The following is a 72,089-nucleotide window of genomic DNA, read 5'->3' on the forward strand; positions in this document are numbered from 1 at the left end:
GGCTGTGGTGAAGAGGGGCTGGGCTGCAAAGAGAGAGGGGTTTCGGGCTACGCGGTTAACCGTTGGGGCATCAAACGACCTCCAAATGGAATGAAATTTGACGGGCGGTCTATCGGTGCTATACCAAGGCCACTCGGCAAATACCGACCCATTCTGAGAAGGTTTTTCTCCCGCTCACGAAACAAGGACTGAGAGGGGCGACGGGCGCGCGCGAGAGTGTCGGATCACGATACGGACTACGGGGAAAAGGACCAGATGCAAGTTTTGAAAAACATGATGATGCAATGTAGATGATGACATGGCAAAATGCAACACACAAGAAAATGACATGGAAACGATGGAGAATAACTGGAGGACACCTGGCGCATCGGATCCGGGGCGTTACAGCCACCCACATGAGACCCATCTGACACCAATTTTCTTGGAGTCCGTGCTACAGCCATCTCTTCTCCCTCCTATTTTCTCATCCATCGCGCGGTGGGCGGGGTGGGGGTTTGCCGATAGTCGGTTTGCTCAACTGCGGTCCCACTTGTAAGTGAAAATGCAACACAACACGCATTCCCCCTTGAGCGGCGTGCCGGATCAACCATGTGGGGTGCGACGCGAACACGGCAGGCTTTTCCTTTTGAACTCGTAACTTGTAAAATTTGGTTCTGCTCCATGGCGCGATCGATAGATAGAAATAACGATTTTCCCTAGAGTAATGAGAAGTTTCGTTCTAGCGCGGTTCATGCATGGAGTACGTAGGAAAATTATGAAGTTGATGCGAAAGGTAAGATAATTACTAGTAGTGCCATATACTACTACATGGATTTGACAAAAAGATAAAGATACATACGGATCCATCAACGACATCCTCACGCCCTAGTGCACCGGGTCACCAACTGACGTGTGAGGAGCAGCGGCGTTGGCGGCAAGCTCAACGTGCTTCTGAACAATGCCGTCCAAGGTTGCCCTACGGTCCAAGAAGGCCAGCGTCCTATCGTCCTTCTCTTGCATGTAGTAGTCCTTGTGGAAGATTTGCGCGTAGACGTGGGTGATTATGTCGATGGTGTCTTGCTGCACCAGGCGCTGCACGGCGAATGCGACCTCGAGGTGGACATTCTCTGGCGCGACGGCGGGCAGTCGCAGGGCCACCAGTGCATCGAAGAGGTTGTCACCATAGAGGTCGTTGAGGGTGGTAGGCATCGCAGAGCCTAAGCGCGTGGGCTGGAGGTGTACGTCAATGTCGTCTGCGAGCTTCTTGACAACGGTGAACTTGTCGAGGATGCCAACGAGGACCTCGTCGAATAAGGAGATGAAGTTGTCGTCCAATGGGCCCCTCGCCCTGGCATCCTCAAGCACTACCTGGAGACGTTCCTCGGTGCCAGGCCGCAGGCCGGCGTCGTGGACCATCTGGCACAGCCGGCTGATGCTTGCGCTCATCGCCTCCATGGGTCTAGCTTCTAGTCAACTGATCTTCCGATTGGAGTGATCACTCTTGCCCTTGGGTGCGTAGGTGTGTAGGATTTCATAGATTGGACTGGCGGGAGCCTTTATAATTTTATATGAGAAGTGCAGACGGCGTGGAATTCACGTGCGTGTTGGCCATCTAATCCTCGCCCCTCTACTGCACCGGCCTTTGGCTGTATGAGAGGTTGGCCAGCCACCCGTTGGGCCCACGTGTCATACACCCAAAGGCAGGTGCAGTAACTCAATGAAGCTGCGTCCCCCTCCGTGCCCATGCATGCTTTCAATGACTTGAGACTACGAAACATCACATGCAGTGGTTAGTTCATTGCATGTAATCCTATTAAGTAGCAAAAAGACATTAAGTTATCTCGCCGATAGGAATAAAACAATACACCATGTATTTATTTACAGAGGGAGTAGTACATTTTTTGTGACATGTATTACTAGATATTGCTAGTCAAATACTGAATCCAGATGGACGTGGTAGTACTACTAAATCCAGATGGTGGTGCTAGTACTAGTAGTAGTAGTACTACCAATGTAGTAGCACTGTACTACCCGTTGGTAAAATTATTACGTGTTGCTCCTCACAGTTAAGTGACAAGACCCTACGCCGGAGATGACACCTGAGTATAGGCGCCGTGTTCGGCATACCATAGTCAGCCACACCGTCTGCAGTCACTATCATCATGGTTGTAGACCTAGCCTGCTTACAACTAGCTGTGTTCGACATAATTTCCCGTGCTTAGATGCCCGTGCATTGCACGGAACACCAAGATTGGGGGGTGGACGGCGCCGGTAGTGGCCATCGCGCCAGATTTTTCCATGGCCTTCTAGATTTGGTGGGGACGAGATAAGGCTGATTGTGAGAGACAAGGAGTTGTTTGTAAATAGGGAACAAGTGCGAGCATCTTTTTGCAAAACTAGAGAAGTTTGGTTTGTATGCGTCAGATCTAGATCCGACTGCTATTGGTGAAAGATGGCAGGCACAACATCATCACCAACTCAGGACCTGTTTGATTCGCAGGATTTTGAAAACGCAGGAATAGGACATGGCAATATTACAAGTTTCAAACGGATATTACAAATGTTAGGAGTAATGCTGCACCTACGAAGAGGGAATTACTAGGAAGTTTACGTAAGAACTTTCGTTACTTTAGGTGGATGCAGCATTATCGTACAAACTAAAATCCACCGCCCTGACAAGTCACTAATGGGCAAATAAGTTTTCGAGTCTCTGGGCACTTGATGTTTCAAAAAGAAATTCAGCTTCTGCGGAGACTTTGTCATTTAGGCTTAGACGCTTGTGGTTATCAGCACGCCATTCATTGTTGTGCTAGAGAATGCCAAACCTCATTACCTTGAGCACACTTGCCTCCGGAACAAAGAACCTGGCCAATTTAATCTCAGATGTGCTGCCTTTGATAGTCGATCAAATCCATTTCTGTAAGATGGAGATCAAGGCATCCAATGAGATTGTTATAGTGCAGCACATTTTTCACTTTCGGGTCTTTTTTTATCTGCAAAAGAAGAGAACATATTAGAGCAGCTGGATGTATAAGATTGCCGTGTCATCAAGAGGTACCAATATCATTCGCTCATACGATAGGGTTGGTTGGCTAGTGATATTTTTTCACTCTCTCTCTCTCTCTCTCTCTTTCCTCTCATTTACCTAGGAGTACGTGAAGATCTTGGGCATTTGTTACCTTCCACTATGTGGCCGATGCCATATTTCGCAAAAGTATGCCACATAATACGCATCGATGTCAAATCAAAAGATTTTGGGACCGCTCTCGCAATGTGAGAGAGTTGGCACCGCTGTGCACACAGACCCACATGTATAAAAAAATCAATCAAACCAACTACACCAGCCTCCCACTCTCCTAAACAAGTGTTTTTTTATTGCCTCAGTCCTCTCTCTATCCCACGCAAGTGTTTTTCATTGCGTGAGTTAATTTGGCACCGGAGCAAAGTAGGTGATCCAGATTGGGGCACCAGGTGAGCAATGGAGGGGCATCGATGCCAAATGCATCACAAGTGAATTTGGCACGTGTTTTGGCCTACATAGTGGAGGGTCGTTATAGCCCACTTTTGTACTACCTCTTACTTAGTATAAAATTTTGACCATATATGTATGTAAGAAAATGCCAATGCATGTCACTAAAAATTACACCATTTGAAATTATGTTCAAATACGAATCCAACGATATAGTTCTTAGTGACATGCATTAGCATTTTGTCAGTTAAATATATGGTCAAATTTTGATACTACAAAATAGGAAGAGTAAACCAGGATGGAGGTAGTACTTGCTCTTAGGGTAACCATAGAGTTTCTGGAGTAGTCTAAGTTACTTTCCACTATGACTAGCCTAGGCTACTATAGTAGTACAACAAAAAAAGATGCAGGTGATCACGTGAGAAAAAATACTAAAAACATTTCTTTCGGTGCGATGCGTAGATGCAGTTTTGAACACTACACTTTTCATCGTAATTTGGGAAAATTACGAAACATTTGAGCTACGTTATGATTACCGTTTACTAATAGGAAAGAAGTTTCACCTCGATGAGTAGCTTCTCCGTGCATGGAGCATGTAAGTAATCCAACAACTTGATCCAGATTGGGGCCGATAGATTTTATTGCCAAGATCTTCACTGCGCGCATAGACTGGGTCAAGCTTGTGGGAATCATTTTCTAGAAGACGGTCGTAAATACATCAAGAAGAAATTTAAAAATGTGAATTTCAAGAAGACGGAGAAGAAGATGAGTGTTGTACCTGAACGATTACGGATCCAATAAAGAGTTCGAAGAATTTGGCAGACGAGTGCACCAACGCTGTCAATTTCGGCGCGTCAATGACCCTGATTTTTGTTGGACCTTCTAGATCCGATATAAGCAATCTCTCAAGGAAAGGTGCATTCTCAATGACCATAACGTGGAACAGCTGGAGTGATCTCTTCCCAATTGATGTCTTGTTGCGGGGCCAGCAAGACACATAAATCCATCAGAGATTCTTCGAGGCGATGTGGAGGCTAATGAACCCGTGGATCTGCTCAAGACGAAGGTACTCGAGCACAGTACAGCTGCGGAGCAGGTGCTCCATAGCCTTCTTGATGTAGGGCAGAACCCTATGGGGCCGATCTTTCACGAAAGGAGCGGATCCCGCGATGAACACGAAGAACACGAGGGGAAAACGGGGGAAAACACGAGGGGAAACACGAGAGAAATCACTCAACCAACAAGAATAGATCACACATGGGCTAGATCGATGAACACAAAGGTAAGATACAAGATCCAAAGTCAACAAAGGACGATACAAAGGGTAACCGGTTCTTCTCCGTAAGGAGGTCTTGATGGGGGCCACCCAAGAGGGGGTCTTGAATCCAAGGTGATCTTCTCCGTAGAGGGGCCGCGGTCTCTCTCATGGAGTAGATCCGTAATGGATGAGCAATGCTCTATCTCACATATGAGCCAAACCAATGCTGACCCTAGAAAGATGGGGGAGAAGGAGTATATATAGTCTAGAGGGTCGAAGGGGTACACGGGCCTCGGCCCTTTACTGTGCGCAGACAGGGGGGCCGGATGTCCGGGCGACGGGCCGGATGTCCGGGTCTTCTCGAGGGGCCGGATTTCCGGGCTTGGGGGCCGGATGTCCGGGCTGGAGGTGAAAACTTCTGTATGTTCTGTAGCATAGCGCCGGATGTCCAGGCTTCTGGCTGGATTTCTGGGCTGGGGCCGAATGTCCGGGCTGGACGACGGATGTTTGGGCCCTGTAGGCTTGGGCGTCTGGGCTGCTGCTGCTGTGGTTGCTCCAGGGGCCGGATGTCCGGGGTCTTGGCCGGAAGTCCGGGGCCTGGAAGGTGAACTTGCCCATTTCCATTGGTTCTCTTCGTCCATGGACTTGGCGGCTTGTCCGTCTTCACATGCATCCTCGGGAGGTTCCTCTTGACACCTAATCATGCATAGCATATCGGACTTAGGTAGTAACCATGTCTCGAGTGGATCATATGTGATATCACTAAGGAAGGAAGTCACCTTGTTCTCGAGAGCTCTAGCTCGTGCTCGTGTCATAGGTCCTCTTGGTTCTTGATGAGATGATGGTAGGTCCATGGGGATGATTGTAGGATGCTCCGCATCATCTCCCCTCCCTTGGGAAAGATCCGACCTCGGATCGAAATCCTCATCACCATGGTACGGGGAGAGATCTTTGATGTTGAAGATGTCTCTCACGGAGTACTTGTCGCATGGGATGTCGATCTTGTAAGCGTTGTTGTTGTAGCGTGCAAGCACCTTGAAGGGTCCATCCTCTTGGGGTAGTAGCTTGGACTTGCGTTCATTGGGGAAGCGATCCTTGCGAAGGTGCAGCCACACAAGATCTCCAACAGTGAACATCATGGGTTGCTTGTTGACGTTGAGCTTGGTCGCGAGTCGTTGTACTTGGCGCTCGATGGTGTTCCTTGTATCTTCATGCATCTTCTTGAGGAAGTTGACTCGGGCACTCGCGTCCATGTTTGTGCGCTCTTGTAGTGGTAGAGGTAGAATGTCCAATGGTGACAATGGGTTCAAGCCATAGACGACCTCGAAGGGGGACTTGCCGGTAGTCGAATGTCTTGCACGTTTGTAGGCATACTCGGCGATAGGTAGGCACTCCTCCCACTCCTTGATTTTCTTCTTTATCAACACGCGTAGTAGAGTGGAGAGCGTGCGGTTCGTCACCTCCGTTTGGCCGTCGGTTTGTGGATGTCATGCCGAAGAGAACAAGAGCTTGATTCCGAGCTTGGCGCACAAGGTCTTCCAAAAGTAACTCAAGAACTTGACGTCGCGGTCCGAGACAATCGTCTTTGGCACTCCATGAAGGCGCAAGATTTCCCTACAAAACAAATTTGCAACATGTGAAGCATCGTTTATCTTGTTGCAAGGAATGAAATGTGCCATTTTGGAGAATCGGTCCACAACAACAAAAACGGAATCCTTGCCATTTCGAGTTCTAGGCAAACCAAGCACAAAGTCCATGCTAATATCTTCCTATGGGTGATATGGAATTGGAAGTGGCATATAGAGGCCATGAGATTGGGCTTTGGACTTAGCTTTGCGACATGTAGAGCATCGGTTGGTGAAGCGATTGACGTCGTGAAACATTTCGGGCCAAAAGTAGTTCTTGGAGAGCGTAGCAAATGTCTTGTCGTGTCCAAAGTGTCCCATGAGTCCGCCTCCATGAGATTCCTGCAAAAGCAACAAGCGAAGAGAGGACTCGGGGATGCAAAGTTTGTTAGCTCTCATAAGATATCCATTTTTGATGTAGTATCGATCCCAAGAAGTATGCGTCAAACACTTGGCATAAGGAATAGCAAATGTGGGGTCATTCTCATACAAGTCTTTTATGTGCTCAAAACCAATGACATTCAATTCAAGTTGAGTGACAAGCATGCATATACGGGCGCATCCGCCACATCATTTTCCTTACCTTTAATATACTTGATGACATAAGGAAACGACTCAATAAATTCACTCCATTTAGCATGACGCTTGTTCAACTTAGTTTGACCCTTCAGGTATTTAAGCGTTTCATGGTCGGTATGGATGATGAACTCATGAGGGCGTAGGTAATGTTCCCATTCATGCAAAACTCGCACTAAAGCATATAGCTCTTTGTCATAGATGGGGTAATTGAGTTGCGCTCCGGAGAGTTTCTCACTAAAATAAGCAATTGGGCGCTTCTCTTGTGTTAACACACCTCCTATGCCATTACCACTAGCATCGCAATGAATTTCGAAAGGTTTGTCGAAGTTGGGTAATGCAAGCACGGGAGCATGAGTAAGCAAATTCTTAAGCTCATTGAAAGTGATATCTTGGGATGTTCCCCAAACAAACGGTGCATTTTTCTTACTCAAAGCATGCAAGGGTGAAGCAATGGTGCTAAAATCCTTCACAAATCTATGGTAGAAACCGGCTAAACCAAGAAAAATACGCTCTTGTTGCAAATTGGTTGGTTGGGGCCAAGTTTTAATAGCATTGATCTTAGATTCATCAACATGAACACCCTTAGAAGATACTACGAAACCCAAGAAAACAAGCTTATCAACACCAAATAGGCATTTTTCCATATTAGCATAAAGTTGCTCTTTTGGAAGAGTTTGTAGCACGGTGCGAAGGTGGGTGACATGCTCTTTGAGAGATTTGCAAAACACAAGGATATCATCAAAGTAGACAAAAACAAATTCACCAATGTAAGGTCGAAACACATGATGCATAAGGCGCATGAAGGTACTGCGTGCTTCCGATAAACCCATAGGCATGACTAACCACTGATATAGACCAAACTTTGTTTTGAAAGCGGTTTTCCATTCATCACCCTCTTGTATGCGGATTTGATAGTAACCACTTTTAAGATCAATTTTGGAAAAGATAGTGGCACCGCAAAGTTCATCAAGCATATCATCAAGGCGTGGAATGGGGTACCTATAACGAACGGTGATAGCATTCATAGGTCTACAATCGGAACACATGCGAAATCTACCGTCTCGTTTTGGCACAAGAATGACCGGTACGGCACAAGGACTCAAACTTTCACGCACATGACCATGGTCTATGAGATGCTTTACTTGCCTTTGAATTTCTTTGGTTTCTTCGGGGTTGACGCGGTAGGGCACTTTGTTGGGAAGCGGCGCTCCGGGGATGAGATCGATTCAGTGCTCAATGCCTCGTAGTGGAGGTAGACCCGGAGGTAGCTCATCGGGGAAAACATCTTGGAATTCCTGCAATAAAGAAGATAACACCAAAGGTAAATCGTGAGAGTTGTTAGTTTTTGGTTCCTTGTCCTTGCACAATAGGACATAGTGTAGGACACTTGATGGGTTCTCACACACTTCTCTCATCTCACGTTTGGTGGCAAAGAGAACTAAGTTTTTCTTTTCGCTCATCGTGGAGGCACTCAATTTGGGCTTGTGGCGCTCACTCTCTTTTTGGTGGTTCGCTCTCTCACTATTCTCTCCACGATGGGTGTTTTGCTTGTCGGCGAGCACTTGGCTTGGAGACATAGGACATAGCACAAACTCTTTCCCTTTCATCTTCAAGCTATAGTGATTTGTACGCCCATTGTGAATGACACCTCGGTCAAATTGCCATGGCCGTCCAAGAAGGAGGTGGCACACGATCATCGGAAGGACATCACACTCCAAAGTTTCTCCATAGGCACCGATCTTGAAAGAGACATGTACTCTATGCTCGACTTGGATGGTGCCGGTGTCGCTTAGCCATTGAACCTTGTAGGGGTGCGGGTGCTTCATCTTGACCAATTGGAGTTTGGAGCATAGTTCTTCACTTGCTAGGTTATAGAAACTCCCTCCATCGATGATGACCTGGACGGACCGTCCATTGATGCCGGCCTTTGTGTGGAAGATGTGGCATCTTTGATCTTCGTCTTGTTGATGTAGAAGAGTCAAAATCTTGGAAACAACAAGAGCGGGACTTGAGTCTTTGTCACAAAAGATGTGATCATCTTCTTCTTCATTGTTCACTTGTCGGTGCATGGCCACTTGCTCAAGGGCTTCCATTTCTCCTTCACTCATGGAGTCATAGGTTCTGTCGTCGTTGAGGATCATGGTGCACTTGTTTGTGCACTCGAAGGACTTGTGGCCTTGGCCTCCGCATGTGAAACATTTGATGGAACTTGTCTTGATGGTCTCATCGGTTGGGGTAGATGAGGATGAAGCTTTCTTGAAGTTGCTTGTAGTAGAAGGACGACTTGAGCTTGTCGAAGCTTTCTTGTAACTTGACTTGTCACCGTTGCTTGTAGTGGGAGTCGTCGAAGCTTGATTGTTGGAGAGGCCATAGGACTTGGATGCGAACTTGGCATACTTGAAGTCATCTTGTCCTTGCCGTTCCGCTTTGGTAGCTTGATGCACTAGGTCGATGAGGTTTGAGTATGGTTGGAAGTCGGCAATCTTCTTGATAGGGTGATTGAGTCCATTCAAGAAACGCGCCATAGTTTGCTGATCATCTTCTTTGACATTGGCTCGTATCATGGCAATCTCCATTTCCTTGTAGTACTCTTCAACGCTCTTGGTTCCTTGCTTTAGTTGTTGGAGTTTCTTGAAGAGGTCGCAGTTGTAGTAGTTTGGCACGAATCGTGCTCTCATGACATCCTTCATTTGTGCCCAAGTGGTGATGGTTGGTTCACCTCTTGCCGCTCGGCGTTCAATGACTTGTTCCCACAAAATGAGGACGTAGTCTTGGAATTCAATGGATGCCATTGCGATCTTCTTCTCTTCTTCGTAGTTGTCCAAGCGGAAGATTTTGTCGACCTTCAATGCCCATGATATGTACTCTTCGGGGTCATTTCTTCCGGTAAACTTGGGCATGGTGAACTTTAGCTTGCCATATCGTTGCTCTTCATTGTGTTGGGGTCGGGGATGATGACGCCCATGTCGGTGATGATTGGCAATCTCATGTTGCTCTTGGCGAGGAGGGTTGTCGTCCTCATGTTGCTCTTGGCGAGGAGGGTTGTCGACCTCATGTTGTTCTTGGCGAGGAGGGGTTCCATTGTCTTCTTGCTCTTGATGGACTTGACATTCTTGTCTCGCTTGAGGAGGAGCTTGTCGATCTTGACGAGGAGCTTGTCGATCTTGACGAGGGGCTTGACGATGCACACATGCTTGGTAAATCCTTTCTTGAGCTTCGTCGCGAAGTGCTTCTTGATGTAGTCGAGCTTGAATCTTGCAGGGCACGTTGCGCCTCAAGTACTTGAGCTTCACGTAGTTGTTGTTCTTGACGTTGTGCCTCGGCGTCTTGTGCATCTTGATGTTGTCGCGCTCGCTCCTCTTGTTCTTGTTGTCGTTGGCGTTGCCGTTCTTGTTCTTGTGCGAAAGCAGCTTGGTTCTGACGATGTCAATGCTCTTGAGAGTCGGTATCATGTAGAGGATTGTGGTTAGCTTAACGGTTTTGACGCGCGGCACGACGAAGAGTGTTCGATGTCGGTGTACTTGAACCGGATAGGGTGTCGTCGGAGTGTCGACTTGAGCGGCTCCGTCTTGACGAGGACGAATTTGTAGAAGAGCGGACGATCATGGTTCGGATATCTTCTTTGAGGAAACTCATGGATGTGTCGAAGTAGTCTCTTGTGCGTTGCTCGAATTGTCGTATGTCGGTGGCGAGGTTGTCGATGCGGTCGCCCAAAGAAAGTTGTTCTTGATGCAAAGCCCGATGTGCACCAAATAATTGAGTCTTGGTGACGTAGGATGACATGTCGTCGTCTTGCTCCAAGAATAGTGGGTTGGTAGAAGTACTTGGCCTATCCATCATTCTAAACAAAGATATGTGAGTGGGAGAAAGAGAAGAACCAATACCAAATGTGCCTTGACCGATGTTGAAAATGGATCAAAGATCACTCCAATGTGTATCAAGGAAATAGCACAATTCGTACCAATTCTTGTCGGTTCTCACACCTACACAAGTAAAAGCTTATGGTGGAGCTTGGTTAGGATGGTGGCACAAAATTTGATGCAATTGTAAGTGAGACTCAATAATGTTGGAAAAGATTCAAAAATTTGCAAATGCAACAAGTAGACCAATAGCAAGATGTGGTACACGGAAACACACACGCAAATAGATAAGTGGGGTTCGGCAACCAAGGATGAGCCAAAATGTGGAATCCACCAAGATGCTCTTGTTGCACAACACTAGAGAGACGCTAGCACGATTGCACAATAGACGGATACGAACTTGTGCACAACCTACTAAGCAAAAATGCAACGACTTCTATCCCAAGTATGCTATATGTATGATGTTCCTATGCTTTGATCCAAGATGATCGAGTATGACAATCTGAATGTTGTATGATGCTATGGTTCTTGCTTATAATCTCTTTGTTTATCTTTCCCTTTTGCTTAAAAGCTTGTTTGGCTCTTTGTTGTTTGAGCTCTTTTCTCATGCAATGCTTCACGAACCAAGATAGCAATTGTGTATGCGAAGACAACTTTGTGACACAAGAGATGATACCAAGATATGCAACTCAATGATGGTATGTATGCTATGGGAAGTATGAACACTAATGTGCACAAGTCACATTGCCGGCAATACTCAAAGGCTAGTCTCGATGGGTAAGCTACGCAAAAGTGAGGCTATGGGGTATCAATGCAAATGCAAGAGAGTATGATGATTTCACGATACCAAGATGATATGAAGGTGAAGGTGATACCAAAGTGATGTAGCCGTTCGTAGTAGTCCTTGGCGAAGATGAGCGGTGGTGATGTTGATGCCGAACCGTACCTAGATAGCCGAAACACAAATAGGACACGGAAACCACAACTCAAATTCTCAAAGTAAAACGGGTCAAAATTGTCGGAGTTGGTAGCGGGAAAGGCTATGGTGGTGCTATGCGGAAGTGGTGGTGGTATGTGGAAGTGTATGTGGTCTCCGGGACAAAATTGGGCGAATGTTAGGCGGTAAATGGAGTGGAGGATGGAGTTGATGCTGTCAGGGGTCAGATGTCCGGGCTGATGGCCGGATGTCCGGGCTGGTCGGGCCGGATGTCCGGGCTCAGGATCCGTGCATGAACACCGCGTGGAGACGCCAAATCCGGGGCAAAATTCGGAAGATTTTGTGGATGGAATTTGGGGGAAAGATGGGGAAAAAGCTAGATCTACCTGCAACACACGAAATCCGCGGATCAAATCCAACAAAACTTCATCACACCAAAAAATCACAAAAAAAAATTTGGGGCTATTTTTGTGGGGGAATTTTCGGATTAGGACGAAAAACAACAAAATCAAGCTAGAAAACAAAGAGAGGGGGCTCCGAAATCGTGATCAACGTGGCTCATGATACCAAGATGATGTAGGGCAGAACCCTATGGGGCCGATCTTTCACCAAAGGAGCGGATCCCGCGATGAACACGAAGAACACGAGGGGAAAACGGGGGAAAACACGAGGGGAAACACGAGAGAAATCACTCAACCAACAAGAATAGATCACACATGCACTAGATCGATGAACACAAAGGTAAGATACAAGATCCAAAGTCAACAAAGGACGATACAAAGGGTAACCGGTTCTTCTCCGTAAGGAGGTCTTGATGGGGGCCACCCAAGAGGGGGTCTTGAATCCAAGGTGATCTTCTCCGTAGAGGGGCCGCGGTCTCTCTCGTGGAGTAGATCCGTAATGGATGAGCAATGCTCTATCTCACATATGAGCTAAACCAATGCTGACCCTAGAAAGATGGGGGAGAAGGAGTATATATAGTCTAGTGGGTCAAAGGGGTACACGGGCCTCGGCCCTTTACTGTGCGCAGACAGGGGGGCCGGATGTCCGGGCGATGGGCTGGATGTCCGGGTCTTCCCGAGGGGCCGGATGTCCGGGCTTGGGGGCCGGATGTCCGGGTTGGAGGTGAAAACTTCTGTATGTTCTATAGCGTAGCGCCGGATGTCCGGGCTTCTGGCCGGATTTCCGGGCTGGGGCCGGATGTCTGGGCTGGACGCCGGATGTCTGGGCCCTGTAGACTTGGGCATCTGGGCTGCTGCTGCTGTGGTTGCTCCAGGGGCCGGATGTCCGGGGTGTTGGCCGGAGGTCCGGGGCCTGGAAGGTGAACTTGCCCGTTTCCGTTGGTTCTCTTCATCCATGGACTTGGCGGCTTGTCCGTCTTCACGTGCATCCTCGGGAGGTTCCTCTTGACACCTAATCATGCATAGCATATCGGACTTAGGTAGTAACCATGTCTCGAGTGGATCATATGTGGTATCACTAAGGAAGGAAGTCACCTCGTTCTCGAGAGCTCTAGCTCGTGCTCGTGTCATAGGTCCTCTTGGTTCTTGATGAGATGATGGTAGGTCCATGGGGATGATCGTAGGATGCTCCGCATCACTTCATCGAGATGACAACGTCGAAGAGGTCGAGCTGCTTTAGTTGAGGGAGAAGAAGGGCGGGCGCGGCATTAATATGGGGAAGATAGCAGGAGCTGAAGCTGGCGCGGCGCAGTGTTGGCGCGAGGTGGAGCGCGGACAGCGGCAAAGAGCGACATCGTTCGGCTTCAAAGGTGAGCTCCTCGAGCTGATCTAGGGCGGAGGATAAGAACCACTCGTTGAACTTGGGTTGGACCTTGCAGTTGGTACTGAACATGCGGATGTCAAGGCGTCTCGCTAGCCCAGGGTGTGATGAAAGGATCTTGGAGACTGCGGCCATGTGTTTGCAATCCCCATCGCAAAGGCAGCTGTCGACGGTGAGGTTGAGGGGGACGCGGCGCCAGAGGGGGCGCCACCGCCGGGAGAGCAGGGCGGTCCGCACGACAGATTTGGTGGGGAGGAGGCCGATGATGACGAGTAGCATGTCGTCGGGGAGGCTGCTGATGAAGTCCAGGCTCGCCGGATGCGGTTTTGGCTCGAGCCGCCTCCACTTGTTGGCTGCCTCGCCATCCATCTCAACCGTCGGCGACGCCGGTGTACACGTGTGCTGGTGTGTGTTGTGTGTTGGGTGTGCGCGAGTGCATCCTTCTGTGCATGCCGCCGCACAGTGGTGAATTGTGCGCGAGTGCGTCCTCCACGCGGATGAAGTGTGTCCTCAGTGCGCCCTCAATTTACTAGCGTGCGGGGTGCTACCCTGAGTGCTTTCAACTTTGTTTACTTCACCGCATGTCAGATGGGCCTCTAGTTTACTTATTTTCACCCACAGCCACATGGGCCAGCACACGAAGATACAGAACATGAGCTGACAAGGCAGCATGTGGACTAGTTGACCGGTCAACTAAATAATATACGGAGCTATACGTTGACACAGTGAGCGTATAATCCGTCGGTATAGAGTGTTCGTGTGAGAGGGGAGGCCCGTGAGAGAAGCAGAGAGAGAGAAAGAGCTACTCCCTCCGTTCGATAATGTAGTTCCAACATTTTTTTAAAAGTCAAACTTTTGAAGCTTTGACCAAGTTTATAAAGAAATTACTTATATCTGCAATACCAAAGATAAATGATAGTATGAAGTAAGTACATGTTGTGATGAATCTAATGATCTTTCCAGATGTAAATGTTTTTCTCCACATATACCTGGTCAAACTTTTCTGAGGTTTGACCTTTCAAAACATCCATATGCTTATGGACTTGAGAGAGTCCCTAACTATAGAGAGAGAGAGGGAGTGAAATAGAAAGAGTGACTGAAAAAAGTGTGTGTGCGTGTGTGAAAGAGACATGGACAACACTCGATAAAAGTCGAGAAAAAACGTGTGGGTCATATGCAAACATATCACACATGCATCTTCGACAACGGAAGCAAGGTGAGGAGATAGTGTGTGGTTGTTTGCAACCGAGAGAGCAAGACCCCTAGCACATGGCCAAGAGGGGTCTGACAAACAAGGGAGAGAGGTCGAGATCGACATACGGAGAAAATGCAGACATGGGGAGGAGAGAGTGTATGTTTTTCATAGAGAGATCCCCTGGAGATCGTGATGGGACTACATGGGTGGGAGATCAAGTGACAAGGTGTGTGCGCAATAGAAGATACCCCGAGAGATATCGAGATAGACGTATGGACGGAAGGAGACAATATTTGTGTTCTTGATGGCTAGTGAGAGATAATCATACTTAGGGGGCAGTGCTTGCGCCTATGATGGACTGAGGGATTATGGTACTTATTAGGGGGTGCGTGTCACATAGAAAGAGAACAAGGGCGGAGAGTGTTGGATGGGTCTATATGTATAGCCCGAGAGAGACATGTGTATGTGTGACCACTCTCATAACTTGCTGTTGATCTCTTAGTGTATTTCTTCAGATCAAAGAGATTTGTCGTTCTTAACATTATGCGTTATCTGCATCTTCAGCCACACCGTCTTCCAACTCACCGCAGCTGCTCCAACAAGGGAAGCATACACCAGAAGGGAGCTATAGTCCCCACTCAACAGTTCCCTGCATCGAATGCGTGTGCCCAACATGGACAGCCACAACAACTGCAGGGCCATCGACAAGTCAGCACATGATGCTCACTCCTATGGATGGCGGCCAGATAGGTTGTACCCTCATCTTACTTGTGTGCAACATTTATGGCTTTGTTATTGATCGATGCATGGAAAATAGATTATCACATTTCACTGTATATTCATGCTAATCTCTTACGGGTCTTGTTCAGGAGTTAACGTTGTTCCATATTCAGCTAAGATACTTGTTCTTTAGGTAACGTTGTTCCATAGTTATCATCCATCAGCCAATGCTGTCCCACAGGCTGGTGATTATAGTATTATACCACTTCTAGTATTACCTATGTTGTTCTTTAATACTTTTTTGTGCCATCTAGTTAATCTTGAGTACAAACGATACATATTCTGTAGCTTTCATCTGTGTTCTCCCTTTAGTTTTTGATACCTGTTGCTGCTAGTTAATCCCAGTCCTACTATTTATGTCGTCTCCTACAGGCATTCATTACATAAATCTAACTACTAGTTGTCTTCCATGCATGTCAGATATAATTGCACACACTGATATATCCACAAGAACCTCAAGGAGCAATGTAAAGGCCAATAAACTTGATGTCAATGATACCCAATATGATGGAACATGTAAAGGCAGTTCTTCAGAAGACTTGCAGAAAGATGTTGAATCCTCTTCACCCCACAAGGTCCTTGCTCTAACTTGGCCCGTGATATGGGTACAACATGCATATAATGTCCTGGAGTGTATCTACTCTGTTGCAATGCCATGTGCTTAGCATGCTGATCATGCATGTAAATATGTCATGACTTCCTGTTTTTCAGTACCTATTCCATTCATGATAACATGTTTTCAAATTCAAGTACTGTCATTCTACTCTATCGCAATGCCATCTTCTTAATTTGGACATCATGCTTCTGAATATCTTATGCATTGTTATTCATCAGTATGTACTTCATGTGCCTACCATACCGTGTTTTTTTACATTGAAGTGTTGTTATAGTGCTCTGTTGCAATGCCATCTTAGTTTCCCAATCATACACGTGTATGTTGCCTTAGTTTTTTCTGTACGTATTCCGCTAGCATACAGTTTTACATTCAACTAGTGTTTTTTTACTGTGTTGTCCTGTCGTATCCCTAGCTCTTACACCATACTCCCTCCGTCCGGATTACATGTTGCCGAAATGGATAAAAAAGGATGTATCTAGAACTGAAATATGCCTAGACCGATCCATTTTTCCGGATGGAGGGAATACATGTCAATATGTCATGCCTTTCTATTCTTCAGTACCTATTCCATCTCTCTGCTGTAGCATGTTTTATAATTGAAGCACCATTCTTCTATACAAGGCATGCAAGGGGAAGACGAATATGTTAGAATCTGAAGGGTTACAAACTAGGTCTTTGCAAAAGATCCAAATACCAGGAGATAATAAACCAACTCCAGTTTTTATAGATAGTGCTCCAGCACAGAGAAACCCAACTCCTACTGATAATAAGCAGATTCCAATGGCCAAAGAACTAGTCTGCTCCAGTCCAGCAAAAATATGTCAACTCCATTCTAAGAAGCGTGTGCGTATCCTTGCATCATGAAATTTTATAGCATGCTGATCATATTTTCTACATGTTTCTTGCCCATCTCTCTTTTAGAAAATAAGCTTAACAGATAGAAGAATTTCTGCACTGGTATCGTCTGTGAGGAAAGATTCTTGCAGGAATTCTCTGTACTCCAATGCAGATGTAAGTACCTGTTGTATATCACTATATTTTTACATCAGCATGTATTTTGTTAATCAGCGGGAATCCAACCTTTATCTGATCTAAATTTAGTTGTAGCAAAATGTATGATTAAAGGCCACAATGTTGATTTTTGTAAGGTAAACTGCTGGTAGTTTTGCATCCTGATCTTCATGAGTGTACTATCTCATATCAGTGGGTTTGATTACTTTGGTTCTGCAGTGAGTTTTCAGTGTTTTTTTACTGTGTTATCCTGTCGTATCCCTAGCTCTTACATCATACTCCCTCCGTCCGGATTACATGTCGCAGAAATGGATAAAACTGGATGTATCTAGAACTGAAATACGCCTAGACCCATCCATTTATTTTCGGATGGAGGGAATACATGCCAATATGTCATGCCTTTCTATTCTTCAGTACCTATTCCATCTCTGATGTAGCATGTTTTATAATTGAAGCACCATTCTTCTATATAAGGCATGCAAGGGGAAGACGGCTATGTTAGAATCTGAAGGGTTACAAACCAGGTCTTTGCAAAAGATCCAAACGCCAGGAGATAATAAACCAACTCCATTTTTCATAGATACTCCTCCAGCACAGAGAAACCCAACTTCCACTGATAATAAGCAGATTCCAGTGGCCAAAGAACTAGTCCGCTCTAGTCCAGAAAAAGAATGTCAACTCCATTCTAAGAAGCGTGTGCGTATCCTCGCATCATGAAATTTTATAGCATTCTGATCATATTTTCTACCTGTTTCTTACACATCTCTCTTTTAGAAAATAAGGTTAAATGATAGAAGATTTCCTTCATTGGCATTGTATTCGAGGAAAATATCTTGCGGGAATTCTCTGTGCTCCAATGCTGATGTAAGTACCTGTTGTATATCACTATATTTTTACATCAGCATGTATTTTGTTAATCGGCGTGAATCCAACCTTTGTCTGATCTAAAATTAGTTGTAGCAAAATGTTAAGGCGCCAATGTTGACTTTCGTAAATAAAACTGCCTTGTAGTTTTGCATACTGAGCTCCATGAGTGTACTATCTCATATCATGCACATTACTGAATTGTAGTGCTGCTCTGGTTGCCCATTCATTCATTGTGTCAATGTTGCTTTCGTATTACCTTACCTGGCTGATGACAGCTGTGCCATATTGTGTTAATTTGGTGTTGGCTAGTTTCCCAAACGTTCGTTGTGCCAATGTTGCTTTCCTATTATCTGACTTGGCCAATGAGAGCAATGCTAGTGTCTTAATTTGGTGCAGGCTGCTGAAGATAAGAAGACAAACTCTGAAAACAGCAAGGCAACCCCATTGTTTCTTTCCAATAAATCTAGGCCAGGTAATATGCCAATAACTCATGATTAATCTGTTTGGTTCCCCTCCTAATTTATGTTATGATGCAGTGGTCGAGACACTCTCCACTATCAATAATACAAGCCTGCCAAAATCGCCATCTGAATCTGTTCAATATCCTCTGTCTCGAATGCAACGGAAAAAATGTATGTTTGTGAACCAATTAATGGCAGAAGGAATGATGAAAATGGTGGAGGTATCAGAGGTGCAGAGTCGTGCGACACAACAACTGATCAATGTTTTCAGAGACAGTGTAGCAAAGAAGCAAGAACTTTCCCACATGCTTATGGGCGTCATCCGTGCTGAGGTTGCAGATTGTGACGTTGTAGATCGTTAGGTTCTGTTCATTTATTTGCACCGGCGTCCATCTTTGATTGCCCAATGGATGTAATTTCCTGTAATATATGCTGGATGTGCAACGTTTTTCCTTGTATGCCGTTCCTTTGCTTGATCGGTTTTGGTCCTGTCCATAATTGCTCGTCGTAATGGGCTCAAATTATCTAATTTGGCCTAAAGACATGTACGAACTTTAGTTGGCCCATTAAGTTAATGGGCCATTACCAGGCCGAAAGTTAATGGTCAGCCCTCTTAACTCCCGGGTCGTTAACAGGCTGACATCGAAGCGGGCAAGAGGTGGGCCCATTGATTTCACGGGCCGTTAACAGGCCGTTACTAAGTTCGGGCTACATATGGCCCAACTATACCGTGGGCCTTTAGCAGGCCGAAAGCGACAGCGGGCTTGTACTAGACCATGAAGAGCATGGGCCGCTAAGAGGTCGAAAGTCAGGTCATATTGTAAATGGCCCAAATGTGTTGTGGGCCTTTAGCAGGCCAAAGAGAAACCGGGCTGGTATTGGACCATGAAGGGCATGGGCCGTTAAAAGGGCAAAACTGAGGTCCGACTACAAATGGCCCAACTCGTTTATGGTCCGTTAACAGGCTGAAAGGCACACAGGGCCGGGGAATTAGCCCAACACTTAAATGGGTCGCTAAAAGTCCAAAACTCAGGTCTGGCTACAAATGACCCAACAGATATATGGGCCGTCACCAGGCTGAAAGACACACCGGGCCGGAAATTGGCCCAACACTTAAATGGGTCGCTAAAAGGCCGAAACTCAGGTCCGACTACAAATGGCCCAATTGATTTATGGGCCGTCAACAGGCTGAAAGACACACCGGGCCGGAAATTCGCCCAATATTTAAATGGGTCGCTAAAAGGCCGAAAGATGTACATCGTGAAAATTGGCCCATCCACTGAATGTGCTGTTAACAGGCCGAAGTCTCATCGGGCCTATATCGGGCTATTAACGGGCTCGAACTGACGATGGGTTGCAATGGTGTCAAATCTTTAACGGGCCGTTGACGGGCCGAATTGGCACATCTCGTATGGGCCGTGGGCTTAAATGGACTTGACACAAGTAGGCCTTATATGGTCCGGCCTGCTATTTTGTACTGGGCCGTCCTTTTTCACCGGAATGGGCCACTATTGGGCCGTGCCACATGTCGACCTATCATAGGCGCCTCATATCCAATGAGTGGATGACATTTGTCCCAACGATGAGGCAACACGTGTTTCATCCGGCCAATGATGATTTTACACGTGGAAACTCCCCATTGGTCCGGGATGTTAACGGGTTATCGGATGCAAAACCGGACCCGATAGCTTAACGGCGTTCCGTTACGCTGGATGCCACGTGTCGGTCACCCTTGACGAAAGCACTTCTGTGACGCGCGATTTATCGTCATGGAAGTGGACACTTCCGTGATGATAATTTTGGTAATGTCATGGAACACTTCTACGACAGCACAGGTATGACTATCTTGATTCTCTCATAAATTTGTCATGGATGTACATGCATGACAGAAAACGTGACCTACTGTGACAAACACGTATCATCACGGAAGTGTATTTTTTTGTAGTGCAACGATGAGAAACTACAGAAGATAGATAATATGAGGCTCTCCCTCCTAAAGAAGTTGCACCAGATATTCTTGTTCCCGGGCCGGAATGAAAAGGATTATAAAGATCCAGATAAGGACCCAAGAATGAAAAAGATAAACAAACACACCATGACCAAGTATAGCAACGCGTTGGCCGCCTGGAAAACAAGGGTGAAACATAGGATCGTCAACAAAAAGGAACCCTACTCCGAGATTGTAAAGGATAATCCGACAATTACGGAAGAGCACGTTGTAAAGGATAATCCGACAATCACGGAAGAGCACGGAAGAGTAAGTCAAAGTACATGAAGGGGCTTCAACAGAGGAACATGGGGCGCGACCACCTCGGAAGTCGTGGTTACGGCAGGAAGAGGTACATATGGGCCAAGGAGGACGAGGAACGGGAAACTCTTGGCATCCGAGACCCCTTGGCGGACTTCACCATCCCGCAGGAGCGTGACGTCCTCAGGGCATGGCACCATTGGGACTTAGTCAGGAAGGTTTTCAAGATGGACCCGATCACGACGGAGTTCATGAGACTGCTGGTAATTTTATTTTCTGATCAATTCGACTGCATGATTAGTCATATTTGTAAACAATCCTTGTTCCTTTTGCAGAGAGAGCAGCACAGGATTGCGGCCGAAAGCGACTCGCCGTCTGAGGCATTGGCGAGGCCCAAGTGGGACACCCCATTCAACCGGGCGTTGAACATATTGAAACGACTCCCGGTGGACACTCGGACGTCGTATGGACGCATGCACGGTATTGCAGACGGCGCCATGTGGAAGAAGTACTACCATGAGACCATAGAGGAGAGAAAGGAAAGACGGAGGTTAACTAAAGAAAACATCGACAAGAAGGTTGAGATTGCGGTTGACAAGAAATCATCTGAGACAGTCGCAACAGCGGTAGCTGCTGCCAAACAGGTGGTTGTTGTCGCGGTTCAGGAATGACACCTATGGGATCACGGGGAATCCCTGTAACGCCCACGATGCGGCTATATCTCCCACGTGTCGGGGCACGACTTCGAGGAATAACCGCATTGTGGTTTTGTTGCAAGAAGGGTCATCTTCACACAATCTCATGTAATGAACAAGAATGGGATAACGAGAGTTGGCTTACAATTGCCACTTCACACAATACATAAATATAATTCATACATCATCCAAAATACACACATAGACCAACTACAGTCAAGATCCAAATGAAAATAAGATAACCCCAAATGCTAGATCCCCGATCGTCCCAACTGGGCTTCACTACTGATCATCAGGAAAAGACACATAGTAACGACCACGTTCCTCATCGAACTCCCACTTGAGGTCGATCCCATCATCTGTAATGGCATCGTCGGCACCTGCAACTGTTTTGGTAGAATCTGTGAGTCACGAGGACTCAGCAATCTCACACCTGCGAGATCAAGACTATTTAAGTTTATAGGAAAGGGGGGTGTAATGAGGTGGAGCAGCAGCAGGCACTAAGCATATATGGTGGCTAACATATGCAAAAGAGAGCGAGAAGAGAAGCAACGGAACGGTTGTCATCTAGTAATGACCAAGAAGTGATCCTGAACTCCTACTTACGTCATTCACAACTCAAACCGTGTTCACTTCCCGGACTCCGCCGAGAAGAGACCATCACGGCTACACACACGGTTGATGTATTTTAACTGGGTCAAGTGACAAGTTCTCGACAACCGGACATTAACAAATTCCCATCTGCCTCATAACCGCGGGCACGGCTTTCGAAAGATAATACCCTACAGGGGTGTCCCAACTTAGCCCATCATAAGCTCTCACGGTCAACGAAGGATAAACCTTCTCCCGGAAAGACCCGATCAGTCTCGGAATCCCGGTTTACAAGAGATTTCGACAATGGTAAAACAAGACTAGCAAAGCCGCCCGATGCGCCGACAAATCCCGATAGGAGCTGCACATATCTCGTTCTCAGGGCACACTAGATGAGACATCCTACGAGTAAAACCAGACCTCGAGTTTCCACGAGGGGGCCCCGCAGTCTACTCAGTTCGGACCAACACTCGAAGGAGCACTGGCCCGGGGGGGGGGGGGTAAAAATAAGATGACCCTCGGGCTCGCGAAAACCCGGGGGAAAGGCTTAGGTGGTAAATGGTAAAACCAAGGTTGGGCCTTGCTGGAGGAGTTTTATTCAAGGCGAACTGTCAAGGGGGTCCCATAAATCACCCAACCGCGTAAGGAACGCAAACTCAAGGAACATAATACCGGTATGACCGAAACTAGGGGCGGCAAGAGTGGAACAAAACACCAGGCATAAGGCCGAGCCTTCCACCCTTTACCAAATATATAGATGCGTTAATTAAATAAGAGATATTGTGATATCCCAACATATCCATGTTCCAACATGGAACAAACTTCAACTTCACCTGCAACTAGCAACGCTATAAGAAGGGCTGAGCAAAAGCGGTAACTTAGCCAAACAACGGTTTGCTAGGAAAGAATGGTTAGAGACTGACATGGCAATATGGGAGGCATGATATAGCAAGTGGTAGGTGGCGCAGCATGGCAATAGAACGAAAAACTAGCAAAACAAAGATAGAAGTGATTTCGAGGGTATGGTCATCTTGCCTGCAAGGTTCTCAGAGTTGTCGAAAGCTTGATCCTCGTAAGCGTACTCAACAGGTTCCTCATTCACGAACTCGTCTCCCGGCTCTACCCAAGACAAGAACACAAGCAACGGAACCACAATCAATCACGGGAAATGCAAAAGCAACAAGATGCAAAACATGTATGATATGCAATATATGATATGCGATGCATATGCGTGCTCCGGAAGGAAAATGATGAACAAGGCAGTAACTTGGCAAACCAAGCATGCCACTGGAAAGATAAGATGATTTCGGTCATAATCGATATAAAGATCACCGGAAACGGATGCACGGTTTGCAAATGGCAAGCAAAACAAGAATGACACGAATCTACGATTAACAGCATGATAGCACTTAGAATGCAACAAGTAACAATGCTACAGCACCCCAACATAGCAACAAAGCATATGGCAGTAATTTACAGGAGATGCTTGACAAAAGATGAACACTGAGCTACGGCTAGATCACAGCATAACAGACTCAAACAAGCATGGCAAAAGTGCAAAAGATAACAGGTTCACAGACTTGGTGAAATTACTGGACATGCCTGAAACAGCATCAAGTAGCAATGTTCAGAGCACGAAAACAACATGCTACAGGAACTTAACATGGAAAAACAAGGCATGGAAGTGATCTACTAAATGCATATGACAGAAGTACCTTACTAACCATAAGCTATAAAGGACCAGGAGATATGATGGAAACCATGTAAACATAGCAAGTTTCGTCAACAGATCTCAGACTTGGCAGAAAACAGAGCATGGCAGAAACAATAATATGAAGGCATCTTGGTGAGATTGATGCACTCACCACCAAGCAATGAATGACAAAACAAGCATACCTATAGCAAGATGGCCTGTTTATAAAGCTATCTATGGCAAGAGCAAGTACATAGCATGTATGAAACAACTACAACAAGCTTGGCAAAATTGAATAACACGTAAACAATCTGCCAGAAATATTTTATAGCAAAAGTAGAGCAAGATTGAGTCATTCTATGAACTCCATATATGCAAACAAGGGCTGTAATGGATCTAATACAACAATATCGACAAAACATCCTTACTGAACATCTCCAAAATATGCATGGATCTCTCTGTAGCATCAAGTTTACATGGCAACAAAATAACAGCAGACAGAGACTTAGAAAATACTAAGTCCCCGAAATCAGAAACATTACGGGGCCTAGTTTGCATGATTGTGCTAGTCACCACAGAGATCACAAAAATACATGGCATACACCAATGGAAAGATGGAATGGCATACAACAAAACACATGTAGAGCTCATGCCCATAAGATGCACAGATTAAATGCAACAAAAGTAAAAAATCACCAAGTTCTGCTAAGTAACAGCAGACAACAGCAACTAGCACTCTTGCACCAGAGATTTGGGCATCAAGATGGACTCCAATGAACATGGTGCCATTGAGCAAAATGTAGAGCATCACGAGACGAACATTTTTCTATATTACACGCGCGGAACGGAGCTATATGCAGAGAGTTACGATGCTATGAACATGGGCATGTATGATAAAATGCAAAGGACAGAGATTTGGGGGGGGGAGAGTAAAGTCAACCTCGTCTCTTCCAGATCCGATCGGATCGAGGCACGGGCCGGCTCGGGCTCGGGGATCGCCGGCGGGGCGGCGTGCGGTGGCGGAAGGAGGAGACGGCGGGGCCGGCGCGGGAGGACGGCGACGCGGGGCCCGGCGGGCGGAGGAGCAACGACGGGCGGCGGGGCCCTCGAGAGGCGCGGCGGCGGGTGCCGGCGATGCGGCGGCGGCAGCCCACCGGCGTGGCGGCGGGGTGCGAGCGGCCGGAGGAGGCGAGGCGGCAGGGGCGGCGCGCGGGCGGAGGACGAAGGGCGGCGGCGGCTCGGGCGCACGGGGAGGCACGGGCCCGGCGGGCTCGCGATGGGCTTCGCGGTCCGGCGCGGTACGGGCGGTGGCGGGCGCCATGTGGCGGACGCGGGGTGGCTGCGGCTTCGTCCGGCGGCGGTTGGACGCGTCCGGCCGCGGAGAGGGAGATGGCTAGGGTTTGGACTGCGAACGTTTTCGGGGGAACTCACATATAAATAGGTAGAGGGAGCTAGGAGAGTCCAAATGTGGTGCGATTGTCGGCCACACGATCGTGATCAAACGACCTAGAGCAAGGAAGAGAGTTAGGTGGGTTTTCGGCTGTTTAGACAGGGGTTTTTGCTGCACACACAAACGGACTTTGCGGGTGCCCGGTTAACCGTTGGAGTACCAAACGACCTCCAAATGGAAGGAAACTTGACCGGTGGTCTCCCGGTGGTATACCAAGGCCACTTGACAAGCCTCGGTCCATTCCGAGAGCGTTCAACACCCGCTCACAAAATGAAAACAACAGGGGTGCGCCGGAGGAGGTGGGAGCGCCGGATTGCAAAACGGACAACGGGGAAAATGCTCGGATGCCTGAGACGAACACGTATGCAAATGCAATGCACATGATGACATGATATGAGATGCATGACATGACCAAAATGCAAAACGGAAAACAAAACCCGACCATGAAGGGAATATCATAACACATAGCCAAAAATGGCAAGAGTTGGAGTTACAAATATAGAAAGTTACATCCGGGGTGTTACAATCCCTCCTACGGTTGCGGGGCGTGGGGCTGTGCAAAGAGCGGGTCTAGAAGATCAACGCGGTGAGATTTTTACCCAGGTTCGGGCCGCAAGCGATGCGTAATACCCTAGTCCTGCATTGGTGTATATTTGGTGTTCTTGAGTTCTTGAACTAGCTGCGGTGCATGCCTAGCCCAAAAAGTCTGTATCCTTCCTTAGGACGCCTCGAGCCTCCTTTTATATTCAAAGGGGTTGCCACAGTGGCACACAGGAGGTGGAAAGTATATAGAGTGTACAAGTCTATCTCTGATATAGTGGGGAAAACGCATTTAATGCGCTGCCGACGTGTCCTCTTGCTTTATCGGGGACGGCAAGGAAGCTCGTCTCGTCTGTCGCCGCCTCGCCTTGCTTCGATGCGCATCCAAGCCGACGAGGCATGCAGCGCCACGCTGGCTGGCTAGCTACTGCGCTAGTGCGATGGCAGGGTCTTCACGAAGATCTGCATGCCACCACGCAGGTGCTTGTCTGGTTGGCCTAGAAGCTGCATGCTGCCACATAGGTGCGTGCCTACACTACAAAAAAAAGACACATCCGTGACATTTTGGGCCGAACGAAAAAAATATGTCATGCTTATGACACTTCTATGACGATAGTTGTGACAAAACCCGGTATCATCATAAATGTGGTGGGGTCCTACTTCTATGACAAAAAATTATGACAGAAAATGGGCTTTTTGTCCTGGGCGGGCCAGAGACGCAGCTGCGTGGCATTCTTTGGGCCGTCCATGACGGAAAAAATCATGGTAGAAGCGAGGGCGAGGAAAATATCAGGGGAGTTCACGGTTACAGTGGGTGGTCGGGGGCCGAGCGATGTGCGTTTCTCTCATACGTACGCGCGTGTGTGCGAGGCGTTGGGCTCTAGCTGAACCCGAGCGAGGCGTTGGGCTCTATCTAAACCTGAGCGATTGCACTGCAGGCTACGCGTTACTGAACCCAAGCGATCGAGCGAGCCCTTGCTGTTAACTGAACCTGAGTGATTCCTTCGCTACTGCTGCTAACTGAAGCTGGTGGAACACTACTGCCTCCTTCCCAGGATGAACAGTGAGCGTTGTTGAGGGGGTTTGGATGAACAGTTCCTGGTGGGGGGTTGGATGAACAGGACCCCGTGATAGTAGAGGTCGTTGCCGCTGGATGAACAGTACCCCAATCGATCGAGCCGGTGGATGAACAGGACCCCGCGAAGGGCTGGATGAACAGTAGCCCGTGGAGGGCTGGTTGAACAGGACCCCGTGGAGAGGGCTGGTTGAACAGTAGTTGGTGGAGGAGCGCGCGGTGGAGGTTGGATGAACAGGAGCTCGTGGATGAACAGTCGTAGGTGGAGGCTGGAGGAGGTCGACGGTGGATGAACAGTAGCCCGTGGAGGCAGTCGACGGTGGAGATGAACAGTATCCCATGGAGTCCCGTTTTGCGGTACGCCACACCCCTCCCGATGAACAGGACCCCCGTTTCGACCGGAGCGCTGCAACACAAGCCTGTTTCCTCCGTTTTGTGGTACGCCACACCCCTCCCAATCGACAGGACCCCGTTTCGGCCGTTTTGCGGTACGCCAGACCCCTCCTGATGAACAGGATCCCGTTTCGACCGTGGCCGGTCGAATACAAGGCCGTTTCCTCCGTTCTACGGTACGCCAGGCCTCGTTTCCATCGCCTGTTCCGTCCAAGCCGGTTGGCTCCCGATGATCACGATGACACATTCCGTTCTGACCCAGCCGGTTGCCTCCCCATGAACATGACGACAACGCAGCTTCTCCGTTCTGACCCAGCCATGTACACGAGCCCTGGCCGTACGTATGCGCGAGTAGGCGTTCGAGACCCCGCTCGTATGTACGGACGTGGCTGTATTTTCTTTCTTGCACCCTGGCCGCTGTACGTACGTGTACATGCTACGTGCACGCCTCTACTACGAAACGTGCGCGCCTCTACATCGACCAGTATGTACGTACACGTTCGCAACCAGAATGACAACGCTATATACGCTTCGACCAGGTGGGTCCCGACTGTCAGGCACTTCCTTGCATGCGAAGATGTAGCTGGTGGGTCCCAACAGTTAGGGCCGAATTATTTTTTCCCCGTAATATGGACGCACTTCCTTGCTTGCGAAGATGTGGCTGGTGGGTCCCAGCAGTCAGGGGGGAAACATTTTTTCGTGAAATACGGTGGCCCGTCCGGTGGGTCCGTGCTGTCAGGTGGAGGAATCATTATTTTCCATGTAATAAGGAGGCACTTCCTTGCTGCGGCCGTGGACCCAGCTGTCAGCCTCTCCACGTATAGTACTCTTCCGATGGAAGTCGGTCGTTGACCACATTGACCATGCAGCGCCGAGAGCACCAAGGCGGTGGACGACGGCGAGGCCTAGGAAGGGGACGACGCGGAGCCGGGGAAGACGCGGCAGTGCATGCCCACGCGGAGAGGAGTATGAGGGTTCACTAGTTCGGCTGCGGTGTGAGGCTACCGTCGCCACAGGGCCTGGCCAACAGTGGGAGTAGTAGGGGGCAGTGAGGCCTCCACGGCAGCACAACCGGCCACGGGAGGCAGGAGCAAGCGGCATGACCGGCGCTGCTTTGGGCGGCTTGAGCAAGAAGACCACAGGTTGAAGAAGCACAATGGCCGTTGGACGAATATTGTAGGATCACTCGAGCTAGAATCATTCATATTGACTAATTTAACAAAGCCCTCCGTCCCGGTCAACTTAGTAGGCCCACAAGTCAGCCTCACACTATGGTGGGTCCTAGCTATCAGGGGGAATATTCATTTTTTTGTGCCTAATAAGGAGGCACTTCCTTGCGTGCGAAGATATAGCTTGCGGGTCCGAGCTGTCAGTGAGGGGAACTTTTTTTTGCGAAATACAGAGGCCCTTCCGGTGGGTCGCAGCTGTCGGGTGGAGGAATCATTATTTAGCGCGTAATAAGGAGGCATTTCCTTGTGTGGGCCCCTACTGTCAGCCTCTTCCAATGGCTGTTGTATGTTGACCATGTTGACCTTGCCGCGCCGAGAGCAGAAATGCGGTGGACGAGGGCGAGGCCCAGGAAGGGAACGACCCAGAGCCGGCGAAGCCACCGCAGTGGATGCGCACGCTGAGGGGAGTACGAGCGCTGACTGGTCGGCTGCGGGGTGAGGCTGACGTTGCCGGGAAATAACAGGATGCGCGGGTCGTTAGAGGGATTGCCTGGCGACAGCACAACCAACCACGGGAGGAGGGAGCAGGCAGTCCCGCTGGCGCTGGTTTGGGCGGCAGGAGCAGGAAAATCAGAGATTGAAGAAGCACAACGGCCGTTGGATGGACATCCAACAATCACTGCTTTGTGTTGACTAAGTTGACAAAGCCTTGCATACGCGTGAACAAAAATTAGGACAGCGTCATCATCAACCTAGTAGGCCCGGAAGTTAGCCTCCATATATGTGGAAAACAGCATACAACCCATTTTCCATTATTTTCAATAATTTACAGCACATTTGCTAATTCTTAAGGATATTTGAAACCCATATTCTTTTTATTAGCATTACAAACCATATATTCTGGGTACTGCCAAAAAATTCAACAAATTTTTTTCATATTTCGGTGGAGTCCAAACTCTTTTAATCACGAAATTTCGAGTCACATTAAAAATAATTTTTTAAAAATGATATCGAAATAAAATTCAAAAAACAATTCTCCACAAAAAAATGAATGAAATTTAAAATCTTAACTAGCAAGATGCCCGTGCGTTGCACGGAACATGAAGACGCATTTGTATTAGTAGTTTATCTTGTGGGAGAAAAGACGATATTTTAATGTAATTTCCAGTTGGCTTTGGTTTTATAAGAGTAGAGCTTAGAGAAATCCAGAAAAATGATATTTTAATGTAATTGCCGGTTGGCTTTGGTTTTAAAATTTACAGCCCATTTCTTATGACTTATAGCCCATTTTCTGGGGAAGCCCATTTCTTACTACTTACATCCCTCCTCGTCTTGAAAGATTTATAGCCCAGCAGGGCTGAGAAAAGCAAGTAGGCCTCGGTTTTGGTATTCTCCAAAAAAAAGAACTGGGCTAGTCATTTTCAGAATGAAAAAAGATATCAACTGGGCTCGTCATGTGCTTAAATAAAAGCGTAAGCGTGGGCTAGACGGGCCACAGCCCCCGCACAGCGAGCAGTTGAGCTCCGTCTCTAAAACTAAAAAAACAACTAGGCGAGCTGTTGGGTTCCTGGTGTTATCCGCTCGTTGTGTAATTTTCTCATTTATTGACTACATTGACAATGGCGTGGGACCTAGTTGTCAAACAATTAGGAGGAAGTATTTTTTGGCACGTAATAACGAGGCACCTGCTTGCGTAATGCAATGACCCTGGTGGGTCCCTACTGGCAGCCTCTCCACATATAGTCATCTCCTGATTCCTCTTGGTTGTTGACCATTTTTTTTGCGGGGAGGTTGTTGACCATGTTGACAATGCCAGACAGCGGCGGTCATAGCGAGCGAACCAAGGCGGAGAACGATGGCGAGGCCTAGGACGGGAACGAACAGCAGCCGTGGAAGATGCAACAGTGTAGTGGCAGTTGGAGGGGAGTACGAGGGCAACAACATGCAACTCAAGCTTACAAACGGTACAAAAAGCCCAAGGATTAATTGTTCATCAAATTTTTAGGCAAAAGCCAGATTGAACATGGCAGTAACATCTAACCCAACCACTCTTTTTCGCAGTCACAGACAAATGGATCTGTCTGATCCATAAAATCAACATCTTGTGCAAAAAAATTATTTCAGGATGACTACAACTTGTTGTAAATAGAAGCCGGGCACGTTTAGAAGCCCATTTGTCCACCTGAAACTTCTTTTTTTGCTGTCCAACGTGTCCTTCCGTGAGAAATCTCCTGCGCTAAAACTTAAGCCTCATGGACAATAGTAACCTCGCATTCAACAGGAAGAATGTGACAAAGCTTCTGTTTACCTGGTTGGATGCATATCCTTCCATCGTTATTGTCCTCAAACGAATGTCATGAGAACTGAGAAAATCCTGGTGCTTATTACGCCACCGATTGGTTATACATTTTTTCCATGTGGTAGCATGGCCTAAGTAGACATCAAGATTGAAAATAGTTAAGGTCTGAACAAAGAGTATGTCGAAAGAGCGGCAGCTGAACGATTAATTCTAGTACAATATATACGGGCTTTCAATGTGCATGAAATGAGCACCTCTATATATAAATTCTCCAGAGATGGCAAGCATCGCAACAAGCCAATAATTATGTTCAGATAGAAACTAAACATTCCGATATATAAGATCTTGACAGAATCCAGTAGCATTGATAGGCTATCCATGGACGAACTCTTCATTGAGCATATAACATAATATTAGTACCCAAAGTGTACTCCAAGATGATATAAAACTTATGTTCATAAATGAAAAATGCAGCTTATGATTACAAATGCGTAGATGATAATATACGGTACCTGAAAAAGTGTGGAGCCAAACACCAACTTGTTGTGATCATCAAACGGATCACGAATTACACCCAAGGTCTCCAGTTTGGGCGCAGAGACGACAGTTACTTGCGAAGGTCTATAACAATTATGAACGAGCAACCTTTGAAGTGAAGGGGCATCTTCGATGATGAGCTGCTGTCCTTCAAAACAAATTCCAATGCTTTTAAGTTGAGGCGACTTTATTTTGAGACAACTGATAGGGATTTCTATTCCCAAAATAATAAGCAAGCGCTGCAGGGCAGGGAAACTAGAGTGGAGGATGCATTACAGTGAGGCCTCCGACAGATAAACCACCACAAGCGGAAGTTTTTTTAGCAGTGGGAGTCAAAGCATTTGTACCAGATCGTTTGGTAGATGGCACCGGGCGAAGGTGGCGGTGTGGTGAGAGGAGGAAAACCGGGAGATGGACAACGGTGGTGTGGGAACGAATTCTTGGCGTGTTCGTGGTATGAAACTTTCATGGTAATGGTAGAACTCAAACTGCTTGAGTTTTTCGAATTCAGGGGATGTCAGCCAAGCGTCCACCGTGCCGGGTATGGACAGCAGGTAGCATGTCGGGATGCAGAGGCGTTGAACGGGGCCCTGCTGGTGAGAGGAGACGATGGCTCTAAGGAGATCAAATTCATAGAGGGCGCCATCGAGTTGAGAGGACTTGTGTGCGGCAGCAATCCTTGGTGGGGAGAAGCAAGATGATCTCCTCAAGTAAGATGTCCGGGAGATCGCTAATGCGGTCCACCGGAGATTCTACCGGTTCCTCAGATCCGGGTGGGGGGGGGGGGCTTGCCGCTTCTCCCCGCGCTGCCGGGTGCGGGATCTACAACCGGCGTTGTCGCTGGCGGGAGCCTCATCTTCTTGGCGCTGGGGCCAGCCAACTCCATTTTCCTTGTGGGCGACGCGCCGAGCTCACGGATTTGAGCAGAGTAGCCAGAGGCGAGCCTAGTGGCAGTGCGAGTGGGGAAGAAGGAGGGCTGGGGTTTTCTATAGGAGTGGAAGAAGAGGAGGATGCCTTTTCTGTACTAGTGAGGGGGAAGGTGAGCAGGGGTTTTCTGGACGAGTGAGGGAGATGGGGAGCGGGGGGTATTGTGGGGCGACAGAAGCAGGAGAGTCGAGCGAGCTGTAGTATAAGTGGAAGTGGCTGCTCGGGAGATGGAGCTCAACCCACCACAGGCTTTTAGGTTGCATACGAGGGGCTGCGGGAATGGCAACATGCGGGTCGACGTCGACTTCCCCGGCCCCCGCGTTATGTATCTTCGTCGTGGATGGAAAACCTTCGCCCATGCCCACAGCCTGTCGGAGGGGCTCGTTCTCCACTTCAAATTGATGGAGAACGGCCTGCTCTCCGTCAAGGTCTTTGGGCACTTGGGAACTCGCCTAAGGTGGTGCGTGGAGAGCTCCTCCAATGATGAAGACTCCTCCTCTAGCGGGAGTGACGAGGAGGACAGCGACAGCGACGACGAGGGCGTCAAGCGGGAAGGCGCCGACTCCAACTCCTCCTGACCGCACCGCCCTCCTCCCTCGGCCAAGCGCCCTGCGGAGGGTCTTCCTCATCAAGCTCTCCATCGGCGCGTTCCCCGTCGCCTCCTTTTTGCCTTCACCTGCCGCACCTGGGAGGAAAGGGGCAAGAACGGGGATCACAGGGCACTTATCTTTTTTAGCTTTTAAGCCTGGGGACACTTCTCAGATTTAGAACTTGTAATCCCCTTGCTCATGTTTACATTCCGTATGAATTGTACTCGTTTGGAACGTATTAATGAAAAAGGGTGCTTGTTTGGTTCTTTGTGCGTGAGCGAGGCCCATGCCAAGGAATGAATCCTTCACTGGTGTGCGTCGGTCCTAAACAAACGGTTTTTAAACCCTTTCCGTGATGGCATCTGGAACCGTTGCCAAGTGAGTGTTGGATATAGGGGGGTCCTTCCCACATGACCCAAAAACCGTTGGGGATATGCCCTCCTGGCACACACGTTCGGCAAAATGAGGTCGTGTGCGACCAGCGAGCCCGCAAATACGGAAATACGTATAGCATAGCTAAAAAATACAATTATACGGCGAAATTGTTTCTGGTCGCAAGTACATCCCACACAGTCGGTCCCCGCTAAACGTCTCCGTTCGTATGTACATTCCACACAGTCGCTCCAAGGAAAACATTTGCGCAAGGTGGCGTAACGCAAACAGTTTTGAAGAGAATGTCGTGTGTGATTGTTCATTGATCCAAGACGGTTTATTCCTAGAAACTGTGTGCATTGCCTGAGGTCATCGCCCACGGTGGTTTCTCATTAACCGTTGGCAATAGGAAAACCCAATTAGCAAGCTAATTGGCCAATAAGCGGGCTAATTGCCCCTATTATTAATAGTCCATTTTCTAATCTAATTGACATTCATATTGAGCACATAATATATTCCATTTCCATATTAAGGAAGCAGGATTTCATAATTGAAATACATCAGAGTACAACATGATATAGCTTCAGCACTCAGCTACCCCATTACACAACTGCACTAGCAGCAAGTTTCACATGCACCATGTAGAACCTTTTGAAATTAGCATCTTAGACGGTACATAGAAAGATGCATCTCATCTGGAAAACTGCTGAAGCGGAAGGCGAATATTGAGCCTTCATTCATGTTGAAGGTCTTTGCAACCTTAGGCCAGTGCCTGTGGATGATTGATCATCCATCCTTCGACCTCTTTAGGAACACTTCAATATTGAACCGTGGGTGTTGTATGAAAACTTTCCTCGCCTCCTGACCACAGAGGTGGTTTGAGAGGTAATCATCAGTGAAGCCTGAAAACAAGGATGTGCATAAATATCTTCTCTATATTGGAAATGGGACTAAGGAATACAAAAAGGAAAGGTATAATAGTTAGTACCATCTTGTAAACCTCAGTGCTTCCCTTTGTTTCCCTGCAACACATATAAGGTAGTTAGTCATCAGGTTAAGTAAGGGTTCGCATGCTATCAGTAAAATATGTTGATGATAAATAAGCACATTGCAAATTTATCAGATTAATTCAAGCCAGAAGGAAAACCCATTTATCCAAACCAAGCATGATTAAGAACTACGAAATATAGCACTTGTATATGTTTCTCATGTATGAAATGCAGCCAAATTCGATTTATTCCTCACATGGTATAAAATAACAGAATGTAGCCATAGCAATTGAACATCGCATTGCATAATTGAACCAAGCGGTTAATTAAACACCACAACAAATGAACCAAATGTTAACTGAGCACCACATTGCAAATATAACATACTGCTAATAAAAGATCAGACAGTTAACCAAACCAAGCATGCTTAACAACTTGGAAATATAGCAATTGTATTTGTTTCTCATGTATTTAGTACAGCCAAAGTCGATTTATTCCTCACATGGTATACAATAACAGAATGCAGCCACATCAATTGAACATCGCATTGCAGAATTGAACCAAGCAGTTAACTAAACACCACAACAAGTGAACCAAGCCACAACAAATGAATCAAGCAGTTAAGTAAACACCAATTGAACAATATAACATACTCCTAATAGAAGATCAGACAGTTAACCAACCCAAGCATGCTTAACAACTTGGAAATATTGCACCCTGAAGAATTGAACATCACATTTGCAGAATTGAACCAAGCAGTTAACTGAACACCACATTGCACGACATATAGAACATATACACTATAGCAGAAGATTGCATGGTAAAAGTAGATAGCACAATTCACTAGAATTCGTTAAGGAAAGGCAGTAGCTAGAAAACTGAACATGGGTCCTTTTAGTGAGCTAATAAGACAAGCTACTCCTCATTGCCGGAGATATCGATGACGATTGGCTCATTGGACATGGAAGAGGGTGAGGCCTCCGCATCGTGGGTGCCCTCGTTGTAGTGGTGAGTTGCCTGAGCCGCTCCGGGCACCAACCTGCTTGCTCTCGAGACGAGGTAAGCACATGCACGCTGAGAAAATACCTCATAGTCTTTGTCGAAGGCACCGATGGTGGCCTCGAGAAAACACCACGAACTGTCGTTTAATGCAGCCAACCGCGTCGCGACGTCGGCGTGCGAGGCGTCAAAGGTGGCCTCGACGGCGAGGTGCACCTCCAAAATCTGGGGGACGGCACGAATGGCAGCCACCGCGACCTCATCCGCACGTGCGGCCCAATTTGTTTCTCCGCTGCCAAATGCTCCTTGAGGTCCTGGCTATACTGGGTGCACCATGGCTTAGGCCGGCGCTTATTTGGAGGAGGGGTCGGTGATTTGGGTGGAACGTGTCGCGCTCGCGCCGGCGGTCGGGCCATGTGGGATGTGGAAGGAGGAGGAGGATGGGGGTCGGGTGTAGATGACCTGCCTGGATAGGCGAGGCCGAGCAGCGTGAAGGAGGGTCGCTGGCGAGGAGGCGGCGGCGCTGTAAGCAAGGAGTGAAGGTTTCAACTTGGAAAGGAAGGAGCAAAGAGGGGAAATGTGGCTTTTGGTAAGGGGGAGGGGCGGGGAGGTAGATATTTCTGTGGAAGCCGAAAATTTTGAATCGCTTCAGCCAAAAACTTCCGCGCAAAGTATCATCAGACACGGTCCCTTATTCAGACATGGTCCGAAGATATTTTGGGCTCCATCTCACATGGTCGGTTCTAATAAAACTGTGTGGGATCTACTTGATTTTTTGGTCTTGATTTGAATTACATAATGGGGTCACAGCGGCCATGCACGGTGTTTTAATTGCTAGACATTTTATCTGAAGTGATCATGAAAGAATTGGAATTATTCAGGGTACGTTTGGACATTTTTATGCATTAAGTGAGTTTTCAATGCATTTATGTGCATAATTCAAATTTGAACTACATGCGCATGCTCCAGTGCATATAAATTGGTTGAAAAATCAAATCTTTGTCGTTGGGTGCATGCTTAGGTCCCATGCAAGAAATGGGAATGAATTTCAAACACCATGGCACCGTTGATTGCTGGCAAAACAGTGAGATGCCTGGTTTTTAAAATCTAGTAAATACAAATCTCGTTTGAAATTCATGAAACTAGGCATGCTATCATGGAGCGGCATCAACATGCCATGGTACAAATTTTGTCCCATTTGGGGCAGGTTTTGATATATGATTCTCACAAACCGGAGCTTCTCACAACAAGCATGATGGTTTTCGGTAGGGAACGTCCCACCTTTGGGGACGAAACTATATCCATTGCCTCTTATTGCTTTCAATTTTCTTCTCGTGTCAACATAGTACAACAGGAGTGTTGTGTGAATTTTTGTGATTTTCGGGGTTCGTTTGGACATTTTTATGCATTAACTGAGTTTTCAATGCATTTATGTGCATAATTCAAATTTGAACTACATGCGCATGCTCCAGTGCATACAAATTGGTTGAAAAATCAAATCTTTGTCGTTGGGTGCATGCTTGGTCCCATGCAAGAAATGGGAATGAATTTCAAACACATAGGCACCGTTGATTGCTGGCAAAACAGTGAGATGCCTGGTTTTTAAATTCTAGTAAATCCAAATCTCGTCTGAAATTCATGAAACTTGGCATGCTATCATGCAGCGGCATCAACATGCCATGGTACAAATTTTGTCCCATTTGGGGCAGGTTTGGGTATATGCTTCTCACAAACCGTTGCTTCTCTCAACAAGCATGATGGTTTTCGGTAGGGAATGTCCCACCTTTGGGGACGAAACAATATCCATTGCCTCTTATTAGTTTCAATTTTTTTCTCGTGTCAATATAGAACAACAGGAGTGTTGTGTGAATTTTTGTGATTTTTCGGGGTTCGTTTGGACATTTTCATGCATTAACTGAGTTTTCAATGCATTTATGTGCATAATTCAAATTTGAACTACACGCGCATGCTCCAGTGCATATAAATTGGTTGAAATATCAAATCTGTGTCCTTGGGTGCATGCTTAGGTCCCATGGAAGAAATGGGAATGAATTTCAAACACCAGGGCACCATTGATTGCCAGCAAAACATTGAGATGGCTGGTTTTTAAATTGTAATAAATCCAGAACTCGTCTGAAATTCATGAAACTTGGCATGCTATCATGGAGCAGCATCAACATGCCGTGGTACAAATTATGTCCCATTTGGGGCAGGTTTGGGAATATGCTTCTCACAAACCGGTGCTTCTCACAATAAGCATGATGGTTTTCGGTAGGGAATGTCCCACCTTTGGGGACGAAACTATATCCATTGCCTCCAATTGCTTTGAAGTTTTTTTCTCGTGTCAACATAGAACAACAGGAGTGTTGTGTGATTTTTTGTGATTTTTCGGGGGTCATTTGGACATTTTTATGCATTAAGTGAGTTTTCAATGCAGTTATGTGCATAATTCAAATTTGAACTACATGCGCATGCTCCAGTGCATATAAATTGGTTGAAAAATCAAATCTTTGTCGTTGGGTGCATGCTTAGGTCCCATGCAAGAAATGGGAATGAATTTCAAACAACATGGCACCGTTGATTGCTGGCAAAACAGTGAGATGCCTGGTTTTTAAATTCTAGTAAATCCAAATCTCGTCTGAAATTCATGAAACTTGGCATGCTATCATCGAGCGGCATCAACATGCCATGGTACAAATTTTGTCCCATTTGGGGCAGGTTTTGATATATGATTCTCACAAACCAGAGCTTCTCACAACAAGCATGATGGTTTTCGGTAGGGAACGTCCCACCTTTGGGGACGAAACTATATCCATTGCCTCTTATTGCTTTCAATTTTCTTCTCGTGTCAACATAGAACAACAGGAGTGTTGTGTGAATTTTTGTGATTTTTCGGGGTTCGTTTGGACATTTTTATGCATTAACTGAGTTTTCAATGCATTTATGTGCATAATTCAAATTTGAACTACATGCGCATGCTCCAGTGCATACAAATTGGTTGAAAACTCAAATCTTTGTCGTTGGGTTCATGCCTAGGTCACATGCAAGAAATGGGAATGAATTTCAAACATCATGGCACCGTTCATTGCCGGCAAAACCGTGAGATGCCTGGTTTTTAAATTCTAGTAAATTCAAAACTCGTCTGAAATTCATGAAACTTGGCATGCTATCATGGAGCGGCATCAATATGCCGTGGTACAAATTTTTTCCCATTTGTGGCAGGTTTGGGTATATGCTTCTCACAAACCGTTGCTTCTCTCAACAAGCATGATGGTTTTCGGTAGGGAACGTCCCACCTTTGGGGACGAAACGATATCCATTGCCTCTTATTGCTTTCAATTTTTCTCTCGTGTCGATATAGAACAACAGGAGTGTTGTGAGATTTTTTTGGGGTTCGTTTGGACATTTTCATGATTAACTAAGTTTTCAATGCATTTATGTGCATAATTCAAATTTGAACTACATGCGCACGCTCCAGTGCATATAAATTGGTTAAACATCAAATATGTGTCCTTGGGTGCATGCTTAGGTCCCATGCAAGAAATGGGAATGAATTTCAAACACCAGGGCACCGTTGATTGGCGGCAAAACATTGAGATGGCTGGTTTTTAAATTCTAGTAAATCCAAAACTCGTCTGAAATTCATGAAACTTGGCATGCTATCATGGACCTGCATCAACATGCCGTGGTACAAATTTTGTCCCATTTGGGGCAGGTTTGGGTATATGCTTCTCATAAACCGGTGCTTCTCACAACAAGAATGATGTTTTTCGGTAGGGAATGTCCCACCTTTGGGGACGAAACGATATCCATTGCCTCTTATTGCTTTCATGTTTTTTTCTCATGTCAACATAGAACAACGGGAGTGTTGTGTGATTTTTTGTGATTTTTCGGGGTTCGTTTGGACATTTTTATGCATTAAGTGAGTTTTTAATGAAGTTATGTGCATAATTCAAATTTGAACTACATGCGCATGCTCCAGTGCATATAAATTGGTTGAAAAATCAAATCTTTGTCGTTGGGTGCATGCTTAGGTCCCATGCAAGAAATGGGAATGAATTTCAAACACCATGGCACCATTGATTGCTGGCAAAACAGTGAGATGCCTGGTTTTTAAATTCTAATAAATCCAAAACTTGTCTGAAATTCATGAAACTTGCCATACAATCATGGAGCGGCATCAACATGCCATGGTACAAATTTTGTCCCATTTCGGGCAGGTTTTGATATATGCTTTTCACAAACCGGGGCTTCTCACAACACGCATGATGGTTTTCGGTAGGGAACGTCCCACCTTTGGGGACGAAACTATATCCATTGCCTCTTATTGCTTTCAATTTTTTTCTCGTGTCAACATAGAAAAACAGGAGTGTTGTGTGAATTTTTGTGATTTTTCGGGGTTCGTTTGGACATTTTTATGCATTAACTGAGTTTTCCATGCATTTATGTGCATAATTCAAATTTGAACTACATGCGCATGCTCTAGTGCATACAAAGTGGTTGAAAAATCAAATCTTTGTCGTCGGGTTCATGCTTAGGTCACATGCAAGAAATGGGAATGAATTTCAAACAGCATTGCACCGTTGATTGTCGGCAAAACACTGAGATGCCTGGTTTTTAAATTCTAATAAATCCAAAACTCGTCTGAAATTCATGAAACTTAGCATGCTATCATGGAGCAGCATCAATATGGCGTGGTACAAATTTTTTCCCATTTGGGGCAGGTTTGGGTATATGCTTCTCACAAACCGTTGCTTCTCTCAACAAGCATGATGGTTTTCGGTAGGGAACGTCCCACCTTTGGGGACGAAACGATATCCATTGCCTCTAATTCCTTTCAATTTTTTTCTCGTGTCGATATAGAACAACAGGAGTGTTGTGTGATTTTTTTTTCGGGGTTCGTTTGGACATTTTCATGCATTAACTAAGTTTTCAATGCATTTATGTGCATAATTCAAATTTGAACTACATGCGCATGCTCCAATTCATATCAATTGGTTAAAAATCAAATATGTGTCCTTGGGTGCATGCTTAGGTCCCATGCAAGAAATGGGAATGAATTTCAAACACCAGGGCACCGTTGATTGCTGGTAAAACATTGAGATGGCTGGTTTTTAAATTCTAGTAAATCCAAAACTCGTCTGAAATTCATGAAACCTGGCATGCTATCATGGACCAGCATCAACATGCCGTGGTACAAATTTTGTCCCATTTGGGGCAGGTTTGGGTATATGCTTCTCATAAACCGGTGCTTCTCACAACAAGAATGTTGGTTTTCGGTAGGGAATGTCCCACCTTTGCGGACGAAACGATATCCATTGCCTCTTATTGCTTTCATGTTTTTTTCTCGTGTCAACATAGAACAACGGGAGTGTTGTGTGATTTTTTGTGATTTTTCGGTGTTCGTTTGGACATTTTTATGCATTAAGTGAGTTTTCAATGCAGTTATGTGCATAATTCAAATTTGAACTACATGCGCATGCTCCAGTGCATATAAATTGGTTGAAAAATCAAATCTTTGTCGTTGGGTGCATGCTTAGGTCCCATGCAAGAAATGGGAATGAATTTCAAACACCATGGCACCGTTGATTGCTGGCAAAACAGTGAGATGCCTGGTTTTTAAAATCTAGTAAACCCAAAACTCGTCTGAAATTCATGAAACTTGGCATACTATCATGGAGTGGCATCAACATGCCATGGTACAAATTTTGTCCCATTTGGGGTAGGTTTTGATATATGCTTTTCACAAACCGGGGCTTCTCACAACACGCATGATGGTTTTCTGTAGGGAACGTCCCTCCTTTGGGGACGAAACTATATCCATTGCCTCTTATTGCTTTCAATTTTTTTCTCATGTCAACATAGAACAACAAGAGTGTTGTGTGAATTTTTGTGAATTTTCGGGGTTCGTTTGGACATTTTTATGCATTAACTGAGTTTTCAATGAATTTATGTGCATAATTCAAATTTGAACTACATGCGCATGCTCTAGTGCATACAAATTGGTTGAAAAATCAAATCTTTGTCGTTGGGTTCATGCTTAGGTCACATGCAAGAAATGGGAATGAATTTCAAACAGCATTGCACCGTTGATTGCCGGCAAAACAGTGAGATGCCTGGTTTTTAAATTCTAATAAATCCAAAACTCGTCTGAAATTCATGAAACTTAGCATGCTATCATGGAGCAGCATCAATATGCCGTGGTACAAATTTTTTCCCATTTGGGGCAGGTTTGGGTATATGCTTCTCACAAACCGTTGCTTCTCTCAACAAGCATGATGGTTTTCGGTAGGGAACATCCCACCTTTGGGGACGAAACGATATCCATTGCCTCTTATTCCTTTCAATTTTTTCTCGTGTCGATATAGAACAACAGGAGTGTTGTGTGAATTTTTTTTCGGGGTTCGTTTGGACATTTTCATGCATTAACTAAGTTTTCAATGCATTTATGTGCATAGTTCAAATTTGAACTACATGCGCATGCTCCAGTGCATATAAATTGGTTAAAAATAAAATATGTGTCCTTGGGTGCATGCTTAGGTCCCATGCAAGAAATGGGAATGAATTTCAAACACCAGGGCACCGTTGATTGCTGCCAAAACATTGAGATGGCTGGTTTTTAAATTCTAGTAAATCCAAAACTCGTCTGAAATTCATGAAACTTGGCATGCTATCATGGACCGGCATCAACATGCCGTGTACAAATTTTGTCCCATTTGGGGCAAGTTTGGGTATATGCTTCTCATAAACCGGTGCTTCTCACAACAAGAATGATGGTTTTCGGTAGGGAATGTCCCACCTTTGGGGACGAAACGATATCCATTGCCTCTTATTGCTTTCATGTTTTTTTCTCGTATCAACATAGAACAACAGGAGTGTTGTGTTATTTTTTGTGATTTTTCGGGGTTCGTTTGGACATTTTTATGCATTAAGTGAGTTTTCATTGCAGTTATGTGCATAATTCAAATTTGAACTACATGCGCATGCTCCAGTGCATATAAATTGGTTGAAAAATCAAATCTTTGTCGTTGGGTGCATGCTTAGGTCCCATGCAAGAAATGGGAATGAATTTCAAACACCATGGCACCGTTGATTGCTGGTAAAACAGTGAGATGCCTGGTTTTTAAAATCTAGTAAATCCAAAACTCGTCTGAAATTCATGAAACTTGGCATACTATCATGGAGTGGCATCAACATGCCATGGTACAAATTTTGTCCCATTTGGGGCAGGTTTTGATATATGCTTTTCACAAACCGGGGCTTCTCACAACACGCATGATGGTTTTCGGTAGGGAACGTCCCACCTTTGGGGACGAAACTATATCCATTGCCTCTTATTGCTTTCGATTTTTTTCTCGTGTCAACATAGAACAACAGGAGTGTTGTGTGAATTTTTGTGATTTTTCGGGGCTCGTTTGGACATTTTTATGCATTAACTGAGTTTTCAATGCATTTATGTGCATAATTCAAATTTGAACTACATGCGCATGCTCTAGTGCATACAAATTGGTTGAAAAATCAAATCTTTGTCGTTGGGTTCATGCTTAGGTCACATGCAAGAAATGGGAATGAATTTCAAACAGCATTGCACCGTTGATTGCCGGCAAAACAGTGAGATGCCTGGTTTTTAAATTCTAATAAATCCAAAACTCGTCTGAAATTCATGAAACTTAGCATGCTATCATGGAGCAGCATCAATATGCCGTGGTACAAATTTTTTCCCATTTGGGGCAGGTTTGGGTATATGCTTCTAACAAACCGTTGCTTCTCTCAACAAGCATGATGGTTTTCGGTAGGGAACGTCCCACCTTTGGGGACGAAACGATATCCATTGCCTCTTATTCCTTTCAATTTTTTCTCGTGTCGATATAGAACAACAGGAGTGTTGTGTGAATTTTTTTTCGGGGTTCGTTTGGACATTTTCATGCATTAACTAAGTTTTCAATGCATTTATGTGCATAATTCAAATTTGAACTACATGCGCATGCTCCAGTGCATATAAATTGGATAAAAATCAAATATGTGTCCTTGGGTGCATGCTTAGGTCCCATGCAAGAAATGGGAATGAATTTCAAACACCAGGGCACCGTTGATTGCCAGCAAAACATTGATATGGCTGGTTTTTAAATTCTAGTAAATCCAAAACTCGTCTGAAATTCATGAAACTTGGCATGCTATCATGGACCGGCATCAACATGTCGTGGTACAAATTTTGACCCATTTGGGGCAGGTTTGGGTATATGCTTCTCATAAACCGGTGCTTCTCACAACAAGAATGATGGTTTTCGGTAGGGAATGTCCCACCTTTGGGGACGAAACGATATCCATTGCCTCTTATTGCTTTCATGTTTTTTTCTCGTGTCAACATAGAACAACGGGAGTGTTGTGTGATTTTTTGTGATTTTTCGGGGTTCGTTTGGACATTTTTATGCATTAAGTGAGTTTTCAATGCAGTTATGTGCATAATTCAAATTTGAACTACATGCGCATGCTCCAGTGCATATAAATTGGTTGAAAAATCAAATCTTTGTCGTTGGGTGCATGCTTAGGTCCCATGCAAGAAATGGGAATGAATTTCAAACACCATGGCACCGTTGATTGCTGGCAAAACAGTGAGATGCCTGGTTTTTAAAATCTAGTAAATCCAAAACTCGTCTGAAATTCATGAAACTTGGCATGCTATCATGGAGCGGCATCAACATGCCATGGTACAAATTTTGTCCCATTTGGGGCAGGTTTTGATATATGCTTTTCACAAACCGGGGCTTCTCACAACACGCATGATGGTTTTCGGTAGGGAACGTCCCACCTTTGGGGACAAAACTATATCCATTGCCTCTTATTGCTTTCAATTTTTTTCTCGTGTCAACATAGAACAACAAGAGTGTTGTGTGAATTTTTGTGATGTTTCGGGGTTCGTTTGGACATTTTTATGCATTAACTGAGTTTTCAATGCATTTATGTGCATAATTCAAATTTGAACTACATGCGCATGCTCTAGTGCATACAAATTGGTTGAAAAATCAAATCTTTGTCGTTGGGTTCATGCTTAGGTCACATGCAAGAAATGGGAATGAATTTCAAACAGCATTGCATCGTTGATTGCCGGCAAAACAGTGAGATGCCTGGTTTTTAAATTCTAATAAATCCAAAACTCGTCTGAAATTCATGAAACTTAGCATGCTATCATGGAGCAGCATCAATATGCCGTGGTACAATTTTTTTACCATTTGGGGCAGGTTTGGGTATATGCTTCTCACAAACCGTTGCTTCTCTCAACAAGCATGATGGTTTTCGGTAGGGAACGTCCCACCTTTAGGGACGAAACGATATCCATTGCCTCTTATTGCTTTGAATTTTTTTCTCGTGTCGATATAGAACAACAGGAGTGTTGTGTGATTTTTTTTCGGGGTTCGTTTGGACATTTTCATGCATTAACTAAGTTTTCAATGCATTTATGTGCATAATTGAAATTTGAACTACATGCGCATGCTCCAGTGCATATAAATTGGTTAAAAATCAAATATGTTTCCTTGGGTGCATGCTTAGGTCTCATGCAAGAAATGGGAATGAATTTCAAACACCAGGGCACCGTTGATTGCCGGCAAAACATTGAGATGGCTGGTTTTTAAATTCTAGTAAATCCAAAACTCCTCTAAAATTCATGAAACTTGGCATGCTATCATGGACCGGCATCAACATGCCGTGGTACAAATTTTGTCCCATTTGGGGCAGGTTTGGGTATATGCTTCTCATAAACCGGTGCTTCTCACAACAAGAATGATGGTTTTCGGTAGGGAATGTCCCACCTTTGGGGACGAAACGATATCCATTGCCTCTTATTGCTTTCATGTTTTTTTCTCGTGTCAACATAGAACAACAGGAGTGTTGTGTTATTTTTTGTGATTTTTCGGGGTTCGTTTGGACATTTTTATGCATTAAGTGAGTTTTCATTGCAGTTATGTGCATAATTCAAATTTGAACTACATGCGCATGCTCCAGTGCATATAAATTGGTTGAAAAATCAAATCTTTGTCGTTGGGTGCATGCTTAGGTCCCATGCAAGAAATGGGAATGAATTTGAAACACCATGGCACCGTTGATTGCTGGCAAAACAGTGAGATGCCTGGTTTTTAAAATCTAGTAAATCCAAAACTCGTCTGAAATTCATGAAACTTGGCATACTATCATGGAGTGGCATCAACATGCCATGGTACAAATTTTGTCCCATTTGGGGCAGGTTTTGATATATGCTTTTCACAAACCGGGGCTTCTCACAACACGCATGATGGTTTTCGGTACGGAACGTCCCACCTTTGGGGACGAAACTATATCCATTGCCTCTTATTGCTTTCAATTTTTTTCTCGTGTCAACATAGAACAACAGGAGTGTTGTGTGAATTTTTGTGATTTTTCGGGGCTCGTTTGGACATTTTTATGCATTAACTGAGTTTTCAATGCATTTATGTGCATAATTCAAATTTGAACTACATGCGCATGCTCTAGTGCATACAAATTGGTTGAAAAATCAAATCTTTGTCGTTGGGTTCATGCTTAGGTCACATGCAAGAAATGGGAATGAATTTCAAACAGCATTGCACCGTTGATTGCCGGCAAAACAGTGAGATGCCTGGTTTTTAAATTCTAATAAATCCAAAACTCGTCTGAAATTCATGAAACTTAGCATGCTATCATGGAGCAGCATCAATATGCCGTGGTACAAATTTGTTCCCATTTGGGGCAGGTTTGGGTATATGCTTCTCACAAACCGTTGCTTCTCTCAACAAGCATGATGGTTTTCGGTAGGGAACGTCCCACCTTTGGCGACGAAACGATATCCATTGCCTCTTATTCCTTTCAATTTTTTCTCGTGTCGATATAGAACAACAGGAGTGTTGTGTGAATTTTTTTTCGGGGTTCGTTTGGACATTTTCATGCATTAACTAAGTTTTCAATGCATTTATGTGCATAATTCAAATTTGAACTACATGCGCATGCTCCAGTGCATATAAATTGGATAAAAATCAAATATGTGTCCTTGGGTGCATGCTTAGGTCCCATGCAAGAAATGGGAATGAATTTCAAAGACCAGGGCACCGTTGATTGCCAGCAAAACATTGATATGGCTGGTTTTTAAATTCTAGTAAATCCAAAACTCGTCTGAAATTCATGAAACTTGGCATGCTATCATGGACCGGCATCAACATGTCGTGGTACAAATTTTGTCCCATTTGGGGCAGGTTTGGGTATATGCTTCTCATAAACCGGTGCTTCTCACAACAAGAATGATGGTTTTCGGTAGGGAATGTCCCACCTTTGGGGACGAAACGATATCCATTGCCTCTTATTGCTTTCATGTTTTTTTCTCGTGTCAACATAGAACAACAGGAGTGTTGTGTGATTTTTTGTGATTTTTCGGGGTTCGTTTGGACATTTTTATGCATTAAGTGAGTTTTCAACGCAGTTATGTGCATAATTCAAATTTGAACTACATGCGCATGCTCCAGTGCATATAAATTGGTTGAAAAATCAAATCTTTGTCGTTGGGTGCATGCTTAGGTCCCATGCAAGAAATGGGAATGAATTTCAAACACCATGGCACCGTTGATTGCTGGCAAAACAGGGAGATGCCTGGTTTTTAAAATCTAGTAAATCCAAAACTCGTCTGAAATTCATGAAACTTGGCATGCTATCATGGAGCGGCATCAACATGCCATGGTACAAATTTTGTCCCATTTGGGGCAGGTTTGGGTATATGCTTCTCATAAACCGGTGCTTCTCACAACAAGAATGATGGTTTTCGGTAGGGAATGTCCCACCTTTGGGGACGAAACGATATCCATTGCCTCTTATTGCTTTCATGTTTTTTTCTCGTGTCAACATAGAACAACAGGAGTGTTGTGTGATTTTTTGTGATTTTTCGGGGTTCGTTTGGACATTTTTATGCATTAATTGAGTTTTCAATGCAGTTATGTGCATAATTCAAATTTGAACTACATGTGCATGCTCCGGTGCATATAAATTGGTTGAAAAATCAAATCTTTGTCGTTGGGTGCATGCTTAGGTCCCATGCAAGAAATGGGAATGAATTTCAAACACCATGGCACCGTTGATTGCTGGCAAAACAATGAGATGCCTCGTTTTTAAAATCTAGTAAATCCAAAACTCGTCTGAAATTCATGAAACTTGGCATGCTATCATGGAGCGGCATCAACATGCCATGGTACAAATTTTGTCCCATTTGGGGCAGGTTTTGATATATGCTTTTCACAAACCGGGGCTTCTCACAACACGCATGATGGTTTTCGGTAGGGAACGTCCCACCTTTGGGGACAAAACTATATCCATTGCCTCTTATTGCTTTCAATTTTTTTCTCGTGTCAACATAGAACAACAGGAGTGTTGTGTGAATTTTTGTGATGTTTCGGGGTTCGTTTGGACATTTTTATGCATTAACTGAGTTTTCAATGCATTTATGTGCATAATTCAAATTTGAACTACATGTGCATGCTCTAGTGCATACAAATTGGTTGAAAAATCAAATCTTTGTCGTTGGGTTCATGCTTAGGCCACATGCAAGAAATGGGAATGAATTTCAAACAACATTGCACCGTTGATTGCCGGCAAAACAGTGAGATGCCTGGTTTTTAAATTCTAATAAATCCAAAACTCGTCTGAAATTCATGAAACTTAGCATGCTATCATGGAGCAGCATCAATATGCCGTGGTACAAATTTTTTACCATTTGGGGCAGGTTTGGGTATATGCTTCTCACAAACCGTTGCTTCTCTCAACAAGCATGATGGTTTTCGGTAGGGAACGTCCCACCTTTAGGGACGAAACGATATCCATTGCCTCTTATTGCTTTGAATTTTTTTCTCGTGTCGATATAGAACAACAGGAGTGTTGTGTGAATTTTTTTCGGGGTTCGTTTGGACATTTTCATGCATTAACTAAGTTTTCAATGCATTTATGTGCATAATTTAAATTTGAACTACATGCGCATGCTCCAGTGCATATAAATTGGTTAAAAATCAAATATGTTTCCTTGGGTGCATGCTTAGGTCTCATGCAAGAAATGGGAATGAATTTCAAACACCAGGGCACCGTTGATTGCCGGCAAAACATTGAGATGGCTGGTTTTTAAATTCTAGTAAATCCAAAACTACTCTGAAATTCATGAAACTTGGCATGCTATCATGGACCGGCATCAACATGCCGTGGTACAAATTTTGTCCCATTTGGGGCAGGTTTGGGTATATGCTTCTCATAAACCGGTGCTTCTCACAACAAGAATGATGGTTTTCGGTAGGGAATGTCCCACCTTTGGGGACGAAACGATATCCATTGCCTCTTATTGCTTTCATGTTTTTTTCTCGTGTCAACATAGAACAACAGGAGTGTTGTGTGATTTTTTGTGATTTTTCGGGGTTCGTTTGGACATTTTTATGCATTAATTGAGTTTTCAATGCAGTTATGTGCATAATTCAAATTTGAACTACATGTGCATGCTCCGGTGCATATAAATTGGTTGAAAAATCAAATCTTTGTCGTTGGGTGCATGCTTAGGTCCCATGCAAGAAATGGGAATGAATTTCAAACACCATGGCACCGTTGATTGCTGGCAAAACAATGAGATGCCTCGTTTTAAAATTCTAGTAAATCCAAAACTCGTCTGAAATTCATGAAACTTGGCATGCTATCATGGGGCGGCATCAACATGCCATGGTACAAATTTTGTCCCATTTGGGGCAGGTTTTGATATATGCTTTTCACAAACCGTTGCTTCTCACAACAAGCATGATGGTTTTCGGTAGGGAACATCCCACCTTTGGGGACGAAACGATATCCATTGCCTCTTATTCCTTTCAATTTTTTCTCGTGTCGATATAGAACAACAGGAGTGTTGTGTGAATTTTTTTTCGGGGTTCGTTTGGACATTTTCATGCATTAACTAAGTTTTCAATGCATTTATGTGCATAGTTCAAATTTGAACTACATGCGCATGCTCCAGTGCATATAAATTGGTTAAAAATAAAATATGTGTCCTTGGGTGCATGCTTAGGTCCCATGCAAGAAATGGGAATGAATTTCAAACACCAGGGCACCGTTGATTGCTGCCAAAACATTGAGATGGCTGGTTTTTAAATTCTAGTAAATCCAAAACTCGTCTGAAATTCATGAAACTTGGCATGCTATCATGGACCGGCATCAACATGCCGTGTACAAATTTTGTCCCATTTGGGGCAGGTTTGGGTATATGCTTCTCATAAACCGGTGCTTCTCACAACAAGAATGATGGTTTTCGGTAGGGAATGTCCCACCTTTGGGGACGAAACGATATCCATTGCCTCTTATTGCTTTCATGTTTTTTTCTCGTGTCAACATAGAACAACAGGAGTGTTGTGTTATTTTTTGTGATTTTTCGGGGTTCGTTTGGACATTTTTATGCATTAAGTGAGTTTTCATTGCAGTTATGTGCATAATTCAAATTTGAACTACATGCGCATGCTCCAGTGCATATAAATTGGTTGAAAAATCAAATCTTTGTCGTTGGGTGCATGCTTAGGTCCCATGCAAGAAATGGGAATGAATTTGAAACACCATGGCACCGTTGATTGCTGGCAAAACAGTGAGATGCCTGGTTTTTAAAATCTAGTAAATCCAAAACTCGTCTGAAATTCATGAAACTTGGCATACTATCATGGAGTGGCATCAACATGCCATGGTACAAATTTTGTCCCATTTGGGGCAGGTTTTGATATATGCTTTTCACAAACCGGGGCTTCTCACAACACGCATGATGGTTTTCGGTAGGGAACGTCCCACCTTTGGGGACGAAACTATATCCATTGCCTCTTATTGCTTTCGATTTTTTTCTCGTGTCAACATAGAACAACAGGAGTGTTGTGTGAATTTTTGTGATTTTTCGGGGCTCGTTTGGACATTTTTATGCATTAACTGAGTTTTCAATGCATTTATGTGCATAATTCAAATTTGAACTACATGCGCATGCTCTAGTGCATACAAATTGGTTGAAAAATCAAATCTTTGTCGTTGGGTTCATGCTTAGGTCACATGCAAGAAATGGGAATGAATTTCAAACAGCATTGCACCGTTGATTGCCGGCAAAACAGTGAGATGCCTGGTTTTTAAATTCTAATAAATCCAAAACTCGTCTGAAATTCATGAAACTTAGCATGCTATCATGGAGCAGCATCAATATGCCGTGGTACAAATTTGTTCCCATTTGGGGCAGGTTTGGGTATATGCTTCTCACAAACCGTTGCTTCTCTCAACAAGCATGATGGTTTTCGGTAGGGAACGTCCCACCTTTGGCGACGAAACGATATCCATTGCCTCTTATTCCTTTCAATTTTTTCTCGTGTCGATATAGAACAACAGGAGTGTTGTGTGAATTTTTTTTCGGGGTTCGTTTGGACATTTTCATGCATTAACTAAGTTTTCAATGCATTTATGTGCATAATTCAAATTTGAACTACATGCGCATGCTCCAGTGCATATAAATTGGATAAAAATCAAATATGTGTCCTTGGGTGCATGCTTAGGTCCCATGCAAGAAATGGGAATGAATTTCAAAGACCAGGGCACCGTTGATTGCCAGCAAAACATTGATATGGCTGGTTTTTAAATTCTAGTAAATCCAAAACTCGTCTGAAATTCATGAAACTTGGCATGCTATCATGGACCGGCATCAACATGTCGTGGTACAAATTTTGTCCCATTTGGGGCAGGTTTGGGTATATGCTTCTCATAAACCGGTGCTTCTCACAACAAGAATGATGGTTTTCGGTAGGGAATGTCCCACCTTTGGGGACGAAACGATATCCATTGCCTCTTATTGCTTTCATGTTTTTTTCTCGTGTCAACATAGAACAACAGGAGTGTTGTGTGATTTTTTGTGATTTTTCGGGGTTCGTTTGGACATTTTTATGCATTAAGTGAGTTTTCAACGCAGTTATGTGCATAATTCAAATTTGAACTACATGCGCATGCTCCAGTGCATATAAATTGGTTGAAAAATCAAATCTTTGTCGTTGGGTGCATGCTTAGGTCCCATGCAAGAAATGGGAATGAATTTCAAACACCATGGCACCGTTGATTGCTGGCAAAACAGGGAGATGCCTGGTTTTTAAAATCTAGTAAATCCAAAACTCGTCTGAAATTCATGAAACTTGGCATGCTATCATGGAGCGGCATCAACATGCCATGGTACAAATTTTGTCCCATTTGGGGCAGGTTTGGGTATATGCTTCTCATAAACCGGTGCTTCTCACAACAAGAATGATGGTTTTCGGTAGGGAATGTCCCACCTTTGGGGACGAAACGATATCCATTGCCTCTTATTGCTTTCATGTTTTTTTCTCGTGTCAACATAGAACAACAGGAGTGTTGTGTGATTTTTTGTGATTTTTCGGGGTTCGTTTGGACATTTTTATGCATTAATTGAGTTTTCAATGCAGTTATGTGCATAATTCAAATTTGAACTACATGTGCATGCTCCGGTGCATATAAATTGGTTGAAAAATCAAATCTTTGTCGTTGGGTGCATGCTTAGGTCCCATGCAAGAAATGGGAATGAATTTCAAACACCATGGCACCGTTGATTGCTGGCAAAACAATGAGATGCCTCGTTTTTAAAATCTAGTAAATCCAAAACTCGTCTGAAATTCATGAAACTTGGCATGCTATCATGGAGCGGCATCAACATGCCATGGTACAAATTTTGTCCCATTTGGGGCAGGTTTTGATATATGCTTTTCACAAACCGGGGCTTCTCACAACACGCATGATGGTTTTCGGTAGGGAACGTCCCACCTTTGGGGACAAAACTATATCCATTGCCTCTTATTGCTTTCAATTTTTTTCTCGTGTCAACATAGAACAACAGGAGTGTTGTGTGAATTTTTGTGATGTTTCGGGGTTCGTTTGGACATTTTTATGCATTAACTGAGTTTTCAATGCATTTATGTGCATAATTCAAATTTGAACTACATGCGCATGCTCTAGTGCATACAAATTGGTTGAAAAATCAAATCTTTGTCGTTGGGTTCATGCTTAGGTCACATGCAAGAAATGGGAATGAATTTCAAACAACATTGCACCGTTGATTGCCGGCAAAACAGTGAGATGCCTGGTTTTTAAATTCTAATAAATCCAAAACTCGTCTGAAATTCATGAAACTTAGCATGCTATCATGGAGCAGCATCAATATGCCGTGGTACAAATTTTTTACCATTTGGGGCAGGTTTGGGTATATGCTTCTCACAAACCGTTGCTTCTCTCAACAAGCATGATGGTTTTCGGTAGGGAACGTCCCACCTTTAGGGACGAAACGATATCCATTGCCTCTTATTGCTTTGAATTTTTTTCTCGTGTCGATATAGAACAACAGGAGTGTTGTGTGAATTTTTTTCGGGGTTCGTTTGGACATTTTCATGCATTAACTAAGTTTTCAATGCATTTATGTGCATAATTTAAATTTGAACTACATGCGCATGCTCCAGTGCATATAAATTGGTTAAAAATCAAATATGTTTCCTTGGGTGCATGCTTAGGTCTCATGCAAGAAATGGGAATGAATTTCAAACACCAGGGCACCGTTGATTGCCGGCAAAACATTGAGATGGCTGGTTTTTAAATTCTAGTAAATCCAAAACTACTCTGAAATTCATGAAACTTGGCATGCTATCATGGACCGGCATCAACATGCCGTGGTACAAATTTTGTCCCATTTGGGGCAGGTTTGGGTATATGCTTCTCATAAACCGGTGCTTCTCACAACAAGAATGATGGTTTTCGGTAGGGAATGTCCCACCTTTGGGGACGAAACGATATCCATTGCCTCTTATTGCTTTCATGTTTTTTTCTCGTGTCAACATAGAACAACAGGAGTGTTGTGTGATTTTTTGTGATTTTTCGGGGTTTGTTTGGACATTTTTATGCATTAATTGAGTTTTCAATGCAGTTATGTGCATAATTCAAATTTGAACTACATGTGCATGCTCCGGTGCATATAAATTGGTTGAAAAATCAAATCTTTGTCGTTGGGTGCATGCTTAGGTCCCATGCAAGAAATGGGAATGAATTTCAAACACCATGGCACCGTTGATTGCTGGCAAAACAATGAGATGCCTCGTTTTAAAATTCTAGTAAATCCAAAACTCGTCTGAAATTCATGAAACTAGGCATGCTATCATGGGGCGGCATCAACATGCCATGGTACAAATTTTGTCCCATTTGGGGCAGGTTTTGATATATGCTTTTCACAAACCGTTGCTTCTCACAACAAGCATGATGGTTTTCGGTAGGGAACGTCCCACCTTTGGGGACGAAACGATATCCATTGCCTCTTATTCCTTTCAATTTTTTCTCGTGTCGATATAGAACAACAGGAGTGTTGTGTGAATTTTTTTTCGGGGTTCGTTTGGACATTTTCATGCATTAACTAAGTTTTCAATGCATTTATGTGCATAATTCAAATTTGAACTACATGCGCATGCTCCAGTGCATATAAATTGGATAAAAATCAAATATGTGTCCTTGGGTGCATGCTTAGGTCCCATGCAAGAAATGGGAATGAATTTCAAACACCAGGGCACCGTTGATTGCCAGCAAAACATTGATATGGCTGGTTTTTAAATTCTAGTAAATCCAAAACTCGTCTGAAATTCATGAAACTTGGCATGCTATCATGGACCGGCATCAACATGTCGTGGTACAAATTTTGTCCCATTTGGGGCAGGTTTGGGTATATCCTTCTCATAAACCGGTGCTTCTCACAACAAGAATGATGGTTTTCGGTAGGGAATGTCCCACCTTTGGGGACGAAACGATATCCATTGCCTCTTATTGCTTTCATGTTTTTTTCTCGTATCAACATAGAACAACAGGAGTGTTGTGTGATTTTTTGTGATTTTTCGGGGTTCGTTTGGACATTTTTATGCATTAAGTGAGTTTTCAATGCAGTTATGTGCATAATTCAAATTTGAACTACATGCGCATGCTCCAGTGCATATAAATTGGTTGAAAAATCAAATCTTTGTTGTTGGGTGCATGCTTAGGTCCCATGCAAGAAATGGGAATGAATTTCAAACACCATGGCACCGTTGATTGCTGGCAAAACAGTGAGATGCCTGGTTTTTAAAATCTAGTAAATCCAAAACTCGTCTGAAATTCATGAAACTTGGCATGCTATCATGGAGCGGCATCAACATGCCATGGTACAAATTTTGTCCCATTTGGGGCAGGTTTTGATATATGCTTTTCACAAACCGGGGCTTCTCACAACACGCATGATGGTTTTCGGTAGGGAACGTCCCACCTTTGGGGACAAAACTATATCCATTGCCTCTTATTGCTTTCAATTTTTTTTCTCGTGTCAACATAGAACAACAGGAGTGTTGTGTGAATTTTTGTGATGTTTCGGGGTTCGTTTGGAAATTTTTATGCATTAACTGAGTTTTCAATGCATTTATGTGCATAATTCAAATTTGAACTACATGCGCATGCTCTAGTGCATACAAATTGGTTGAAAAATCAAATCTTTGTCGTTGGGTTCATGCTTAGGTCACATGCAAGAAATGGGAATGAATTTCAAACAGCATTGCACCGTTGATTGCCGGCAAAACAGTGAGATGCCTGGTTTTTAAATTCTAATAAATCCAAAACTCGTCTGAAATTCATGAAACTTAGCATGCTATCATGGAGCAGAATCAATATGCCGTGGTACAAATTTTTTACTATTTGGGGCAGGTTTGGGTATATGCTTCTCACAAACCGTTGCTTCTCTCAACAAGCATGATGGTTTTCGGTAGGGAACGTCCCACCTTTAGGGACGAAACGATATCCATTGCCTCTTATTGCTTTCAATTTTTTTCTCGTGTCGATATAGAACAACAGGAGTGTTGTGTGATTTTTTTTCGGGGTTCGTTTGGACATTTTCATGCATTAACTAAGTTTTCAATGCATTTATGTGCATAATTTAAATTTGAACTACATGCGCATGCTCTAGTGCATATAAATTGGTTAAAAATCAAATATGTTTCCTTGGGTGCATGCTTAGGTCTCATGCAAGAAATGGGAATGAATTTCAAACACCAGGGCACCGTTGATTGCCGGCAAAACATTGAGATGGCTGGTTTTTAAATTCTAGTAAATCCAAAACTACTCTGAAATTCATGAAACTTGGCATGCTATCATGGACCGGCATCAACATGCCGTGGTACAAATTTTGTCCCATTTGGGGCAGGTTTGGGTATATGCTTCTCATAAACCGGTGCTTCTCACAACAAGAATGATGGTTTTCGGTAGGGAATGTCCCACCTTTGGGGACGAAACGATATCCATTGCCTCTTATTGCTTTCATGTTTTTTTCTCGTGTCAACATAGAACAACAGGAGTGTTGTGTGATTTTTTGTGATTTTTCGGGGTTCGTTTGGACATTTTTATGCATTAATTGAGTTTTCAATGCAGTTATGTGCATAATTCAAATTTGAACTACATGTGCATGCTCCGGTGCATATAAATTGGTTGAAAAATCAAATCTTTGTCGTTGGGTGCATGCTTAGGTCCCATGCAAGAAATGGGAATGAATTTCAAACACCATGGCACCGTTGATTGCTGGGAAAATAATGAGATGCCTCGTTTTTAAATTCTAGTAAATCCAAAACTCGTCTGAAATTCATGAAACTTGGCATGCTATCATGGGGCGGCATCAACATGCCATGGTACAAATTTTGTCCCAGTTGGGGCAGGTTTTGATATATGCTTTTCACAAACCGGGGCTTCTCACAACACGCATGATGGTTTTCGGTAGGGAACGTCCCACCTTTGGGGACGAAACTATATCCATTGCCTCTTATTGCTTTCAATTTTTTTCTCGTGTCAACATAGAACAACAGGAGTGTTGTTTGAATTTTTGTGATTTTGCGGGGTTCGTTTGGACATTTTCATGCATTAGCTGAGTTTTCAATGCATTTGTGTGCATAATTCAAATTTGAACTACATGCGCATGCTCCAATGCATATAAATTGGTTGAAAAATCAAATATGTTTCCTTGGGTGCATGCTTAGGTCCCATGCAAGAAATCGGAATGAATTTCAAACAGCAGGGCACCGTTGAGTGCCGGCAAAACATTGAGATGGCTGGTTTTGAAATTCTAGTAAATCCAAAACTCGTCTGAAATTCATGAAACTTGGCATGCTATCATGGAGCGGCATCAACATGTCGTGGTACAAATTTTGTCCCATTTGGGGCAGATTTGGGTATATGCTTCTCACAAACCGGAGCTTCTCACAACAAGCATGATGGTTTTCGGTAGGGAACGTCCCACCATTGGGGACGAAACGATATCCATTGACTCTTATTGCTTTCAAATTTTTTTCTCGTGTCAACATAGAACAGCAGGAGTGTTGTGTGAATTTTTGTGATTTTTCGGGGTTCGTTATGACATTTTTATGCATTAACTGAGTTTTCAGTGCATTTATGTGCATAATTCAAATTTGAACTACATGCGCATGCTCCCATGCAAGAAATCGGAATGAATTTCAAATACCAGGGCACCGTTGATTGTCGGCAAAACATTGAGATGTCTGGTTTCTAAATTCTAGTAAATCCAAAACTTGTCTGAAATTCATGAAACTTCGCATGCTATCATGGAAGGGCACCCGACATGCTGTGGTATTTTTCGTGTCCATTTTGAGAGAAGGCACACTCGAATAATGACAGTGAACAAAGGCATTTTGAAAAAAATTAGCTGCGACTATAATATCTCAAACGTTTGTATAATTTAAACCGTGTGCGTTCGGTTAACCATTCACATGACACCATGTGTCTTGGTTTTAATGGCTATAGGAGGTGCCGTGTGGACAGCTACTTGACTGAACGGGAGGCGTGCGACTGCAGTCCGGTGCGCAGGCTCACCGGGAAGCGTACAAGCTGTTCAACGCAGGATCTGTGCATCTCTTCAACGCAAATGGTTCAGATTACGGTATGCGAATTAAATCCAGACTTCGGCCCTAGGCCAAGAGACACTGCGATTTGTCAAAATATGCAGCTAAAATTCAATATCACCATCTATTTTTTGCAACTAAAATTCAGTAATTAAGCATATGTTTCATTCATACTAGAGATTAAGCAATCGTTCTCACCAGGAAGCGAGACAGCCTTGGACCGCCGCCCGCCTCACTCCCACTGGTCTGTATTAATGGCACCGCCGAGCGGCCGCACCCCCCATCCTCGCCACACACACAATTCCTCTCTCTCTGCCCGCATCCTCGACGCCGCTCTGAGTTCTCAAAGCCGTCAGTGTACGAGGATGCTGCCGAAGCACCCCATCGGAGGGAGTGGTGACGCCGGGGCTGCTGAAGCATCGGAGCACGGCGTGAATATGGAGACAGAGATTCCCGTCCCTGCCGACGAGGTGGAGAACGAGGCTTCCAACAAGCGGAGGCGGGTCGAGGAAGAACCGCAAGCGACTCCAGCAGGCCTAGACTTCATCAACAGCCTCCCCGATGATATGTTGATAGTCATCATATCCCTCCTCCCAATCAGATATACGGCGAGGACAGTCGCCGTTTCCCGGTGGTGGTGCAACCTGTGGCTCCGCACCCCTGTCGACCTCCTCCACGCCCACAAGCTCTGCCATGGCTATCGCGAAAGCTTGGATGCGTTCTCCCAGATCCTCGGCAGTCACCATGGCCCAATGAAAGGCCTTATCGCGGGCAAGTTCCGTTCCAATGGCAAGGAGCGAGGCAAGCTTGACGAGTGGTTCTGATCCCGCTCCATAGATCAGCTCAAGAAGCTAAGTTATAATGATGGGCATATGAGCTTGCTGCCAATGTCCGCGCTCCACTTCGCGCCCACTCTGCGCCTTGCCAAGTTCTTGAACTGCCTTCCCCCTTAATGACGCGCCCGCTCTTTTTCTACCACGACTGAAGCACCTCGAGCTCATCGCCGTCCGCATCCCAAATGATGACATGGAGCGCTTGCTCCGCGGCTGTACTGCAATCGAGTTCCTTCGTCTTCAGGCGATGAATTGGTTGAGTACCTTGCACATCACCTCCAGGACACTCCGCACTATTTATGTGTGTTGCTGGTGCTGCAACGAGAGATCACAAAAGGTGGACCACAATATGGTCATCCAGGACACACCTTCACTTGAGAGATTACTTGTAGTTGATCAACAAGGTCCAACAAGAATCAATGCCATTTCTGCGCCGAAATTGAAAGTGGTGGGCTACTCGTCTGTCAATTACTACAACTTTCAGGTACAACAGTCGCCTTATATACCTCTCCTTCTTGATATCAACGTTATAAATAGTTTTGAAGATGTATGCTCATCTGTCATCCAGCGAAGCTTCACCCAGACTCTGGGCACATTGAAGGTCTTGGCACTAGAATCTGTCGTCCCCAACCTGGACCAAGTTTTCAGTTGCCTGAGATGCTTTTTGTGCCTGAAGAAGTTGTATATCGAGGTGATGTTCCTTTCCGGATTGTAATCAAATGCCCATGTTAATCATGCCAGATCTAAGATGGCACGTTGGTGCATTTTACCAATCCTGCAAACCAAATGGGCGTGTAGCAGTGTTCAAAACTGCATGTAGGCACTAACACGTTCTCTTCTTTTGTAGTGCATATTAGGCCCGATGGATGATGTTTATAACGACAATCACATCGAATGCATGGGTCTGCATCTCTCAAATATTACTTTGAACTCCTACCGAGGGACCCCACCGGAGATTACACTCGCCAGGTTCTTTCATGCTAGAGCAAAGGTGCTGAGTGTACTGAGGTTGAACACGCATTTCATTAGGAAAGATAAATGGTATGATCAGCAGATCCGGCTGGTACTGTTGAATGGAAATGCCTCAAGAAATGCCAAAGTTCATATGGGAAGAACATATGGCAAAGCAATTGGAAATCATTGTGTCAAACCCATAAATGACTTGTCAGCAGCTGATACCTTTTCAGAAATGACGCAGCTTACAATGTTTGAATTTCGGTGTTGTAATCATTGAATTTGAACCTTGCAATATTTATGGTATTTGTTATATTGAGCCGTTTATGTTCTCTTATCTCAACGCAAACAGTTCATCCGGGTGAACAACATGTAGTACATCGCACACACCTTGATCTGGCTGACCGTTTCTTTTGTGTTGGCTAATCACAAATAGTTCATTCGAGTGAACTGTATGCTGTACATCGCACACACCTTGATCTGGCTGACCATTTCTTTTCTGTTGCCTAATCACAAACAGTTCATCCGAGGGAACCATATACATCGCAAACACCTTCATCTGGCTGCCCATTTCTTTTGTCCTACTCATCGAAAACAGCTAATTGAACTGAACCGTATGCCCTGAATCGCACACGCAACTAAAATCTGAATATTGTTTGATGCATCCGTCATCGCAACGTTTTGCGCCTTTTTTGACGGTTTTTTACACCACCATTTGCGATTATTGCGTCGCACACAGTTTCATCGAAGGGTCTCTGATCGTAGTGTCACGTTAGCAGCATCCTGCAGTAGTGGTTGTTATTCCTAAGGTAATCATTGTTGCCCGGCAACAAGCATCGCCGTCCTCTCACTTCATAGCACCATACTCATGCTCTTGGCGGAGGCAGGGGCGAAGGAGGATTAGGCCCTTCGTTTATTTCCTTGTCACCGCAACTACAACCAAGTTCTGGCCCAGAGAATAGTTCTTGGGCACAGGAAAGGGAGAGCACGGTGGCCCAGGAATAAACGAGGCTTTATACGTCCCATTTCCATACAGAAATGCATAACACGGGATAAAAGACATATCTGAATCTGCAGCCCCCAACAACCTTGGCTTGCCGTGGTTGGAAACTTGAATCTGCAGCCCCCGGCAATGGCTTGCTGGGGTCGAGGATGTCGGTCTATCTCCCTGCTCTTAAATGGCTTGGCAGAAATGCCTGTGCAGCCTGCGAACCAAAGAAAGGACTGGAAAGGACGGAAAGACACACACTCGACCTCTATGCTAGGGGTTAGTTGCCGCTGAGCACTATCAACCCTACCAGAGAGAGAAACTCAACCTAGCATGCATGCAAAAACTTAGGGCGCCAGCGCTTCATTTATTTATGCTCAGGGTCTGCGCCTGGCTCTGTACAAAGGGTTACATGCCTTGTCGGCAAGGCTTGTACAAAAGGTGGTTTGCCGGGAGGCTCGGCAACCGCGCCTCATGGGTAAAATTTACGAAGATGTTCGATGTTCCAGGAGTTTCTCACTAGGATACAATCATTGGTCTCCAGGCGGACTGCACCAGGCCTGGTGACTCGTATTACCTGATAAGGGCCTTCCCACTTCGGCGTCAACTTGTTGGAATTCTTGGCCGACTGAACGCGCCGAAGAATAAGGCGCCTTCCTCAAAACTTCGGGCATGAACCTTGTGGCTATGGTAGCGGCGCAAGGCTTGCTGGTAGCATGCAGCTTGCACAGCCGCCTGAAGACGATCTTCCTCAAGGAGCGTCGCGTCATCTTGCCACAACTGCTCTAGCTAAAGCTCATCATAAGCGAGCACTCGAGGTGACCCGTATGTGAGTTCCGTGGGGATAACTGCTTCTGCCCCGTATACCAGGGCAAAGGGTGTCTGGCCTGTGGCTCGATTTGGCGTCGTTCTGATCGACCAAAGAACCGTCGGCAACTCTTCAATCCAGTGCCTTCCACACTTGTGCAGCCTGTCAAAAGTCTTTGTCCTCAGGCCTCACATTACTTCAGCATTTGTCCTCTCCACCTGGCCATTGCTCCGTGGGTGTGCCACTGAAGTGAAACAGACCTTGCTGCCGAGGTCCTGGATGTATTGCATGAAGGTGCGGCTTGTGAACTGCGTGCCGTTGTCGGTGATGACCCTGTTCGGCACACCAAAACGGCAAACTAACCCCTTGAAGAACTTGACGGCTGACTGTGCTGTCACCTTCCTCACTGCTTCCACTTCGGGCCACTTTGTGAACTTGTCGATCGCGACGTACAAGTACTCAAATCCCTCGACAGCGTGGAGGAAGGGGCCAAGTATGTCGAGCCCCAGACCGAGAATGGACAGTAGAGAGGGATTGTTTGAAGGGCTTGAGCTGGTTGATGAAGCTTCTTCGAATGGAACTGACACGCTTCACACTTGGTTGCTAGCGCGGCTGCATCCTAGAGGGCTGTGGGCCAGAAGAAACCTTGCCGGAATGCCTTGCCAACAAGGGCTCTTTACCCTATATGGGAGCCACACATACTTCCATGTATCTCTGCCAACAACTCTAGTCTGTCCTCTTGAGGAATGCACTTCAGCCTGACACTGTTTGGTCTCCTTCTGTACAAGGTATCATCCACAAACTGGTACATGTTGGACCGACGGGCTACTCCTTCTGCTTTCTTCCTTCTCCTCAGGGAGTTCGCCTGTTTGGAGGAAACGGACGGTGTGATGTGCCCACGCCGGGGCCTGGGGCTTGACGGCGAGGACTAAAGGCTCATCTACGGCCGTAGGGGCGGCCGCCTCTACGGTCAGGGCCTGGGGCCCTGTCAGAGCTGGTTGCCCCTCGGCAAGCTTGGGGTACCCGGCAACCTCCTTGCCAACGGCTCCTGGGAGCTCGGTGGGAAGGTACTTGTCGGGGCTTGTCTTCCTTCGCTTGTTCTGCCCTGCTGATGGCTCTACGCATGGCTGAATTAACGGAAGTACAAAGGTACCTGTTTCCACAGGCAACTTGAGGGCAGCGCGTTTCGACAGGTCGTCGGCAATGCTATTCTCCGCCAAGGGACATGTTCTACTTGTAGGCCGTCGAAATGTTCTTCCAACTTCCTCACTTGATTCACGTAAGATTCCATCCACGAGCTCTGGTAATCCTTGTTAACTTGCTTGACGACGAGGTGCAAATCACCTCTGATGATGAGCTTCTTGATTCCGAGCCCTGCCGCGATCCTGAGACTGGCAAGCAACCCCTCGTACTCCGCCGTATTGTTCATTGATTTTTCCCGGGGAAAGTGCATCTAGATTACGTACTTGAGGCACTCTCAGGTGGGTGCGACGAGTAGTACGCCGGCACCAGCACCTTGGAGCGAGAAAGCTCTGTCAAAGTACATAACCCACTCACTGCTCGTCTCCTTGCCGAGAAGGGTGGTCTCTTGAATCTCCTCGTCGGGCGTTGCGGTCCACTCTGCTATGAACTCTACCAAATCTCGGCTCTTGATCGTTGAAGTACTTTCAAACCTGAGGCCAAAGCTCGACAGCTCCAATGCCCACTCCACAATCCTCCCTGTCGCATCTGGGTTGTGCAAAATCCATTACAAAGGGTGGCGGGTGACGACGGTGATTTCACGCGCTTGGAAATAGTGATGCAGCTTTCTCGAGGTCATGAGGAGGCCGAAAAGCAGATTTTGCATTCCAGAATATCTTCACCTAGCCCCCTGCAAGAGGGAACTGACAAAATACACTGTGTGCTGCACCATCTTCTTCTTCTGTCCCACATCGCCCATCCGCTCAGAGTCTGCCTCGCCGGGACCAGGCCTTGCCGAGGGTTCTGGTTTGCCGGCGTGAGGCTCTGCCGGGGAGGGCCCCGGCCCACCATCCGACGGCTCTGCTACTACTGTTGCTTCTCCCTGAAGTTCCCTCTGCGCCACCAGCATGGCACTGACCACTTGATTTGTTGCATCTAAGTACAGCAGCAACGGCTCTCGTGGTTTAGGCGCGACTAGTATTGGCATGGAGGAGAGGTACCTCTTCAAATCTTGCAATTCTGCCTTTGCCTCTGGTGTCCACTTCACTGGACCTGCCTTTTTCAAAACATTGAAAAATGGGAGGGCGCGCTCAGCAGATTTGGAGATGAACCTACTCAGGGCAGCAACGCAGTCGGCGAGCCTACGGATGTCTTTGACCCATTTCGGTGCCTCAATCTGTGCTTCGATTCCGCGTTGAGACACAAAGAACCCAAGAAGTTTTCCGGAGGGGACACCGAACACGCACTTCTCTGGGTTGAGCTTGAGGGTGATCTTGCGCAGATTTGTGAATGTTTCTTCTAAACCTTGCACGAGCGTGGCCCTGTCCTTGGTTTTGACCACTATGTCATCCATATAAGCCTCCATATTTCTATGTAGCTGGGGACCAAAACCAATCTAGACTTCTCGGGCAAATGTTGAACCCGCACTCCTCAACCCGAAAGGCATTCGTACAAAACAGTACGTACCACATGGGGTGATGAACGTGGTCTTCTCTTCGTCTTCCTTCATCATGAAGATTTTGTGGTATCCTGAATAGGCATCGAGGAATGAGAGTAGGTCACACCCAGTAGTGGAGTCTACAATCTAGTCGATGCATGGCAGAGGGAAAGGATCCTTTGGACAGGCCTTATTAATGTTTGTGTAGTCAATACACAGCCTCCACTTCCCATTCGCCTTACACACCACCACCGGATTACCATGTGGGGTGGAGTACTCCTCTTACCAGGCCTGCCGCCTCCAACTTCCTAATCTCTTCAATGATGAACTCTTGTCGCTCCGAAGCATGCTTCCCGACCTTCTGCTTGATGGGCCGCGCATGAGGACAGACAGCAAGATGGTGCTCAATCGCCTCACTGGGAACGCGGGGGATGTCAGATGCTTGCCACGCAAATACATCAACATTCGCCCGCAGGAAGGCGACGAGCGCGCTTTCCTATTTGCTATCGAGGGTGGAGCTTATAGTGAAAGCCCCGCCCGTGCCGTCCTCCTTGACGGACACCTTCGTGGTTTCTGGTGGTGCAGCCTTGGACTTCTTGCTCTTGCCGGTGGAGCTCTCTGGCACGTCCTCAACGGGAGCACAGCACTCCGAAGAGGTGCGCTTGCCGGAGTCGGTGCAAGAGGTCTTGCCGGCCTTCTTCCTTCCTGGGGCTTCAGCAGCAGGAGCAAGTGCCCTGACGGCAGTTGCTGCAACTGCCTCTCGGTAGAGTTGGTCGGTGTAGATGAGCGCGTCTTTCTTGTCAGACGGGACGGTGATGATGGTGCGCGGCCCCGGATCTTCAATGTGTTGTAGGCATAGTGTGACGACGCCATGAACTTGGCCAGCGCCGGGCGGCCAAGGATCCCGTTGTACGGCAGGGGGATATCGGCAATGTCAAAAACGATCTTCCCTGTCCTGTAGTTCAGCTCGCCCGTGGACATAAAGGGCAGCGTGATTTTGCCCTTCGGCTGACTCCTTCCCGGGTTGACCCCTTGGAACGTGGCCGTCTCCTCGAGATCTCCATCAGGAATCTGCAGCTTCTTGATCGCAGTGGGCGAGATCAAATTCACACCGGCCCCACCGTCAACGAGCACTTTGGTCACCTTGAGGTTGCGTATTGTTGGTGAAACCAACAATGGCAAACACCCGACCGCAGTTGTGCGATCAGGGTGATCTTCGGTGTCAAAAATGATGGGCATGCGGGACCACTTCAGTGGCTTCTGGGTGTCGAACTACGGCTCCGCCGTAGTGACCTCACGCACCCACTGCTTCAGCTGGCGATGTGAGGTGTGCAACGAGGTGCCACCATCGATGCACATGGCCTCTGTAGACTTTTGGAACTCGTGCTCGCCGGACTCGTCGTCCTCGTCGTGATCATCATCTTCCTCTTTCTTGTCGCGGCCTCGAGGGGGCCTCTCTTGCTGGTTATCTTTGCCGTGACGACCCACTTGGCCGCCGCGCTTTTTGCCGGACCCCTCAGCACCATCCTGACCCATCTCCTTGTCTCGCCTTTCATATTCAGCCATCTTCTTTTCCGCAAGCAGCTCAACCTGTCGGCAATTCTGGAGGTCATGGCCCTTGGTGCGGTGGATCTTGCAGTACTGCTTGTTGGAGCCTCCTAGCTTGCCGGCGGCTGCCATGGCCCGGCAGGTGGCACACCCGGCAACCTCCTTTCCGAGGTCGTCAGCCTTGGCCTTTTTGGCGGCGCCGGGCTCGCCGGATCCCTCAACGGCAAGCACAGTCTTGCCCTTAGACTTCCTGTTGCGGCGCCGGCACTTGTTTGTCGGGGCGGTGGTGTCATCGTGTGCACCCCGGCTCAGAGCGACCGGTTTACCATGTATTGCCAGCCCAGAGACCATGTCTTCTCGGAACACACAACATCTTGGTACAGAAAACAACTGCTTTATTGATGCTAGCGGCTCATAGTTTACATTACAACAGGTGTCGAGGCCAAGCGGCACACACGGTGCGGCTGAACAATATGTACATTATTTAGTGAACATAAAGGGGGCCTCGATCATATCTACGCGGCAGCGGAACAATGTCGTAACGGAAACTCCATACCACAGGGACACCATTGTGGACACGATCTAGACTCGAGCAGCACTCCTTTCCAACAAGACTTTCCTGATCATAATGAACAGGCCAGGTCAGTACATGGAATGTACATGCAAGCTCACAACAGGCATAATCATAATGACAATCAATATCATGATAATTAACCAATTAATAATGCGATAATGCTATGATCATGCTCTTGCGAGAAAAGTCCCCCGGGACTAGCTTACCAACCGTGATCGTTCTCGGATCACAAACTTACCACCATCATGGTCTTGACTAGAAGTATCTCGTGATCATTTCGGCGATCACAACCACGACCAATACTTGGTCTCGAACATCTCGATGGCTTTCCGCCATCATCAACAGTGCAAGGTTCATAACTTAGTGTGCAAAATTTATTAAACGTTGACGCATGGTGTGACCTACTACGAGCGTGTCCGTAACCGTGGACTCGGCTATCGATAGATTATTACACTCTACAGAGGTAGACACTGTACCCACACCATGGAACCCATGGCCTCATACTCCCATTCGAGTGGACCAATGGCATTCCGACAAAACCCCTCCATTGCCATGACACTCTCCCGGCCACTCCGACACAATCCCCACTGGGCTAGTCCTGGGTGGCCCCGTTTCTACCAAAGACACAACGACAACCGTCGTGGCCAAAATGATCCCACAAGGGGACCCGGTACCATAATCTCAACAATGGGCACACAAGGTTATGTCTGTTTACCGGGCCAGGGTAAGCAAGCCCATAACCTTCCCTAGTTGGAGGCACCGACCAGAGGCATGACAACGGACCGAATCAAGGCCCCGCATAAGGCAAATGTGGTTGCACTGGGAAAAACTCTATTCAGTGGCACCATGACCCTGCTAACGATATATTCAAGTTGAGTTATATTCAGGTTCAACTTAAAGTAAAAATAACCGGTGTCATAATATGCCATGAAATGCAACACTAACATATGCATCACATATTAACGGAAACGACTGAGTCAACCATATTCACACTAAGCATAATCATCAACAACTTATGCCACTTTTCTGGTTAGGATAAACCTTACTTTAAACAGAAAATTTTATAGAAAATTTTCATTATTTGGCTCATGCAAGAAAATAACTTTAAGTAATTACTCATATGCATAACAATATTATTCTTTCATCACCACAAATAAATCCTAGTTTCTTTACCAACTAAGTTAGTTTCAAACATTCTGTAACTAAAGCATATTAACTAAAATAGGCACTTAACATAATATAAATAACATAGTAGTTATTTTAAATGCATGGACTAAATCTTTCATTCAAGTAATAAAATCGTAAATATTGAAATGGCACCATGAAAATGTTGTTGTGGCTTGCCTTAGTGCAGCTGAGGTTCACAAGCCTTCTGCTGATCCTCAAGACAAGCCTCACCCTCTGAAAATAATTTTAAACACAAGAAGAAAGTATCAAGAACCCTTCTGAACATCACCATAAATTCTAGACAGCTCAGAAAAATCTCTTTTTTGCAGAGCTGCTAGATTTCTTTGCAAAGAACACAATGCAAAAAGAATCAATTCATTTGGACTTATGGTTGAAGAGTTATAGCTGTTTGAAGCTCTGTGGAAATTAATTGAATTTGAATTTAAATAAAACAAACTGAGGGGGGTGACGTCGAAGGCGTAAAGCCTCGGGGCGCCACCACTCGTACCGCTTCGCGCGCGTACTGAGTTGCTGACTAGCGAGCCCCGCTAGTTAGGCGAGGGGGAGAGGGAATAGGAAATAGAGGGGGTCGCGGCTTCGCCAGAGCTCTCGCCGGCGACGATGGCTCCTTAGCCAAAACGAGAGGGAGGGGTCGAGAGAGGGGATGGAGGCGCACCTGCCCGTACCCGTAGCGTAGCTAGGGGTGGTCGGACGGCGTCGGAATCGACCTCGCAAGCGAAGGCAAAGAGCAGAGCTTGCAGGAGATGAAGACGACGGCGAGCAGAGGCAACTCCAGGGGCTCCAAGTGGACGGAATGGCTTCACCGAAGAGAGGCGGAGGCTCTGGAAGGGTCGCCCTGGCCTGGGAGGGGATGGAGCTACCGCGACGACCCGAGGGGATCGCCGGCGAGCCCGAGCTCGGGGGCGGCGGTCTGCGGCCTACCCGGCCGGGCTACGGCTATCTACACGTTTGTGGAGTGTGTGGGAGTGGAGGATGGTGCTCGAGGAGGCTGCGGGTGGCTCCTTTTATAGGTGAGTGTCGGGGGTGTGGATTGGGCTCCGCCGGCGACACCTGGGCACTGTGCTCAGGGACGAGCGGCATTAGTGAGAGGGGGAGAAGGCGAGGCAACTCACGTGGGGACTGTGGGGGAACGGGGACGAGCACAGGATCAAGAGGAAGGCAACGAGCACAGTGCAGAGCGCACTGTGGCGTTGGCTGGACCGCGCTCGTCCTCCCTGCGGCGAGCTCCGGCACCGGCGAGTGCCAGGGGGGAGTTAATGGAGTTGAGACAAAGATGGTGGCGAAGTTTGGCGCGCTTTGGTAGTCGGGGAAGCGAGCACGCGCGAAACAGAGCGCGCGGCGACACTCAGAGCGCGTCGACACGCATGCTGGCATCGGGGACACGCGTGGTCACCGCGTGAACTCTTCCCTCAGGTCGACGAACGTCCAAAGATCATGTCTGGCTTGTTGTTCGTGGTAGTTTTGAAGATTACCACACTTTGGTTTGGCTCCAGATGCAGTAGAAAAGATTTCACACGTTTGGTAAGCTTCTGATCAGTAACTTTGAGAGGTTACTGAGGTTAAATTGCTGGGAGTTGGAGGCTGTGCTTTGGAGGCTAGCAATCATCTACTAAGGTGATGATGCACAAGAAAAATCAGGCACAATGGAGCAACTAAAATGGTAGATTTTGTACAAACCACCATTTCTGTCCAGAACAGACAATAATTTCTGTAGCAAAAATATTTGAAAAAGTGGTGCAATATTTTTGGTAGAAAGGTGCCCTAGGGTTCAAAGAATATTTGTGAATTTTGCCAGATTTTTGTGGGCAAGAAAAATTAGGGTTGCTTTGGAGCACAATGAACTAGCTAGGGTTGTGGAGAGGAAAATGAATAATTTTCATTAAAGAAAAATATTCCAAATATTATTTTGGGTAGAATCAAAGAGGGAATGATGGTTAGAGAGGGAGATGAGACACTTGGGTGAAAGCCAAGGGTACCCAATTGTTTAAGTCCATATGAAAAGATTCAATAACTCAAAATTTCAAAATCAATTCAAATGAAAAATCAGGCAAATAAAGGAGCGCAAAAACCAGACTGTCACACATCATCTGTGGAGTCGGTTTCTACACCGGCGTCTTCGCCGGGGTACTTCCTCCCCTCTTCAGCTCGTGCATATCTATCGGCCAGAACATAAAGTTTGGCCACATCCTTAACCTTGTTCATCGCCAACTCTTCACGCATCTTGCGGTTGCACACATTCTGATGGAATGCGCTGATGAAAGCGGCTGGATGAACATCCGGGATGTTGTACTGCACCCGGCTAAACCTCCATATGTACTTGCGCAGGTTCTCACCTTCTTTCTGGGGGATGATATGCAAATCTCTTGCTTGGCCATGAGCTTGGTGGCCTCCAGTGAAGGCACCAACAAACTCATGACACAAATCCGACCAAGAAGAAATGGAATCCACTGGCAAGTGCATCAACCATGACATGACGTTGGGTTTGAGTGCCAACGGGAAGTAATTGGCAAGCACCTTGTCGTCGCGAGCTCTAGCAGCTTGCATCGTGATGGTGTAGATGCTGAGGAACTCCGACGGGTGGGTCTTGCCGTTGTACTTCTTGCCAACATCGGGCTTGAACGTTCGGTGGGAGGGCCACTGGAACTGCCGCAGCTCTCGGGTAAAGGCTGGACAACCCACCTCATAAGGCAGGTCGCCAGGGCACCCCGGCGCCGGGTGGTCCATAGTAGGCCCCGCACGCCGATCTGACTGATGGCGCGTCTCCCGTCATCGTTCGATGGTAGTTCGAGCGTCTTCCTTGGCCCGTTCCCGAGGGACTTGACGTTGGTCGTGGCGGGTTCGCGGGTCAGATGATGCTGTGGAAACATTGTCACAGACGTCGGCTCGGCGGGCCGGTGGCTGTTGTCGCGGCCGTGGGGGGGGAGTGCAGCGTGGTCGCAGCGTCTCTAGTTCCCCCACCACCGACATGCACCGGCTCGTCAGGATGCCGATGTGAGGGTCCCGTTGGGAGCAGCTCGTCTTGGTTGGCGAAGATGACAAGGCTTAGGATGGTGTCCCTCCACTCGTCAAGCTTCTCCGCAACAGGGGGAAGTCGAGGAGTAGCTGCACGCGCGCCAACGCTTCTGCGGGTGTAGCTGGCGGCGAGAGCTACATTGACCGTGACGCGCTCTGACTTCTAACCGGGTTATAGGGGGCTCTATCACGGTCTCGCGGTCGCACGCCGCCTCCACCGGCATCTGAGCGCGCACGCCGGCCTGGTGCGTCCTGCGAGTGGCGCACATGGCTCTTTCCGCGGCGGTGCCCGGGGGCTCGGGCATCACGATGTTGCTCATCGCGCGCGGCTTGGGAAGAGTGCGGCGCGGGTGCCAGCTGGGGTGCCGTAGAGGCTGCCGTGCCGCCCGTGGGTAGCACGGCCCCGCCCCCGGACCCAGCGGCGTGTGGCTCGTCATCTCGGATTCGGACGACACCACTCGCCTGGCTCCGATCGCTAGAATGTCGTGGATGCTCGTGGGCCACGTCTCCGGCCCCATCCATGGCCACCCGACCGCCTGCTCGCGCTGGCGCGGACGGGCCGGCTCCGGATGAGCCGATCGCTATGATCCCCTTTCTCTTGGGGGCCATGGTGATGATGAAGTCGGTGCGCTGACCTTCAAACCGGATTTTCACAGCTTGCGCCCCCTACCTCGCGCGCCAAAGATGTCGGTGGAAACGACACCTATGGGATCACGGGGAATCCCTTAAACGGTCGGCGGGCGCGGGGCTATGGAAGGAGCGGGTTCAAGGGATCAACATGAGGGATTTTATCCAGGTTCGGGCCGCAAGCGATGCATAATAACCTACTCCCGCTAGCTTGTGTTTATCTCGTGTTCTTGGACTAGCTACCAAGCGTTTAGGGTCCAAAAAGTCCGAATCCTCTCTTGGTATGCCGCGGGCCTCCTTTTATAGTCAAAAGGGGCTGCCACAGTGGCAAACAGGAGGTGCAAAGTTGTACAGTGATCGAGTTTATCGCCTGACATCACAGGACAAAACGCATTCAATGTGCTACTTCGGTGTCCTCTCTTTGTCGGGGGCTGTAACGAAGCCCGTCCCGTCCGTTGCCACTTTGCCTCGCTCCAACACGCGTCCAGGCTGACTAGGCGCACAGCGCCACGCTGGCTAGCTGGCTGCTAAGTTGGCGCGGTGGCAGAGTCTTCACAAAGATCTGCATGCCACCACGCAGGTGCTTGCTGAGTTGGCCTGGAAGCTGCACGTCGCCATGCATGCGCTTGCCTTGTTGGCGGGTTGATCGTAGTATTGGAGCGGCAGTGGAGCCTTGGCAGGTGGAGGCCTGGCTGCGGCCCCGCATATGTCCCCGGCAAGGGCCTTGCCGGGGCCCCGGCAAGGGCCTTGCCAAGGTCTCGTAGGTGTCCCCGACAAGGGTCTTGCCGGGGGTCTCCGTCTTCTGGTCCTCATCTAACATTGTATGTTCTTGGTCTTCACAAAGATCTGCATGCCACCATGGAGGCGCCTCCTGAGCCTTGGTTCCAATGTGGTTGATGATGTCGGAACTCTCAGGCTCAAGGGCGGCGACTCTGCTGGTGTTGGGCGAGCTGCCCCGGCAAGGCTCTTGCCGGGGCTGTGAAGGCCACCCCGGCAAGGGCCTTGCCGGGGGAGTTTCACCTTGCCCCTTAGTTCTTCATGCTTCCAGTCTTGAGCATGGCTCTGGTAATCTTTGCTTCTTCTGCCCCGCCAAGCGTGTCCACGGGCGTGGGGCCGCGACTGCCCGCGTACAAGTAAAGGGGTACAAAAAGGGACCCCTACTTTTGTACACCGACAAGTGTACTGTTCATGCGAATCCTACTGATATTGGCCGTTGGATCTAGAAGATCAACGGTTATGATTGATGTTCTTAGTCCTACTTAAAATTGGTACAATATATATAGAATAGAAGAATAGAAGAAGAAGAAGATAGTATAGATATAGAAACCCGCGTGGAATGCGAGAAACCAAATCCGGCCACACACGTCCGTTCAGGAGCAGGACGCCGGCCAAGCTCCTCCTTCCACCATTTTGTCCACTCTTTTGGCGGCATCCGACGAGCAGGAAGAGCAGTTCTTCAGCATAAAAGCCGTCTGGGTGGCCCGCCGAGCCCGGCAACTCGCTTCTCCACCTACCTCGCCTAGCCCGCCGAGCAGGAAGAACAGCTCGTCTGCGTGGTTCCGCAGCTGGCCTCTCCAATACAGCTCGAGAAAGAGTGCTGACTTGCTCCAAGCCGGCTTGTCGGGGAGCATGGCGGCACGGGCATCGTCGCTGCCCTCGACGCCTCCGCGTCGGACAGCGCCTCCAGTGTCTGCCAATGCGCCATCCGCCGTCGACGCGCGCGTAACCGCGACATGCAGGCAACAAAAGAATCTGCTGCGGATGTCGACAAGGTGATGCGGCTACGTGGATGTGGACGAGGTGATGGAAAGCACGTCCCCGCCCCCCGCCATCCTCGAGGAAAAGTAGAACACGGGAGGCCGCCGCCGATTGTATCCCATGAAGGCCACCGCCGAGGCGACGCCGGCGAATACAGCCGGTGTGGTGCTCGATTCTTCTTCTACCGGATGCTGGAGGAGGACAAATAGACCAGGCGGTGAC

Source organism: Aegilops tauschii, chromosome 5 (assembly GCF_002575655.3).
Source record: "Aegilops tauschii subsp. strangulata cultivar AL8/78 chromosome 5, Aet v6.0, whole genome shotgun sequence".
In the NCBI taxonomy this organism is placed as follows: Eukaryota; Viridiplantae; Streptophyta; class Magnoliopsida; order Poales; family Poaceae; genus Aegilops; species Aegilops tauschii.